This window comes from Homo sapiens, chromosome 3, assembly GCF_000001405.40.
Source record: "Homo sapiens chromosome 3, GRCh38.p14 Primary Assembly".
Taxonomy (NCBI): Eukaryota; Metazoa; Chordata; class Mammalia; order Primates; family Hominidae; genus Homo; species Homo sapiens.
This window is the reverse complement of record NC_000003.12, coordinates 40,954,968-41,027,056: the sequence shown is the minus strand read 5'-3', so window position 1 is coordinate 41,027,056 and position 72,089 is coordinate 40,954,968. Positions and strand designations below refer to the sequence as shown.

The window sequence follows — 72,089 nt, the reverse complement described above, 5'->3', positions numbered from 1 at the left end:
TTGCTAAACACCTTACATGCATGCTGTAGTTTAACCCTTACAATAATCCTGTGAGGGTAGTATTATTATTCCCACTTTCCCAATGACATTTAAGCAGAATTAAATCTCCTTTAAAGTAAAGTCCTTCCTAGACTCTGTATGCTCCTCCACCTAATGTCATATATCTTCATTACGTTTACACCATGTTTCTAAAGTGTCATCTCTACCAGCTGTCTCCCCATTCTGACCCCTCTTACTCCTAGCTCCCTGGAACAGAGCCCTGTCTGACTATGAAAGCTCCCACTGACGTCACCAGTGACCTCCATGTGGCTAACACAGTGAATGCTTTCAGGCTTATCTTCCCAGTTTTGCAGCAGCAGATGACACTGACTGGCCACTCCCCGCTGTGGTTCTGTTTCCTTCCCAGCTCCCATTTCCTCTGGCCCCATTAAGTGTTTTGTTCCCAGGGGCTCAGTTCTTGGCTCTTTTATTTCTTGCTCCATACCCTGTCTCTAAGTATTATCTGTTTCAGCTTAACTAAAAATCCTGCTGGCATCCCAGGCTGCTCCCCTATGCCCTAAAACCACAGGACCAGGGCTTCTGTTTCACCTTGATAACCCTTCCACAGAGGCCAAACTCAGTGTGCCAATCAGATCTTATCCTTTACTGTCTCCATCTCAACATGTCTCAACGCCTACTCCTCCTCTTGTATTCCTTAACTTAGCCAAGGATACTATCACCTGCACAGTGGCCCAAGTAAAAATGTCGTCAAAATTTTTGGTGACATTTTTTCTTCCACCTTATATCTAACTAGCCACCAAATCCCATTTATTATTGCTAGGCTTCTCTCATGTCTGTTCTTTTCCCTCTCTGTCTTCATTGGAATTGAACTGTGTTTTGACTGGTTAATTACAGTGGCGTCTTGAATGCCTTTCTTTTCACCCAATGAGTAGTATTTTTTAAATAAAAAGATAATGACATCTACTCTGCTTTAATTCTTCAATGGCTCCTGATGCTTAGCATGACTGTGAAGACCTTTTTTTTTTTTTTGAGACAGGGTCTCACTCTGTCGCCCAGGCTGGAGTGCAGTGGCGTGATCTCAGCTCACTGCAGCCTCTGCCTCCCAGGTCCAAGCTATTCTCCCACCTCACCCTCTTGAGTAGCTGGGATTACAGGTGCCCATCACCATGTCTGGCTAATTTTTGCATTCTTAGTAGACATAGGGTTTCAAGACTGGTCTCGAACTCCTGACCTCATGTGATCCACCTGCCATGGTCTCCCAAAGTGCTGGGATTACAGGTGTGAGCCACTGCGCCCGGACAAAGACCCTTCTTGATCTGAGCAGTGATGACTTTTGTAGCCTCATTTCCTGCCTCCATCCCCAGTCTGTGTCCACCTCCCCACCTGACATTATGCACGAGTAACACTGACACACATGCCCTCCTGAGAATCAGTCAAGCTCTTCCTCCCCTCTGAATCTTTACCTCTGTTCTCTCTCGCCTACTTGACAACCGGTCCAACCCTTCCTTGTTCCTATTTTGTGCACACTTCATTATAGACGTTACCTTTTTGCATTACAAATACTGGAATATCTCTTTATAGCTCCTAATTAGACCATGAGCATCCAGAGCACATGAATTCTTAGGGTCAGAGGCAGATCATATAGGCGACTCTCTGGGTTTAAAACCGGAGATGCCAGCAAAGGGCATTCTTGGCACCATCTTTCCCTCCCGACTTTCTGAGGAGGAGCTCAGGAACCATGGGAAATCAGGCAGATGGTGTTTGGGGAGAAAAAAGAGCTGCCATGATATACCCAATGGGTAGATTTGTATTTTGCCCCATCAGATATCTTAAAACCTGCAGGTTTTAAAATTTAGTCAAGAAGTTAAGACCAGCAACCCAGAAGGTGCCCTTGAATGTTTATATCCAGCCTTCGTGGGCAGTGTCTATTTGCAAATCTCAGGGTTTTAACTCTATTTCTTCCATCTCCTTCAAAGAACCCCTGATCCTGAATTCTCCCAAGGAATAAAATCCTGATCACGGCACTCATGAATAACTAAGAGTGGGCTGTTATTACCTGAGCTTGAATAAAGGTTTTTTTTTTTATTCCTCCAAGCTGTTCCTAGCCTCCCAGAGGTACATAATCCATACTGGAGTCTGGGTACAGAGGGGTTGAAGTAAATGATCTTTGATGAGCTAAAACATTGGAATTCATGGAACTTGGAATAATCTCTGACAACTACAAGCTTGTCCTGAGACATTTAGTAGAAAGGTAAATGATAGGGTGGGGTTTCATCTTTGTCTTAACTTGAATATTTAATGCCTAGAAATGGCCTTTTAACCCTCTCGAACAGGTGCCACCACCATGTGAACATGACCGGGCTAGCCTGCTGGAGAATGAAAGACATGTGTCCTGACCACCCTGTCACCTAGCTGATAGCAAGCTCTTCCCAGAAAAAAAGAGCGACCTGAATGACTTGCATTGTCTGCAGGCTCATGAGGGAGCCCAGCTGACACCAGAATAATCACTCAACTGAGTTCAGCCTAACTGATGACCCTCAGTATAGTGAGCTAAATAAATGGTGGTTGTTTAAAGCTGCTAAGTTTTGGGATAGGCTGTTTCAAAGCAAAAATGAGCTACTGGTATCTGTGTGGCTCATTTTCATGCCATAGCTCCAATGACTGACAAGGAGTGGAGCTCCTTGGAAATGGTCAATAAAAGCACAAATGGAGCCAAGTCTCAGGTTCATAGGTCACTTAACTAGAGAGAATCAGGGACGGAATGGAGGAGTGGGCTGATGCTGCCAATGAATTCAGAGCTGAGTCCAGCAGTCAGGATTGTTTTTATGCCTGCAAAGCCCCAGACCCACCTCGTTTCCCTTAGGGGCAGGTTGGGTGGCTCCTTTAGTTCTAGTCTCTGCAAAACAACAAGCAGTGTTTTGTGTTTCAGTCAGAAGGGAACTTAACATTTTACAAGACAGCCACCAGTCTTACCACAGGAGTTCTTAATTTGTGGAGTTTAAGGGGCCAAGTGGGAACAATGGCAGAAAGAAGAAAAGTGTCTTTGGAGTGAAGCTACTCAGAGATGCCAATGCCTTCTCGCTTGAAGGGCAGAACATGAAAAGTAGTAATTTGCTCTGGCCCAGCCAGGGGATCGAATGTTAAATGTAAACAGCTGTTTGCTTTGTAATGGTCTGGTCTGGAAGGCTCCATGACAGGAGCGAGGCACAGAATTTTAGATCTGGAATGAGTATTAAAGATTGTCTTGTGGGAAATCCCTGTCTTCCACTTGAATGCTTCATTTTATTTTTATAGTTACTTACACAAGCAATACCTTGTATACATTCAACCCACCCTCCAACTGTGTGGGTTATGCATCCTGTATTCAACCAACTGCAGATAAAAAATATTTGAAAAAAGAAACTAATAAAAAAACATAAAAACTAGTACAAATAGGAAATACACTAGAACAACTATTTAGATAGCATTTACATTGTATTAGGTATTATAAGTAGAGATAATTTTAAATACACAGGAGGATGTACATAGGTTATATGCAAATAGTTCCCCATTTTCTATCAGGGACTTGAGCATCCTGACAATACTGAGGGATGACTGTATTCTCAATGTGCAGCATTCCCCCTTCATGCCATGGTATCTAAGCCCACCCTTGAAGAAGCAGCTAGTGAGCATCCTCACAGCCCATTTCTACAAAAATGGATATATATTCACAGATCTACTTTTCTATTGCAACATTATAGGATTATATAAAACATGCTGTTTTTAAATTTGATTTATTTTTTTACCAACTGATATGTTTTAAAGATCTATCTGTGTATATACATAGAGGTTGAATTCTGTATATATACATACAGGTTGAATACAAAGGCTGCATAGTATTCTTTCATATAATTATCCACACTCTATTAAATACTCCATTTTTGATGGGGAATGTAGATTGCTTCCACTTCTTTGGCTATTGTAAATCTCAAAGCAAGAGGCCAGGACTAATGGCTCATGCCTGTAATCCCAGCAATTTGGGACACTGAGGCAGGAGGATCACTTGAGGCCAAGAGTTCAAGACCAGACTGGGCAACAAAGAAAGACCCCATTTCTACAAAACAATAAAATTAAATAATAAAATAAAAATAAAAAAATAATAAAAATTAGCCAGTCATGGTGGCGCTCATCTGTAGTTCCAGCTACTCGGGACCGGGAGGATTGCTTGAGCCCAGGAGTTTGAGGCTGCTGTGAGCTGTAAACACGCCTGCACTCCAGCCTGGATGACAGAACAAGACCCTGTCTCTAAAAAATCCAAAAAATTAAAATAAAGCCAGAAACATTTTTGTGCATAACTCTTCGAGCATTTCTTTCTTTTTTTTTTTTTTTTTTTGAGATGGAGTCTCACTCTGTCGCCAGGCTGGAGTGCAGCGGCGCGATCTCAGCTCACTGCAACCTCTGCATCCTGGGTTCAAGCAATTCTCCTGCCTCAGCCCCCCGAGTAGCTGGTTCTACAGGCGTGCACCATCATGCCCAGCTAATTTTTGTACTTTTAGTAGAGACGGGGTTTCACCATGTTGGCCATGATGGTCTCAATCTCTTGACCTCGTGATCTGCCTACCTCGGTCTCCCAAAGTGCTGGGATTACAGGCTTGAGCCACCGTGCCTGGCTCCTCTTTGAGCATTTCTTTAGGATTCCTAGAAACAGAATAGATAGAACAGATGGCATATATATTTCTAAAGTTTGGCATAATTTGTTTTTAAATAATCTCAACTTGGTGCCTGCTCTAGGGAAGTTATTTAGCTACCTTTTCCTTTTCTTCAGTCAATATCTATCTATGCAGGTTTTGCTTCTTGTTGAATTAATTTTTAAAATGTATTTTTCCCCAGGAAATCATCCATTACGCACAGATTTTTGAATCTGCTGTTATTATGTTTTTATACATGTAGTGTCTTAATTTATAAAAGTCGCCTCTTGGACTCATCATCCATTTTTGTCATCAATATTGTTCATGTCTTCTAAATTTGTTTCCTTGATTAGATTTGCCAGAGGTTTGTTTGTTGGTCTGTTAAATGAACAAGTTTATTGATTATTCTTTTGTTTTCTAGCCTATTAATTTCTGCTTTTATCATTATTAAATTTCCCTACTCCTTTGGAACTAGTCTGTAGAGCTTTTATATAATTTTCTGGGTATAAGGCTCGGTTCATTTATTTTTAAGAGTTTTAGTTTTCTAACATACGCATTTAAAGCTGTAACTTTTCCTTTGAGAGCTGCTTTTGATGTGTGGTATTCTCATGTTTGTTCACTTTTAAATAGTAATAATTTCCATGTTAATTCTTCCTCTTATCCAAAAATTATATTTAAGACTATTTAAATATTCCTAAGCAAATAGATTTTTTGGCTATCCTGTAAATGTTGATTTCTAATTTTATAGCATTGTGGTCAGAGAATATGGCCTATATAATTTCTGCTTTGGGGAATTTTTTTTGTTGAGATATTACTTGTGTGTTTGTGTATGTGTAAGGGGTTTAATGCATGGTCAACTTTCGTGGAAATTTTATGTGAGTTTGATAAAACTTCCTTGTTCTCTTTCTTTTCTCATAAAGCTTATTACTACAGCATTCACATTCTCCACGTTGGCCGGGTACAGTGGCTCACGCCTGTAATCCCAGCACTTTGGGAAGCCGAGGGGGGCGGATCACTTGAGGTCAGGAGTTTGAGGTCAGAAGTTTGAGACCAGCTTGGCCAACATGGTGAAACCCCATCTCTACTGAAAATACAAAAATTAGTCAGGCATGGTGGCACACGCCTGTAGTCCTAGCTACTCAGGAGGCTGAGGCAGGAGAATTGCTTGAACCCAGGAGGCAGAGGTTGCAGTGAGCCGAGATTGTGCCACTGCACTCCAGCCTGGGCAACAGAGTGAGACTCCATTTCAGAAAAAGAACAAACAAAAAACAAACAAACAAAAAAACCCCAAATTCTCCATGTCTTTAAAGTTTTGCTTAATTTATGAGAGAGACAAACAAATATTCCTCTCTGACGGTAAACTTGTAGATTTCCCCCCCTTGAATTTCTATCATTTTTGCTTTGTATATTGTAAGTGTAAAGGTTTATGTCTGATGTATCTTTTGGTAGTTGGGCTTTTTATCAATATGAAATACTACTCTTTTAATGTCTTTTACCTTGACTTTAATTTTATGATATTAACACGTTTTATTTTTGTTTACAATTTTCTTGAATTATCTTTTGTATTTCTTTATTTTAAACACTCCCACTTAAGAGAAGCCATATAAACTAGTGAGTAGGATTCAACGCCCATCTTTGTCATTACCTGGTTCAGAAGCCTTTAGCAAGTTACTTGAACCCTTTGTGCCTTAGTTCCTCCCCTATAAAATGAGAATAATAATAGTTCTAGTTCATAAACTTGTGTGGATTAAACATAGAGAACAATGTAAATGCTTAGTAAATATTAGAAATTATTATTTTATGTGTGTCATCTTAAACAACGTATAGCAGGATGTTTAAAACCCAATCTGAGAATCTCCTTTTTTTAAGTGATGAATTTAACATATTTATATTTTTTAAATGTTTTTAACAGTTTTAAAATTTACCTACTTTAAGTGTACAATTAAGTGATGTTTAGTAAATGCAGAGTTGTACAATTGTTTCTTCCTTCCAATTTTAGAACATTTTTATCATTACAAAAATATATCTTGTACCCATTTGCGCTTACTTTCCATTCCCACTCTCAGGCCTAGATGACTGCTAACCTACTTTCTGTCTCTATAAACTTTTCCTTTCTGGACATTTTACAAAAAGGAATCATATAATATAAGGCATCTTGCCGGGACAATTAGGGAAGATTGTGTTATAAAAAAAAAAAAAGCATCCAGATTGGGAAAAAAAAAAAGAAACAAAACTATCTCTATTTGCAGATGACATGATCTTGTATATAAAATTTTAAGAAATCCACTAAAAAGCTATTAGAACTAATAGTTCTTTTTTAAAAAATCTGTCATGATGCTTATTTTTTTAACTTTTAGGTTTGGGGGTACATGTGCAGGTTTATTATATAGGTAAACTCATATCACAGGGGTTGGTTGTACAGATTATTTCATCACACAGGTATTAAGCCTGGTACCCAATAGTTAATTTTTCTGCTCCTCTCCCTCCTCCCACCCTCCACCCTCAAGTGGGCCCCAGTGTCTGTTGTTCTCTTCTTTGTAGAACTAATAGTTCTGACAGTTTTTTAGAGCAAGGTTGCTGGGTACAAAATCAATATACAAAAATCAGTCGTATTTTTATATACTTGCAGTTAATCTAAACATTTAAAAATTTCATTCACAAAAAGAATACAAAACTTAATACATTTAACGAAAGAAGTACAAACTTATACTCTGAAAACTATGAAACGTTGTTGAAAACATTACTGTTATATGCCTTTTATTATTGAATTGTAAATGTTCTTTATATATTCTTGATATAAGTATCTTACCAGATATATGATTTGCAAATATTTTCTCATGATCTGTGGCTTGTCTTTTCATTTTCTTAATGGTGTCTTTGAGGTAAAACATTTTTCATTTTGGAGAAGTCAAATTTATCAATTTTTTATGGATAGTTCTTTTGATATCATATTTAAGAAATATCTGTCTAATGCTAAATTATAAAGATTTTTTTCATGATTTAAAAGTGCTATGACTTTAGTCCTTATATGTAGATCTATGATCCGTTTTGTATTAATTTTTATTTTATGGTGTAGGATAACAGTGTAAAATCATCTTTCTGCATGTGGATATCCAGTTGTTTGAGTGCCATATGTTAAAAAACTATTCATTACCTATTGACTTGCCTTGACACATTTCTTGATCATAAGTATAAAAGTTTATTTTTGTATGCTCAATTCTGTATGTCTATTCTTTTGCTTGTACCATACTGCCTTGGTTATTGTAGATTTTTAGTGAGTTTCGAAATTGGAGCTTGTAAGCCCTCTTATTTTGTTCTGCTTTTTAAAGATCCTTTTGGTTATGCTGAGTCATTTGTATTTCCATAAAAATTTTAGGATCAGCTTGAAAATTTCTGCCATAAAAAGCATAATTCAGCTGAAATTTTGATAGAAATTGTATTAAATCTACAGATTCAATGAAGGATTGATGTTAATTTTTTAAATATTTTGGTAGAATTAATCAGTGAATTGGCCAGGCATGTGGCTCACGCCTGAAATCCCAACACTTTGGGAGGCAGAGACAGGAGGAACACTTGAGCCCAGGAGTTCAAGACCAACCTGGGCAACATAGCAAAACCTCATCTCTACTAAAAAAAATAAAAAATTAACCGGGCATGATGGCACACACCTGTAGTCCCAGCTACCGGGAAGGCTGAGGTGGGAGGATTGCTTGAACTCAGGAGTTCGAGTTTGCAGTAAGCAATGATTATGCCCCTGCCCTCCAGCCTAGACAACAGAGAGAAACCCGGTCTCAAAAAAAAAAAACAAAAAACAAAAAACAAAAAACAAAGTAGTGATGCCATCTGTACTTTTATTTATGGGGAAAATTAAAATCTATTTAAACTTTCTATTTCTTCTTGAGTCATGTTAATATGAGGCAGTACTTCTCCATTTGTTATATGCTTTTGGTCAATCTCCAGAATCTTTAAATGATTATTTATTACAACTTTTTCCAGTTTTACTGTTTATTTTTAATGAAAGGATTTTCCAAGCTTTTCCCTCAGCCCTTTCGGAAGTCCTCTCCTCCTGTCCCCATCATTTACATTTATTACAATTGCTTATACAAACACAGACTTTATTCCTGACATCTAACTTTAGTTTCCTATGTACCATGTTTTCTTTCCCCATTCTGCCTTTTAGTGAATTAATTGCAACTTCTTTTATCCTTTTCCTTCTTAATGATTTGAGCATTTATATACTGTTTCTCATCTCCTACTGGTTACCCTTAATTTTTGAACAAATACATTTAAATATTTTTTGATCAATGTCTAAAGTCAATCAGGGTTTATGTCCTCTCTCCAAATAAGAATGAAACATTAGCATATTTTTATTCCCCTGGTCTCTCTACCATCTTCCTCTTCACTTCTCTGAAATCATTTCTCATGTTGAGATTATTTGGCATTTTTATCTTTAATTTTAATTCTTTTTATGTGTATGCCTTTTTAGATCGCTATGGATTTTGTTTATTTCTTTGTCACCATTCTTTCCTCACTGCACCTCAGACACTCACTCATTTCTAGTCTAGACTTCATCCTTCATAAGAAGCAAATCATGATCTAATTCTTTACTTTAAATATTCCACTATCTGATTACCATTGCCTTTTACTTCTATCTCACTACTCTGGTTCTCTCATGGCAGAAAATACCTAAATTTACTGAAACGTCTAAGTCTTTGATTTTTACCTTTACCATCATCCTTCACTATTTTCCTATCTCCACTTGTTAGGTTACACGGACAGCACAGTATAATCATCCCCTTGGACACACCCTTTGCTCCTCTGTCCCTCCATTATTACCCCTGGAAACATGGCCTGGTTAAACCCAGTTTTCTTCTTATTCTGTTTGTAGCCAAGAAGCTAAATATTACTGGAGAAAATTATGTTAACTTAAAATTTACGACCTCAGATCTCAAAAGGGCACTCAATCCCTTCAGATACTCCTGCTACTCTTCCCCAACAAACTTATTTTTCTATTCTCCCAAACAGCTGTGTTACTTCTTTTCTTAAGCCTCCAATAGCCTCTCACCTCTCATGGCCTCAGTTTCAACTTCATAGAGAAAAATGATTTTATTAGATGAGAATTATCTTATCTTTCTACCTTCTGGTCTACGTCTTAGTTGATTTTGTGCTGCTATAATAGAATACTTAAGCCTGGGTAATATTTTTAAAGAGCAGAAATTTATTTCCTCTAGTTCTGGAAGCTGAGAAGTCCAAGATCAAGATGCCAGCAGGTTTGGTGTCTGGTGAGGGTCCAGCCTCTGCTTCCAATATAGCACCTTGAATGCTGCATTCATTAGAGGGAAGGAACCCTGGATCCTCTCATAGCAGATGTCAGAAGGGCAAAAAGGGGTAAGACTCCCTCCATCAAGTCTGTTTAGAAGGGCACCTAATCCCTTTCATGAGGGAAGAGCCCTCATGACTCAATCACCTCCTAGAGGCCACACCTCCCAATGCTGTTGCATTGGGGATTAAGTTTCTACATGAATTTCTGGGGACATTTTCAGACCATGGCAGTCTCCTACTCTGCCTGAATTTGTACCCCACTGTTACAATGGAAGACTTGTGTTATCTCCTTTCTAAGCTTTGCATTCTACCCTGGATCCTATCTGCCTTTTGCTGAAGGATTTCCCTACTGTTAAGTGTCCACTTTCTCTCCTACATGAAAACTTTTTCCTTTCAACTAGGTTATTCTTATATGTACATACCTTAATCTTCTATCTTAAATAAAACCCTCTTGACCTGGCATTGGCTTCCAGCTATCTACCTCCTTCCCTCATTTCTCTGTTCCCGTCACAACAAGACTCATGGAAATATCTGAATACAAACAAACCTTTCAAATTCCTTGCATCCCGTTTTCACCTCAGTCACTCCATCCACACTTTCATTCTCATCAATCCACACCAAAAAGGCTTTTACTAAGACCTACATCTTCTGATTCTGAGATAACACACTCTTCTTGTTTTTTTGTATTTTTTTTTTTGTTTGTTTGTTTTCTACCTCACCCCATTTCTTAGTCTACTTTGCTGGCTGCTGCTTCTGTTCCAGATCTCTAAATGTTAGAATGCCCAAAGCTCTTTCCTTGGCCCTCTTCTCTATCCAGATTCTATTGTTGATCTCCTATAATCTCATGTATAATGAAATGTATGTGTTAATGACTCTAAGATTTTAATCAAGCAATTGGTTCTTTACTCTGGGTTTTAGACTCATATATTCAACCACCAACTCAACATCTTCACTTGCTTGTCTATTAGACATCCCAAATTTTGTATGTCCAGAGAGAGCTAGTGTTTACTATACTCCCCATTCTAGCCCCAACTGTCCCCTCTAAGTCATCCCCATAGTACCACATCTCAGCACCATTCCTGTATTTATGGTACCAGAAACTTAGTTCCAACTCTTCTATTTTCCTCACACTTCAATCCATTGGCAGGTCTCTTTGGCTTTACCTCAAATCCATATATTAAATCTGTCTACTTTCTTCACTACTTTCACTTTAGTCCAATTTACCTTCATTTCTGCCCAGCACAACATTAATAGACTCCTTAGTGGTCTTACCACCTCCATTTTTGTCTCTCTAACAGTCAGGATAAAATTCATACTGTGAAATATTTCTGAGTCACAGAAAAGTACAGAATAGCACAGCAAACTTCTATGTAGCCATCATTCAACATAAGGAATAAAATATTATTGACACAATCAAAGGCTCCTTGAGAACCTGATTCTCTCTTTCTTACTCACCTTTAATTTGGTGGACACATATCTTTATACTTTAAATACACACACATATGTGTATGTATATAACCATTCCCTGTCATTTGACAGACTTACCTTCTGATACGACAACCTACCATGCTCCCTGCCTGTCCTTGAAAATCAACACTGGACCATTTTTGAAGACACAGAAGGTTTGAGAGAGGTGATTTTAAATATATTTCATCATAAATAGGAATCCTGAGAGCAACTTCCTACATCCTTATTCTACCTCTCTACTCCAATACGAATGGAGATTTGGGATATGTATGTATATTTATGTGTGTGTATATCTATATATATACACACACATACCCCTAATCAATATGTAGTTTTGTTTCCCATGTCTTAAAACTGTATATAGACACCATGTGTCCAGAAAAGATTTAAAATAAATACATATTTTTTAAATAGTGACCTGACTCGGAAGACCTCCAAATTGCCAAGCTTAAGCTCCTGTGTTGTTCTTTTCCTCATCCCTTGGCTTGACTTTTTTTTCTTAGAGATGTCTGTGGCATAGCTGAATGGCTGCAATTCCCTCTCTCCTCTTACCTCAGGATTTCTGGATCCAAATCTGTGCTCCTCATCAATTTGCAGAGGGCCTTTTGGCTCTCATTGCGTGCATGGACCCACTATTTGGCTACTTCTGACTTTTCCCTTTGTTCCCACTTCTCACTTATGTTATTTGAAATTATGTATTTCTGTAAGTTGCTGCAAACTTTTTCTTATTATTGGGCAAGGCAGAGATAGATAAATAAATGAGTAAACCTGACACCTCCCAGAGGAAAGAGAAGAGTTCGAGACAGATCCCTGGCATGGTTGCAGCAGTAAGCCCGCTTTTTTGCCTTAGGATTCTGTGCTATAACTGACCAGGTCACCTTGTACTGTCACAGAGGCTAATTTGATGTTTTAATAACACTTCAGGATTAACTGCATTATTCAAAACCATGCTGTAAAGGAACATGAACCATAAACCAGCTGCTCAAACACCTTATCACACAATGTCATCGAAGACATCCCAAGTCTCCATTTGCATTTGAGTAGAAAGGTAGAATAAGGATGTAGGAAGTTGCTCTCAGGATTCCTATTTATAATGTAATATATTTAAAATTGCCTCTCTCAAACCTTCTGTTTCTTCAAAAATGGTCCCAGTGTTGATTTTCAAGGACAGGCAGGTAGCATGGTAGGTTTTTGCATCTGAAGGTAAGTCTGGGATGACAGGGAATATAGCAATTGTCTTTGGACATGACAACAGTCATCATGGGAGAGGAGAATCGTCTGCATTTTATTTATCAAGGCAATCACCAAGTCCTTCCCAGGGTTCAAGGGGAAGGGAAATATACTCTACTACTTGATAACAAGTGGCAAGGTTCTGAAAGAGCATTTGAGACTGGAAATATTGCTGTGGCCATTTTTGGAAAACACAATTTGTTAAAAGAGTAAAACGAGACATAACTATAGTTAAAATAGAGATGTAGGAAACCTAAGAAAATACTAAAATACAATGTCATTAAATTTGAAAACTTAGATGAGGTAGCTAATTTTCTAAAATATAATTTACTGAAATTGAAATAGAAAACATGGAGTAAACCAGTAACCATTACATAAATTGAATCTGAAATCAAATCTAGATTTTTTCCTGAGTGGCCCCATGGGGCAGATCCAGACCAGAGGGTTTGGTTCAGTCTCAGAAAGGAACTTCTCATGGTCAAAGCTGGCCAAAGCTGGAAGGCTTGTGCTGGATTGGATGCCTTGCTGATTCTATTTAGCACTTGTCCTTCAGTATGCATTGCCCACTGTATGCCCCTGCATTCTCTGCCTGAGGGTTTTCTCTGGCTTCAGAGGTACGCACCACCTATGCACAGAAGTGGCCAGAACTGCTAGGGAGTCAGTGCTCCCAGGAACAGTTCACAACCAAAATGCTGAGGAGTTGGTGGATAAATGCTCTGTCTTCCTTGTGCATCAGGTGGGGTATGATCTGAGGCATGCTCTTTGCACTATTCCAGAGTGTCTTATTGAGCCTTAGAGATCACAGTAGGAACACACTCATCAACCACCCTGTGGTGGCTGCCTTCCCCTCCCTGCCTCATTTCCCCACTCTATCACTCTGGATACTGAGTCTACTTCCAAAATAAACCAGTGGAACTAGAATTCTTGTCTCAGAGTCGGTTTCTGGGGGAAACTCTTGTGAACATGTTATTAGTTACAGCTTGCTTTTACCTCTTAGGGGAGATTGGTACCTGGTTATAGGAAGGCTGTCAACCGTTCATCTTTGGAGAGAGGAAGTTTGGTAAAATTAATTAAACAAATATTTATAGTATGCTTACATCAAGACTCTGAGATGGTTACTAGTGGACTCTCCTCTCCAGAAATAGATAGTTCACCAAGCATCACGCTCTAGAAATTGCAATGGAATGTCATCAGTGCTATAACTGAAGAAGGATCACAGGGTGATGGTATCACTGAGAAGGGAAGGAATCATTCTGATTAGCAGAATAAGGAAGGGTCCAAGGAAAAGTGACAATTGAGCCGGGTCTAGGAGACATCAAAGTTCAACAGGCAAGGAGGCAAAGAGAACAGAAAAAAAAAAAAAATCTTCACCAGGAGGGAAGGATTATCAAATTTATCTTCTGTCAGATTGATCATACATGTTCAGAAATAATTTAAATAAACAAGTAAAAATAAGAGAAATGATAAAAAATACAAATAAGCATGTAAGTAAATAATTTAAAAAATAATATCAAATCAAATAGTGGTAATGACTAAAGGTGTAGAGAGGTTAATGGCATTTAACAACACATGTATTGACAATTCAAACAAAAACCTTGCAAAATTATAACATACAATTTGTTGCTATTTCATGTCTTGAGACAAATGAAAAATGAGACTGATGATTGAGGTCAGCTGTGTACTTGAGTTGGCAAAAATAAAGTCCCCATCATCTGTGAAATAAAGACATTACCCATCTCTAAAATGTTTACAGATATTCTTATTACGCACTAATTATTGAAGATGGAAAATTCTGAAAGTGCTTAAGAACTCCGTGAAGACATTATAACAATGTGGATATTTGGGGCAAGGGCATGTGAATTCTCAAGGGCTGTCTCATTGCCCTCATTTATACTGTTTGGATTTTCTGATGTGACAGTCGAGAGGGGGTAATGAAAGGGGCTATGAGCTGAGAAAATCTGAGAATTCTTGAGTGCTCCCTTGGGCTACTTAAGTGAATCAATGAAAAAAAAAAGATGTATCTCTTCTGATATCTTAAGTGTTAACTGGGGCAGTGTGCCTAAGAAGTAAACAGAAGTGAGTAAACACAGACATCTAAGATGCTGGGTGAGTTACTGCTGATGTAGTTCATTCTGATTTTCATATTTATTGTTAAATGCATACCTTATCGTTCAGTAGTCTGGAATTCTGGCAGTCCTATTTGAAAGGCAATATTTTATAACAAGCATTAATACTAGTGAATTTGAATTCCATATTGTGACCTGCGTTTCACCCTTTGCTCACAGCTTTCCCCATTGGTCAGTGATGGGTGGGGGAGTGGGTAAAACACTGGAGCATCTCTCCTCAGTGGCATATTGTGCATCTTTTCCTGTCTGCCCTGGGGCACCTGCTCAGCCATATTGATGCTCAGAAGCCAGGAAGTATGAGGGAGTTAGCACCCCATGGGGAAACCCTTGATAACAGGGACAGAAACTAGCATTCTTTCCTTCTCTACTACACTTTTCCCAGGGCCCCTTTCCTATTCTTTGGGATAATTTTCTAAAATGTGCAACTGGCATGTAAGCCCTGGCCCCAGACTGTGCTTTTGGGGGTAAACTAGGCTAAGATATACACCAATTAGTTATATTCTGGACAAGTTATTTTTGCTCACTGAGCTTCTGTTTCCTCTCCAATTAAATGAAGGAATCAGGCTTGTTCATTCCTCCCAGCTTTAACAGTCTATTAGATAAAAGAAAACTGTCAAGAATGCCTGAAAATCCCATCTTCCTCAATAATTTTAAAAATCAACACTCATGATTTAACTACAATTCAGATAAGGTTTTAGGGTTTTAAACACTTCTGTTTCTCCTTGTGTGGGTGCTACAGTTCTCTGAGTTATAGCTTTTGTTATCTCCTCAGCTCTTCAGACCTTATCCTAAAGTAGTGAAAAAAAGAGGTATCTATCAGGGACCATAGCAATGCTGATTGTTGTAGGTCTATGCCCTTACTACTTTTCTGCCCTTCACAATTACTGCTACAGTGGAAAACTCTGGAATGGGGTTTGGTCTCTGTAAATGATGGCAGCATTGCTGAGTCTGATGGTCATGACAGGCCCGGAAAGAGGTGATATGCTGTCAACGAACACTAGTTTTGATCACATGGAGCAATGAAGAAATGAAGACAAACCAGAAATTCTCCACTCACAAATTTCACGATCAGTGTTCAGAACTAGGAACATTGGACCGGACACGTTTTAAGAAGCAGCAGATTCCCATTCAGTTACAAACTTTAAGGCAGTTTACGATTGAGACTAAATATTTAGTACTAAGAGTGATGTCAGTAAGATGGCAGAATACGACTTTCCACTGCATGTCCCTTTGCAGAAACATCAATTTGAACAACTATCCAATGCACAAAAATATCTTCACAAGAGCTAAAGAATCCAGGTGAGAGATTCTAGCACCTGGATGCAGTGCAGAAATAACAAAAGACACATTGAAGAGGATAGGAAGGACAGTTTTACATTACCTGTGTTACCTTTTCCCCAAGCCTGGGCAGCACAGCAGGGAGAGAGATATCATCTGCATGGAGGAAGGGGAGTGAAGTGAGCATCCAATTTTGCTGTGGACCTTGGCCTGAGGCCCACCCCAGTGAAACACAGTGTCAGGTGAGCACTCATAACCCCAGAATAACCCAGTGCCAGGCTGGCCTTTATATCCTCAGGCTCCAGGTCTGCCTCAGTGGCTGTGATGGTTAATACTGAATGTCAACTCGATTGGATGGAAGGATGCAAAGTATTGATCTTGGGTGTGTCTGTGAGGGTGTTGCCAAAGGAGATTAACATTTGAGTAAGTGGGCTGGGAAAGGCAGACCCACCCTTAATCTGGGTGGGCACAATCTAATCAGCCAGGATATAAAGCAGGTAGAAAAAATGTGAAAAGGATAGACTGGCTTAAGCTCCCAGCCTACATCTTTCTCCTGTGCTGGATGCTTCTTGCCCTCGAACATCAGACTCCAAGTTCTTCGGCTTTGGGACTTGGACTGGCTTCCTTGCTCCTCAGCTTGGAGATGGCCTATTGTGGGACCTTGTGATTGTGTGAGTTAATACTCCCTAATAAACTCCCATATATATGTGTATCTATCTATCTATCTATCTATCTATCTATCTATCTATCTATCTATCTATCTATCGCTCCTACTAGTTCTGTCCCTCTAGAGAACCCTGACTAAATACAGTGGCCCAGGCTCCAGGCTGGCCCTGCAGCTATAGGCTTCATGCTCCCCTCCATAGTCCCAGGCTCCAGGCCAGCTCCAGTGCCAGACTTGTACCCAAAGACCCCAGTTCCAGGCCAGGCCCCATAGCACCAGGCTTCAAACTCACCCTAGTGCCAGTCCAGCTCCTGCAGACCCAGCCTCCAGGCCTTCCTCAGCCCCAGTCTAGGCTCCACAGCCCCAGGCTCCAGGCTGGCACCTACGGCCTAATGCTCCAGTGGACTCAGCATCCAGTCCTGTCCTGGTAGACTCTGGCACTAGGCTGGCCCCTGCACACCTAGGCTCCAGAACCACTCTCATGGACCCAAGCACCAGGCTGGTTACCGTGTACTTAGTTTCCAGGCTAGCACTTGCAGACCCTGCCTCTAGGATAGCCCCCAGAGGCTCAGGGTCAAGACCAGCTCCAGTACCAGGCCATCCTTTGTGGATTCACCTAGGCTTCAGACCACCCCCATGGATTTAGGCTCTAGGCATAGCCCCTGAAACCCGAGCACCAAGCCCACCCACCTACTGACCAAGGCACCAGGCCAGCCTGCCTGATGACTCCAACAGCAAGCCCACTTGCAGGCCTCACTAGATGGCCCACTCAGAATTTCTGGATGAGCTGACTGGTGAAAGATTTTGCCTGCTGAAGCCAGTCTGTAAAGATTAGAATAGGTGTCCACTTCTTCATATGTGCACATACCAACATATAGCCACAAGGATCATGAATAATCAGGGAAACATGATACTACCAAAGGAACAAAATATAATACAAGTAACAAACCCTAGAGAAATATAGGTGTATGAACTGCGTGACAAAAATTCAAAATAATCATCCTGAAGAAGCTCATTGAGCTACAAGAGAACACAGATATACAACTAAACCAAAATTAAGAAAAGAGTACACTAACAAAATTAGAGGTTCAACAAGGAGATATAAACCATTAAAAACCAAACAGAAATTCTGGAGATAAAGATCACAATGACTAATTGAAAAATTCCATAGAGAGCTTCACCAGCAGACTTAATCAAGCAGAAGAAAGAATCAGTGAGCTTAAAAACATGTCATTTGAAATTACCCATCAGAGGAACAAAAAGAACAAAGAATAAAAAAGAGTGAAGAAGGCCTATGAGACTTAAGAAACACCATCAAGTGAACCAATATACTCATTCGTTATGTGAATTTCAGAAGGAGCAGAGAAAGAGAAAGAAGACAAAAGCTTATTTAAAGGAATAATGACAGAAAATCCCCAAAATCTGGAGAGAGAAATAAACACGCAGATCCATGAATCCCAAAGAACCCCAAATATATTAAATGTAAAGAGATATTAACTGAGACACATTGCAATGAAATTCTTAAAAGTTAAAGACAAAGAGAAAAATTTGAAAGCAGCAAGAGAAAAGCAACTCAGCACATACAAGGGAACCCCCATAATACTTAAGCATATTCCTCAGCAGAAACCTTGCAGGTCAAGAGAAAGTGGGATGATGTGGGTGGTATATTTAAAGTGCTGAAAGAACAAAACTGCCAATCAAGAACCCTATACCCCTCAAGTCTGTCCTCCAGAAAGGAAGGAGAGATAAGAACTTTCCCAAACAAACAAAAGTGGGAGTTCATCACCACTAGACCTGTATTACAAGAAATGCTAAATGGAATTCTTCAAGTTAGAATAAAAGGACACTAATTAAAAACAAGGAAACATATGAAAATATAAAACTCATCATGAATGAAATAATACAAATTCACAATACTGTAATAATGTAATGGTGGTACATAAATCGCTTTTAACTCTAGTATAAAAGTTAAAAGACAAAGGTATTAAAAATAGCTATAGCTACAACAATTTGTTAATGGATACGTATTACATACAAGATGTAAATTGTGGGGAGGCCAAGGTGGGCGGATCATGAGGTCAGGAGATCGAGACCATCCTGGCTAAAACGGTGAAACCCCATCTCTACTAAAAATACAAAAAAATTAGCCGGGTGTGGTGGTGGGCCCCTGTAGTCCCAGCTACTCGGGAGGCTGAGGCAGGAGAACGGTGTGAACCTGGGAGGCGGAGCTCGCAGTGAGTTGAGATCACGCCACTGCACTCCAGCCTGGGCGACAGAGTGAGACTCCATCTCAAAAAAGAAAAAAATTAAATTAAATTAAATTTAAAAATTAAATAAATAAATAAAAAGATGTAAATTGTGACATACAATAACATACAATGTGGTACAAGATAAACTGAAGTGTAGAGTTTTGTATATGGTGAAAGTGAAGTTATTTATCAGCTTAAGTTAGACCGTTATAAGATGTTTTATATAAGCCCCATGGTAGCTACAAAGAAAAAAGAAAATATGTACAAGATGCAAAGAAAGGAATGAAAGCATACCACTACAAAAAACAAATGAACAAACAGAAACCAAGAAATGAACCTACACTAAATCACAAAGGAAGACACTGAAAAGGAAGAATGGAACAACAACCACAAAATCCTACAAAACTACCATTGATAAAATGGCAGTAGTAAATCCTTACCTATCAACAATTACATTAAATGTAAATAGATCAAATTCTCTAATTAAAAGATGGAATGACTAAATGAATTTTAAAAACAAGATTCAACTGTATGCTGCCACAAAGGACTCACTTTAATTTTAGTGACACACATAGGCTGAAAGTGAAGGGATGGGAAAAGATGTTTCATGCAAATGGTAACCAAAAGAGAGAAGGATTGAGTATACTTATATGAGAAAAAATAGACTTTAATTCAAAAATTACCACAGGAGACAAGGTCATTATATAATGGTAAAGAAGTCAATTCATCAAGAGAAATAACAATTGTAAATATATATGCGCCCCAAATCAAAACACCTAAATAGATAAAGCAAATATTAACAGAAATGAAGCAATAGAGTAATAGCAGGGGCTCTCAATACACAATTTTTAATAATGCGTAGATCATCAGGTCAGAAAATCAATAAGGAAACAGAGGATTTGAACAATATTATAGACCAAATGGATCTGACAGACATATACAGAACATTTCATCCAACAGCAGCAGAATACACATGCTTTGCAAGCACACATGGAATATTATTCAGGATAGATCATATGTTAGGCCATGAAGCAAGTGTCAGCAAATTCAAAAGACTGAAATCACATCAAGCATCTTTTTTGACCACAATGGTATAAAACTAGATAAAAATACAGGAGGAAATTGGGAAATTCACAAATGTGTGAAATTTAAACAGTACACTTTTAAATAACCAATGGGTCAAAGAAGAAATCAGAAGGGAATTAAAAATATCAATACAAATGGAAGTGAAAACAACATATCAAAACTTATGAAATATAGGAAAAGCAGTTCTAAGAGGGGTGTTTATAGCAATAAATGCCTACATTAAGAAAGAAGAAAGATCTCAAACAACCTAACCTTACACCTCAAGGAACTAGTAAAAGAAGAAGAAACTAATCCTGAAGTCAGCAGAAGGAAGAAAATATAAAGATCAGAGCAGAAATAAATGAAATAGAAATTATAAAAACAATTTTAAGAAATCAATAAAACTGAGAGTTAGTTTTCTGAAAAGATAAACAAAATTTAGAAACCTCTAGCTAGACTAAGAAAAAAGCAGAGAAGACTCAAATAAGTAAAATTAGAAATGAAAGAGGAGACATTATGCCAGATACCTCAGAAATAAGAAGGATTATAAAAGACTGTTACAAGTAATTATATACCAACAAATTGGATTGTCTAGGAGAAATGAATAAATTCCAAGAAATACACAACATACCAAGACTGAAGCACAAATAAATAGAAAATCTCAACAGAACAATAATGAAAAAAGAGATTGAATCTGTTATTAAAAACCTTTTAACAGAAAATTTCAGGACGTGATGACTTCACTGGTAAATTCTGTCAAGCATTTAAAGAAAAATTAATGCTAAATTCTTCCTAAACTCTTCCAAAAACTTGAAGAGGAGGGAACACTTCTAAACTCATTTTATGAAGCCAGCTTTACCCTGATACCAAAGCCAGACAAGAATGCTACAAGAAGAGAAAATTACAGGCCAATGTCCCTGATGAACATAGATGCCAAAATCTTCAACAAAATATTAGCAAAACAAATTCAACAGCACATGAAAAGGATCATACACAATGATCAAATAAGATTTATCCCTGAGATGCAAGGATGTCTCCACACATGCACATCAATCAATGTGATACACAATATTAACAGAATGAAGGATAAAAAAATCATATAATCATGTCAATAGGTGCAGAAAAAGCATCTGACATTCTTTCATGACAAAAACTCTGAACAAATTGGGTATAGAAAGAATGCATCTCAACATAATAAAGACCATATGAGAGGAGTCAAAAAGTCTGTGGAAAAATGGAAATAAAATGTAAAAATAAAAAATATCAACTTTATTTCTCAACATAAGTTCCATCAAGGTCAAGAAAGTTTTATAAGTGATAGTACCAGCTATTTAGTTCATCCCTAAAAAACTGAGTGTCCTGGGAATTTAACCATGGCAATGCAGCCTTTTTTACATTATTAACTGAAGAAAAATGGGTGCCCCTTACAGATTTTTAGGAAATAAAAAGACTTTCTAAATAGGAAATAAAAATATTTTCTTACTTTCAGGGAATAAAAATATTTGTTAGGAAACAAAAAGACGTCTGAAGGAAACAAATCAGGATTTTAAGGTGGAATGCCTAATGATTTCTCAACAAAACTTTTGCAAAACTACTCTTATTTGATGAGAGAAATGAGCAGAAACATTGTGTGGTGAAGAAGGACTCCCTGGTGAACTTTTCCTGAGCATTTTTCTGCTAAAGCTTCGGCTAACTTTCTCAAAACACTCTCATAATAAGCAGATGTTATTGTTCTTTGGCCCTCCAGAAAATCAGCAAGCAAAATGCCTCGAGCATTTTAAAAAACTGTTGCTGTGACTTTTGCTCTTGACTGGTCTGCTTTGCTTTTGACTGGATCACTTCCACCTCTTGGTAGCATTGCCTTGATTGCTCTTTGTCTTCAGGATCATACTGGTAAAGCCATATTTCATCTCCTGTTACAATTCTTTGAAGAAATGCTTTAGGATCTTGATCCCACTTATTTAAAATTTCTATTGATTTTGGCACCCATCGAGTGGAGAGTTTGCTCAACTTTAATTTTTCAGTCAGAATTGTATAAGCTGAACCAATTGAGATGTCTATGATGTTGGCTATTGTTTGCACTGTTAATTATAAGTCCTCTTCAATTAGGGCACAAATAAGACTTTTTCCTTGCAAATTGATGTGAGTGGTCTCCTGTTGTGGGCTTCATCTTCAACATTGCTTTGTCCCTTCATAAAATAAACTATCCATTTTTAAACTGCTGATTTCTTTGGTGGGGATTGTCCCCATATAGTTTCCATAAAGCATAAATGATTTCACCATTCTTCCACCCAAGCTTCATCATAAGTTTGATGTTTGTTCTTGTTTCAGTTTTAGCAGAATTCATGCTCCTCTAATAGGGGCTCCTTTCCAAGTAATGTCTTATTCTTCTTAGTACCTCAAACTAGATCCCGTTCAGACATATTATAATAAGTTAGTACAAGTTTGTTTTGGTGTGAAAAAGATTTGAAACACATGCGCAGTGTTTTCATAATATGCATTTTCCATGAACTTTTTGAAAATCCCATGGTTAACATCATACTCAATGGTGAAAAGTTGAAAGCTTTTTCTTTACAATTGGGAACACAGGATGCCCATTCTCATTCTTTCTAATTAATATAGTATTGAAATTTCAAGCCAAAGCAATTGGCAAGAAAAGAAATAAAATTGGAAAGGAAGAAATAAAACAGTCTCTGTGGATGGCACAATCATTTAGAAAACCCTAAAAACTCCACCAAAATACTGTTAGAACTAATAAACAAACTGAGTAAAGTTGTAGGATATAAAAGTGACTTACAAAAATTAATAGTGTTTCTGTACATTAACAATAAACTATTTTTAAAAAATCAAGAAAAATCTCATTTACAATAGCATAAAAACACTTAAGAATAAATTTAACCAAGGAGGTGAAAGACATGTACACTGAAAACTATAAAACATTGACAAAAAAAGCTAAAGAAGACACAAATAAATGGAAAACTATCCCATGTTCATGTACTGGAAGTATTAATATTGTTAAAATGTTCATATTACCAAAAGTGACCTAGAAGTTCAATGCAATTCTTATCAAAATTCCAGTGACTTTTTTCACAGAAATAGAAAAATCAATCCCAAAATTCAGATGGAACCAAAAAAATACCCTGAATAGCCAGAACAATTTTGAGTGAAAAGAACAAAGCTGGAAACATCACACTGCCCGATTTCAAAATTACTGCAAAGGTATGCTAATCAAAACAAAATGATATTGTCATAAAAACAGATATATAGACCAATGGAACAGAGTAGAGAGCCCAGAAATAAATCTACACATTTAACATTAACTGAACTTTGACACATGTACCAAGAACTCAATGGAGAAATAATAGTCTCTTCAATGAATGGTGTTGGGAAAACCGGACATCCACGTAATTGGACACTTTGTACACCATGCACAAAAATCAACTCAAAAGCAAATAGAGACTTAAATGTGAAATCTGAAACTATGAAACTACTAAAATAAAACATAGGAGAAAAGCTTCCCGAAATTGGTCCAGGCAATGAGTTTTTGAATATGACCCCAAAAGCACAGGAAACAAAAGCAAAAATACACAAATGGGATCGTAACCAACTAAAAAGCTTCTGCACAGCAAAGGAAGCAATCAACAGAATGAAAATACAACTTATGGAATGAGAGAAAATATTTGCAAAGCATATATCTAATAAGGGGTTAATATCTAAAATGTATAAGAAATTCAGAATTCAATAGCAAGAAAATAAATAACCCAACTAAAGCATGGGCAGAGCAACTGAATAGACATTTCTCAAAAGAAGACATACAAATTGCCAACAGTTAATTGTCTTTGCAATTGGCTTGTGGCTACCTGAAAATATCTTAATTATTTATTGACTTGTTTGTTTTCTCTCCCTGCCCACTAGAATGTGGGCTCTGGGAGAGTAGGGACCTGTGTGTTTTGTTGACCATAGTGTCCTCGACAGTATAGACAGGGCTTAAGATTTAGTGCTCAACAAATATGGATTAAATTTGTTCACCAAAGTCCTCCAAAAAGGGGGTATTACTCATATCCATAAGGGGTATATGTCAAAAGGAACCCGAAAGTTAAAAATCTGGCTGATTTTGGAGATGAAGGGGCGTTCTTGTCCTCAGTAACTCATTTTGACACAGGTTCTTGTGCAGCGAGAAGCCATGGAAAACAAGGTGCCAAGCTCTTAGCTCATACTATTCAAAACAGAGCATACCCTAATACTAGGGATTTGGAAAAAAACTTGTGCCCACGGGCTGCTCTGAGGTGAACCAGCTGGCAGGCTATGTGCTGTTATGCGCACCTTGAAGATGCTTAGGGTTCTCCCTGTCCCATTCCCAGATGCTGTCCAACACAGCACCTGGGAAGTTAGGAAGAGAATGACAGTCAGCTGACCATGGAATTGGTCCCCAGAGGTTGAGCAAGGAAGTGACCAGTGGCTGGTCCCACCACCTATTCTTGGGGTTGGGCCAGGCTGAGCTGGTGTTGGGTTCAGTTGTGAACCAGAATTTGTTGCAGCAGGAGCTGGGGAGCTCAGCTTTTAATTTGAATCAGTGAGAGGGTTGGACTGATTGATGTCGAGGAAGTAGAGCTTGGAGAGTGGGGCAGACACCCAGGTGTGCCGGTCCTTTCATCTTCACATCAAATGCTACCTGGTGAGTTACAGGGCACAGGCTGGGGGTGTGGGGGCCGAGGGGTAGGCAGCTGCTGCTCAAAAGCAGAGACAGGCCACATGGCTGAAGACAGATCCTGGCTTCCTGTCAGACAGCTGCCTGCAAATAATAACCTGCAATTTCCTGGGAGGGGCAGACAGGTAAGAGTCTCTTAGTAGATGAAAGAGCTACGACTGATAATATAGGTAATGGAATTTTAACAAATTAATTCATTTATTACTTATTCATTCATTTGTTAATTTAACAAGCCTCTGCAGCCTAGCTCCTAAAAGCACAGTCCATGCACCAGCAGCATGAGCATCACCTGGGAGAGCTTGTCAGAAATTCAGGATCTCAGACCCCACCCCAGTCCTGCAGAACTACAGTCTTCATTTAAACAAAACTCCCAGGGATTCCTTAGCCACCCAAAAGTCAGAAGGCCTGATCTACAGGATAACTGCTGCACCCACTACTGGGTAGGGCCCTACAGGGATGCTGGAAGGGTGCATCTGGCAAACATCACTCCCTCACTGGGAGGCACTTTGAGAAGAAGGGCCAGGTGCAACTTCCTGCAGGTGTTACTTTGAGAAGACACATTTCACACCTGGTTCATTTCTATCCAAAGTTCATGTAACATCTGCCTACTTCAACGAGATAGGAACACAAATGACAATAACACATAGCAGTGATGATACAGCAGGGGAGGTATGAGGGCCTTTTCTTAATGGCATTTGAAATGAAGTTGCCAGTGGCCCCAGTCCCTTCTCTTGTGGCCTCTCCCCATCCTGCTAAAATTCCCAGTGTCCTTTCATCAAAGAAAACCTATTCTTTATGGAACGAATCTACCAAGAATCACTTACACCTCTGTGCGAATTCAATCAATGAATATTTGCATTTCTATACTTTTGATACCTGTTCCAGCTGTGCCAGAGTTTACAAACTCATGGGGGAGGAATTTGTGTGCAGAAAAGTTACACTGTTCAGGCAAGCCTTGCCAGCTTAGAATGCAGGTCCTGAAAACAATGCTGTCAACACAGAAATCTAAAAAGCAGTTTACCATTTATAAAATTATTTCCTTAGGCACCAACTTTATAGATGAAAAGACTGAAGTTCAGAGAGGCTGTGACTTGCCCAAAGTCACACAACTAGTAAGTGGTTAAACTGAGATTTCAGCCTCGTCTTCAACTATAATTTTTTTGTTCTTTATACTGTTTAGGCGCTTCTATATCAGGAGAATTCTTGTCTATCCAAGAATACCAAGTCCCTCTTCTCTATTTTTCATTACTTCATGCAAAAAATATTTTGGTCGGCACCTTTTTGTGTTTAGAGTTGAGAAAAGAGGACAAGTAAAGGGGAAATATTTCTCTCTCTTCACCCATCCAATTGCTATTTTCAACCTCAAGAACCTTACAGACCAATAAAGGAGAAAAGACATACTGAGAACACTGTATCATATTCCTATTCCTCTGGTAGGGACTAAACTTGGCTTCAACATCCAATTTTTTGGCCCCATAAAGTCTGACGTCCTCCCAGTGACAAACACTAATTTTCAGAGTTACCCTCTCTTGGGGCTCTTTACTGCCAACTCCTGAATCAAGTATGCTAACAACATCTCATTCTGCGTCAGTGGACACATGGAACTAAGCCACTTTACCACAGTCCAGAAAAAATCCACTTGTGCCAAGCATTTTGTGAATTTAGATAATGTGTTGAAAGCTGAGAGTCACGGAGTGGCAATCGCCTTGTGGGTATGTGGTTGTTCTTCCTTTCCTCCGTCTATCCTGCTCACCCACTCTTCCCGACTCTGGGAAGCCACAATTCTTCCTCCTTGGGGGCAAGTCATTCAGCCATCTCCTAATCCTCAAGTTGTATAACCCAAATGTATCATAGCACTCAGAAGGAAAAAAGGACTTTCCCTCTGCCATGAGAACTTTAGATTGCAGCTGATATTTTATTTTTAAATAAATGATTTTATTAACAGGTAATGTGCACACATTAGAAGCACATCATTTGATAATTTTCCACAAAGTGAACACACCTGTGTAACCATTAGGCAGACCTAGACACAAGGCAAGAGCAGCATCCAGAGCCTCCTGTCTGAGACAGGTGGTAATTTTAATAGAAAATTCTTGCTATTATACACATGAGAGGAACATGGAAAGTGCCATGAGAAGTGAACAATATCTTGCCAGAAAATGGAGGAGACTTTGACCTGGGTAAAGGGAGCAAAGAGGGCTCCAGACTCGAACCCTGCAAGATGGATGGCATTTGGTCCAACAGAGAAGGGCTGGGTGCATGAGTGGGATGTGCCTAGTGGCAGAAATGGCTTGACTGTACAAAAGTGCATGGAGGGTTTCCACTATCAGTGAGGAGCCCAGTCTGGTCTGTGTCTGGAGGTGGGGAAGGGTGGGGTAGAGTGTTGGAGAAGCTAAGGCTGGAACCACGTTGTGAAGGATCTGGAATGGCAGTGTCAGTGTTGTCCAGTGGTTTTTGCACAATTTTAGATATATCTGCTAAGACTCAGTGTTGCAACTGACAAAAAAAAATACCAGGTTTGTTTAAGGAAAAAAAATGCTGTATTGCCTCAGACATTACTTGATCCAGGGTTCAAATGATGACTGAGACTACTTTTCCTTGCCTCCTTTTGTTATTTTAACTGTGTCCTTGGTGTTGCCACCTTTTAATGTGGGTTTCCCCAAAGCAGACCCTGAGGCAAGAATTTGACTGTGATTTGGAAGATGCAGGAGGTACCAGTGAGAGTGTGGGGAAGTGAGACAGGGAAGGGAAGATAGCCAAAAAGCGGTGCAGGATCCAGCCAGCTCTCCCTGTGGGTATCTGGAGCTTAATCCCACAGTGCAGCTCTGGGAAACCTGGTGGATTGCATGCCTCAGTGTTACCCACCTGAGGGGCGAGGCAGCTGGGGCAACAATTCCCATCAGTCGATGGTAGAGGGCCTCCCTGAGGGAGTATTAATTCCCCGGCGCTTCCAGCTGCTGGGCACTCAGGCAGTGCAGCCTTCGGAGAGTTCTGAGAAAGCCCATGGGCAAAGAGATGCAGCTGGAAGCGGCTGGCACCCTGAAGCGGAGAGAACCCGTAACAGCTGCCTGACAGCTTCAGCCTCTTCTTCACTCTTAGTAGGCTCTGCCTTTACACACACACACACACACAAACACACACAAACGGCAGCCCCATGTCTTGGGGATGGAAATAAGAGATTTTCTTTCCCAATAACTGAACAAAAAAACTGATCCTGGCTTTCATTTTATCCAAATTGGGTCACTTAAATGACTCCCTGAGGTCAGCGGGAGGTGATACTTCTAGGAAAGGATCCTCATGCAGTTAACTGACTCGGCAGAGGAGGGAGGAGAATGAGTCCACAGGGCAAAACAAGGAGTCCGGCTGGGGTGTCATGGGAGTGTCCCGTAGACAACTGGTGTGTGGTACTGAAGCCTGAAGCCTGAGGAAGAGCTTGGACTGAAAACATTTAAGTGTGTGTGTGTGTGTGTGTGTGTGTGTGTGTGTGTGTGTGTGTGTGTCTTCATTTGGGTTTCTGCAAGGTAGACCCTGAGACGAGGACTTGGGTGCCGGTTGTTTATTTGGGAGGTGATCCCAGAAAGCAGCCATGAGGGAGTGGGAAAGTGAGTCAGGGCAGGAGGAGAAACCCATTCAAGGGGCATTAATGAGCACAGTGCTCTGCGGGCAAGTGGGCTCCCTCCCGCTGGGGCCCTCTGGGAACCAGGGTAGAACATACCTCAGAATTTCTCACCAAGGTGTAGCAAACTGGAGTTTCCTTCACTATCTCCCATCCCTCATTGTCTGAGAAACTTTCTGAGGCATCTACTCTCCCATCTTTCAGACCTAAGCTGTATGTGGGCCCGGCGTGTGCCTGTGGCCGGAGAACGCCCCCAGGTCGACAGGTACGGAGGCCCAGGACGGAGAGCCTCAGCAGGTGGGCATCCACCGGCTGCAGGAGTCCTCCAGCGTGCAGCGAGGGTATGTGGCTGGGACACCGTCCTCATCTGCTGCTGTATCCTTCCTGTCCTTGGTGGAACCCCCTGGTGGGCGGGGAGGGCAGAATTCCCCCACCCCTCACTCCCGGTGCCCACCCCTTTTCATCTTTGAATTCACCATTCTCTGCTCCCAGGTAGCCCAGAGCCCCTGTCTTCTCTAACATGACTGTCTGTACCTCCACATTGGCCCCGGCTGTGCGTGTTCTAGTTAGTAAATGCAGCTCTTTGATAAACTCCCACATTACAAAGAATCCAGGAATAAAGGCTTGGGGTTGGGGTGTGTGTGTCAAATGTTACTCCAAGAATGTCCCTGGGAATGGAAATAGCAGTTATGTGGGCAGGAAAATGATTATGTGATCTGGCCTGTGTCTTTTGGTTTAATTAAATCAGTGATACTCAAGTGGCCTAGAGGGTGTTTTAGAAGGTTCTGGGGAGCCTTTTTCAAACCAGACACTTCCTCTAATGGGTCCCACTGCAGAGGTGGGGGGGTGGGGACATGGCCTCCTCTCTGCCTCCCTGGTGGAGAATCCCTGTGTGTAATTTGGGAAGTTACTGATGGGTGAACTTTGGAATGTAGACAATGTGAAGGCAGAGGGAAGGCTGAGAATTACTGGTTTGAAATACAACCCTGGATCCACAAGTGTGGCAGAGTGGGAGAAACTTGTGGAGAGAAGACATATGTTTGAATTCAGAGCTGACTAGCCACTGAGCTTCTCTGGGCCTCTGTGTCATTATCTGTAAAATGGGAATGTTAATGCAAATGGCCTGGGGTTGTTGTGGGAATTCAGTTTCTGGCATATTTGATTGCACTTTTTTTTGTTTTTGTTTTTGTTTTTTTTTTGCTGTTAACTCTGAGTGATCTTTAATGCAGAGCCCCTAATCCAGTGTGACTATGGGATAGCAATCTCCTGGTCCCTCCCTTCCACCCACATTGCTGACCTCCTGCTAGGCTGGTCAGTGTCTGCCTCACAGCACAGCTGGAGGCCCCTCTGTTGTTATCAAAAGCGTCCCTGATGCTGGGGGGTGGTTAGGGGCGTTCCTCATCACCTCATGGTCACAGGCCTTGTAGAGCCACCTCACTCTTTTTGGGCGGAAACCTTAGGAGAGCAGGAGGTGCCCCAGAGGCTGTTTCAGATGTCCCAAAGGCTAGAATGTGGATAAGGCCTGCTTGTGGGTGTTTGTCAGTAAAGACGTAGCTGAGGCTGGACTAGCATTCTTCCTTGAGCATTCTTCCTTGCAGAGAGAGGGGAGTGAGAGCCCTGAGCAGATCACCTCCTCAGAGACGCCTTTCTGACTCTCCCGCCACTCACCTAGGACAACACCTCCCTTGCTTTGAGCTCTACAGAGCACACTCTCACCAAAGAACTGCCAGTCTCTTCCATTACATGCTTTCTCCCCTTCTTATATGCCTTTAATTAATACTAAAATCATTGCCCTCAAACATTCAATATAATCTATAGTTTTAAAAATACAATAAACAAAGAAAATAGCACACACACAAAATAGCACACATGAGAAAATGCCTTTTACTTTCCAAAAAAGACGCTGATTACTGTGGATTCTCCAAGAAGCCTGGGTAAGTTAACAATTACTCCTAAATGCAAATGCAAACACAAATGTCGTCAGAGTGAAAAGCCACTTGCTATCGTTTGGAGGAGAGGAAGTGGGTGGAAATTCCCAGGAATTCCCTTGGTGAATCCTGCAGAGGCATTGCCTCAGGGAGACTGACCCCAAATATAGCAGGTGCAGCTGGCCCCAGGCTGGAATGCACTCCTCGGCTGTTCTTCACCCTGAGCCAGCAGGGACTCTGCCTGATACTGCACTCTCTCTTTTCTGCCTCCTGGATCAGGGTGACATGCTTTGAGCCTTTTTTTTTTTTCTTTAAAGCTCTACGTGACAAAATAAAAAGGAAATCACTGAGCCCTCTTTCCTCCCCTATTTGCTTTACCTAGTGAGAGCTAAGGACACAGTTTTGGCTCTTTTTTGGTAGATTGCTCCATGCACACATGAATTCACTAAGAATCGAAGCAGAAAGCTCCTGTGATGAGAACCTGCTCAGTTAAAGTCACCCTAGTGCGGGACCTTTAAGACTGCCTGTTGCAGAAGAACTCTACTGAGATGAAGATGCGAAGTAACTATCTAGTACATTCCACTGCTGAAACAATGGTACAACCCTGGGCATAATCCATTCTGAAATAAGGTGCAACATAAATGAAGAAAAAAAGTACGTAATGTTAGCTACATATTAGTACATATCATTCTCTGTATTTGCTGGTTCCACATCCATGGATCAAAATCTGTAGATACCGAGAACCGACTGTATCTATTTTCCATCCATGGTTGGTGGAACCCACAGACTGGGTTGCAGGGGTCTGACTGTACTGTGCCATTTTATGTAAAGGACTTGAGCATCAGAGGATTTGGTGTCTGCAGGGGTCCTAGAACCAATCTTCCACAGTTAGGGAGGGCCGAATGTATATTTAGCATTTACATGTGCAGTGTATTTTCAGAATGGTTTGCAAGTACTCTGAATTCAGGAACTCAATATGTGTGATGCACACCCATATTCAAATTTTTCTGTAATAGGATTTGCTGAAAGGGGGAGAAAAGATTGGATTATTCACAAAAAGCTGTTAGAAAGAAAGAAATGATATTGTACTCCAACACCACACCATACACAGAAATATATTCTAAGTGGATTAAGAAGTTAAATCTAAAAGAAAAAGTACAGTCATGCACTGAAAATGATGTTGCAGATAACAATGGTGATTATAATGGAGATTATAATGAAGGTGAAAAATTCCTCTCACTGAGTGACGTGTGGCCATCATCAAGTTGTAGCACAACATTACTCACATGTTTGGGGTGATGCTGGTATAAACAAACCTGTGTTGCCAGTTGTATAAAGGCATAGCACATACAACAATGTACACTATGTAACACTTGATAATAAACAACTGTGTTACTGATTTTTGTATTTACTATACTATACTTTTTATCATTAGTTTAGCGTGTACTCCTTCTCCTTATATAAAAAAAAGTTAACTGTGAAACAGCCTCAGGCGGGTCCTCCAGGAGGTATTCCAGAAGAAGACATTCTTATCATCAGAGATGACAGCTCCATGCATATTATTGCCCCGAAGACCTACCAGTGGAACAAGATGTGGAGGTGGAAGACAGTGATGTTGATTATCCTGACCCTGTGTAGGCATGGGCTAATGTGTGTACTGGTGTCTTAGTTTTTAACAAAAAAAGCTTAAAAAGTAAAAAAAAAAAAAATTATAGAATAAGGATATAAAGAAAGAAAATAGTTCCATATAGCTAGCTGTACAATGTATTTGTGTTTTAAGCTAAATATTGTTAAAAAAAAAAAAGGGTCAAAAAGTTAAAAAAATTCAAAAACTTAGGCTTTTGTGTTTATGTGCAGTGTTTATAAAGTTTGCAGTGGTGTGATTTCTTGGCCTTCCCATTCACTCACCACTCACTCACTGACTCACCCAGAGTAATTACTAGCCCTGTAAGCTTCATTCATGGTAAGTGCCCTATATAGGTGCACTGTTTTTAAATCTTTTGCATCATATTTTGACTGTACTTTTTCTATGTTTAGATGTGTTTAGATACACAAATCCTTACCGTTGTGTTACAATTGCCTAGTATTCAGTACAATAACATGCTGTATAGGTTTATAGCCTAGGAGCTATAGGCTAGACCATAAAGCCTAAGTATGTAGTAGGCTGCGCCATCTAGGTTTGTGTAAATACACTCCATGATGGTTGCACAAAAATAAAATTGCCTAATGGTGCATTTCTTAGACTGTATCCCCATTGTTAAGGGACTCATGACTGTATAAAGGTATTAGAATAAAACACAAGATAGTTTCTTTTAAAAAAATTTTGGATGAAGGAGCTTAGCAACATTGCAAGAGACAAGGTCAATATACAAAAATTAACCACATTTTTACACACTAGCAATGAAAAACTGAAAAATTGAAATTTTAAAGAGTACCATTTTTAATAGCACCAAAATGTGGATACTTAGGTGCAAATTTTACAAAGTATATTCCAGTATGCTGAAAACTACAAAAAAACTGATGATAGAAATTAAAGAAGTCTCCTAAATAGAAATGTACTGTGTTCATGAATTAGAAGACTCAGCATAGTTTAGATATCAGTTATCTTCAAGTTGATCTGTATATTCAGTGCCATTCAAATCGACACCCCAGCAGGCTTTTTGTAGACATTGACAAACTATTCTAAAATGTATATAGAAATGCAGAGGAACTAGAAGAGCCAAAACAATTTTGAAAAAGAACAGGGTTAGAGGACCGACACTACTGGATTTCAAGGCTTATTATAAAGCTACGGTGATAAACAGTGTGATATTTGTCAAAAGTAAACATGAAGATCAATAAGACAGAATATAAAGTCCAAAAATGGACCCGCAGATATATGCTTGATTGATTTTCAACAAAATTGCAAAGGAAATTTAATAGAATAGGCATTGCCTTTTCAGCAAATGATGTGGGAGCAATTGGACATCTACATGCAAACAGACAAAAATCCCTGATCCATATCTCACACCATAAACAAAAACCAACTCAAAATTGATCATAGATCTAAATGTAAACCCCAAAACTATAAAGCTGTAGCGGAAAATAGAGGATAAAATCTTTGTGAATGTGGGTTAGGCAAAGATTTCTTAAATATACCACCAAAAGCAAGATTCATAAAAGAAGAATAATAAATTAGACTTTATTAAAATTAAGAACTTCTGCTCTTTGGAAACATTGTTTAAGGTAATTGGAAGACAAGCTATAGACTGGTAAAGAATATTTGCAAATCACATAGCTGATAGAGTTACTGCATATATTCAGAACTCTTAAAATTCAACAATAAGATAACAAACAACCCAATTAAAAATGAACAAAGAAGTGAATGGACATTTTACCAACAAGATATATAGATAGCAAGTAAGCATATATCATTAGAAAAATGCAAATTAAAATCATGAGATATCCCTACACAACAATTAGAATGGCAAAAGAAAAAGAAAGTAGAGAGAAAGAAAGAATTTTAAAAAAGGAAGGAAGGAGAGAAGGAAAGAATGAAGAAAGGAAGGAAGGGAGGGAGGAAGGAAGGAAGGAAGGAAGGAAGGAAGAAAAAACATCATTAATAACAAGGAAAAAGAAACATTATTAATAACAATGTGGAGAAACAGAAACTCGTATTTTGCTCGTGCAAATGCAAAATGATGTAGCCATTTTGGAAAGCATTTTGACAGTTTCTTACAAAGTTTAATAAAGTTTTCATATGACCCAGCAATATCACTCACAGGTATTTACCCAAGTGAACTGAAAACTATGTTGACACAAAAACCTGTACATGAATGTGTATTTATAATCATCAAAAACTGGAAAGAACACACAAATTCTTCAATGAGTAAATGAATAAACACGCTGTAATACTTCCAACTCAGTAAATAAAAAAGAATGAAGTATTGATTCACATAACAACATGAATGTATTTCAAATGCTTTATGCTACATTACAGAAGACATACTTGAAAGGTCATATATTCTATAATTCAATTTATATGACCACTTAGAAAAGGCAAAACTGTATAAATAGAAAACATATCAATGGTTGCCAGGGGCCATATGTGTGAGAAAGGTTGACTACAAGGTGACATATGTGTATTTTTATTTTTGGGGAACTGGTTTTTTTTTTAATCTTAATTGTGGTGGTGGTTACATAATTCTATGCATCTGTTAAATCTCACAGAACTGTTCAATAAAATATCTACATTTTACTACATGTAAATTTAACCTAAAAGTGAAACAATAAGGTAAGACTACAGCATAGAAAATTTTACAGCAATGGGAAATATCAATATCCTACAAAGCAGGGTAAAGGAAATTCAAATACACTGTAGAACAAAAATCAGTTGGTGAATATTTCTTGGAAGGCAGTTTGGCAGTACATCTTAAAATTTTAAAAAACATGTACTTTTCACAATAGCCACTTCCACTTCTGGGAATGTATCCTACAGACATGCTTGCACATGTGCACACTGGTGCAGTCAGGCCTGCAGGGAATGTGGTCCACCTGGTCTTCTTAGCTTGGGAACAGCCAGGAAATGGCATCTTTACCATGGGTATTGGTGAGACAGACACTATGGGTTCCCCACTCATATCCTCTTGGGCCTTACTGTTGTAGTGCATACCAGCCTGTCTTCCAGTTGCCTAAGGTTTTTCTCTGGCATGAACTAAGACCCCCTACCCCAATAGCCCTTGAATAATTAATGACTGATGGGAGCTGGTGTGTAAATACTCCTGAGGGCAGAGGGCCAACTCTGAGGTGTGCTTTCTATGTTGCTTCCAAGAGTCTCTCATTGAGATTAAACTTCAGGTGCCAATGATGGTGATTGGCTTGATAACAAATCTGTTGTTTCTTTCCCCTCCCTGCTTGATTCTCTACTCCTGGGATTATGTCTCACATAAGGTAATTGTGGTTGAATCCTTGTCTTAGGTTCTGCTTCTTTGGAAACCCAACTAAAACAATTGGGTTCCCCTAGAAGAAACACAGTGGTGGGCACTACCCTTAAATGGCTTCCTCATTGGTGAGCATCAGTGATGGGCCAGAGAAGAGGAAAAAACAGCTGTTTATGAGCATATGAGGGACCCTTGCAGTTTGGAGGAACAGGGGATGGTTTTGCATGAGGTATGGGCTTGTGCTGCTGAAATGGAAATGACTGCTGTCATTAGGACCCCTCTAGCCCCCACTTTGCTTACATTGCTGGTCAGCAGGACTTAAACATATGCCATATCAGAGTTCCTCACAGTCCCTGATTTAAATAAGACCAAGACAGCTGAACGTGTGGTATTACTGAAGGTGCACTTTCCCCAAGCACCATCAGTCACTGCTCAGAGATTTAAATTTCACAAATGGAATCTGCAGCTTGTGAACTACTGCTGTTTAAGTTGGATATTAATAATTTGTGCTCCTTCTACTACCAAAAAAGAGTTTTGAAAAATTGCTGCTTAGGTTGTGAATTTTATAACATCCTGGGCCAATTCATCTTCTAAGGTTACCTGGTCAAAGCACCTGCTATTCACAGCACCAAAGATTAGATTTTCATAATCCACAGTGGGCTGACTCAAAAGAGAAGCCATGAATTTCAAGCCTATCCAAGACTGCTTGATTTAGGTCTTGTTCTTTCACAAACAGCAACCTTTGCTGAATTACTTCAGTGACAACTGGACTCTTTATGAAGACCATCCTGTCTGGAAGATGATACAAGGTCAGTGATATCATTGAAGACACTTCTGAGTCTCTGCAAATATATTGTGTTCTCACCACTGACAATATCAGAGTGGAAGGCCTATTCGAGGTCAACTAGTTCATGCTCGATCAGATGTTGCTAAGCCACCTGCCATACTGGTCCTGCATTTCACTGGGCTAGTTTCTCTAAGATACAGCCCATGGGATGATCAATTAATACTATCAACTGTGTGGCTTGATGCTGTAGATGGTCTTGATTGACAGGTGTCTTAATAGGTGTGGGTAGGTGGCAGGTAATGGAATTTGTTTCATCAATTTGGTTTATTCATAATCTGTAGAAAGGATAACCCCTCTACTTAAGAGTGACTTTCACAGGAAAACTCTGTATGATTATAGAAGACAGTTTTTGTGATATGTTGGCCCTATAATTCATCCAGGTGTTGCACCTGATAACATTTCAGGTGGTTTGGAATGAATTCTCACATATAGCATGACTAGTCAACAGATTTTGATGAGAAATCCATCTAGGTTTCTGCGAAATGAGTGCAAGGAAAGAATTTCTTGATATAAATCTATCTTGATATAAATCAATACATATTTATCGATCTATATAGTTTGGAATAGGCTGTAACTTCTTGTTAACAGTAGTGTCAATCAGATATTAGAGTTATAAAACTTAAAGGTATGTATGACCTCTGCATTGCATAAACTAAAACTTTCAGAAAGACTTAGACCTTTAAGAAAGGTCATTCAGTGGCTGGGTCTGTTGGGACAGAGTGAAGCAGATAGTTGCTCAATCCTAGTAACTCTCCTTTGAAAAATAACCTTTTGTTTTCCCTTAATTACAAGTTTCTTTGCTTATTAAAAATTTAGATATGATTTCATCCCTTTACATAACCTATCCTGAATGTAGAGTAGGATAAGAATGGTAGGTGCCTAGCTGCAAAAATTCAGATGGGCTTGGGGTGAAACACACACAAACCTCAAAAACAGGCTTGGAGGAGATAGAGCTAGGGAAGAATGCAAAGAATGGGAATGGGGGTCAGGAACACGACTCTAGGGCAGGGACTTGCCAGGACAACCCAGACTTTGGACAAATAGTAGGAGTGTCCAAAACAGCAGAGGCAGGAGGTGGTACTCTAAGCACGAGTATGATTAACACACTTAGACATGAGTCCCCTAACCAGGCTGACTAAGAATTGCAGAGGCCCCAGTGGACAGGGCCATCTGGTCACTTGCCAGAGCAAGGCTCCGGTGGACCCTCAGCAGGCTCAGGGCTCAGACCAACAAAGTGGAAGCTTAGGAACAGGCTTATGGATAACAGAGTGTGGGAGGTTGGCCCAACACATTGGACATTAGTGAAAGGCTGCAGCAGGGAGTTCTTTGGTGGCCAGAGAACTCATCACAGCAAACGTCAGGCCTGTGGCTTAGCAGGAATAATGCCAACCCACATGCTGGGGCTGGGGTTGCTGAAAGGCTTTTTGTGATAAAGCATGTCCCTGATTGGCAAAGGACATGCCCTGCATCTTGAATGGTGGGGCCTTCTCACAAGAAGTTCAAGTATGGCCCAGGTGCCCTTAGGGCTTCCTCATAAAGCAAACACAATGTAGCATGCTGCCCCTCAGAACGTCCGCCTGTCCTGCTCTGCCTCACCCTTGCAGCCTCAGCCACACTGGCTTGTTTGTTTTTCCTTAGAAAGTCTAATCACTATTCTGCCTCAGGGCCTTTGCACTGGCTGTCCCCTCTGCCTATACTCCTCTTCCCACAAATATCTGCTTAGCTTACTCCCTCACTTTCTCCCAGTTTCTGCTCTAATAAACCTCTTAAGAAAGGTCTTTCCAGACCATGCTTACTAAAAATAACACCTTTTCTTTCTCTAACATCTTGGCTTGGATTTTTTTTCTTGATAGCACTTACAACTCTTTTATATTATATCACCTACTCATTGTACATTGTCTATCTCCTGACTCTAATAAAAACACTATAGAGTAGAACTTTATATACCATCATATCTTCAGTGTGAGCTTGGTACAAAGAGGTGCTCAAGAAAAATTTGTTGAATGAATGCATAAACAAATGAACAAGGCATACGAGTGTGTACCATATGTAGTGAGTGGCTATGGTGGTCATCACCAGCACTCATGTGGCTTGATCATGACAGTTAATGAAATGGGGTTGCCTAAAGTTGCCAGTGGTCCTAAGAAAGCCTTGCAAGACTCCATAAAATGTGAGGTTGCTGAGTGTTGTGAGGAGAAGCTTTCAATTCACAGCGAACCCTCCTACTGCATGGTTCTCTCCCCAGCTAGTTTTTCCATCTGCTGTGGACAATGGCAGCCCTGATTGACACAAGCACTCCTAGCAGGGGCTGGAGACTGGCAGGCACTCAGGCAAGGTGCAACCTTGGGAACAACCAGGGAACTGCATCCACAGAAAACAAAACCCTCTAATTTGTATTCTCAGCAAGATTCAAGGGGACAATGCACTTATGAAAAGGGAGAAATCTGAGATCAGGATAGATTGGTTTCTGATGAAAAACATGAATTCCTTAATTTAGAAAACCATCCTGGACACCATGAATAGCGTGGTGAATAAGGTAGAAAAGAGACTCATTGATTTTGAAGGATGGTTTGATAAATTATCTGATTATTCAGAAATGTAAAAAGGTTTCTTATAAGTGTAAAAAGATTGAGATCATGAGCAAAAAGATGAAAGTCATAAAAAATGAATTCAGGAGGTATAATAAAAGCCATTTTCTTGAGGTAAAAAAGACTAGAATCTTCAGATTAAAAGGGTTTACTAAGTATCTGAGACATTAATGTAAAAGAAGGCACACTTAGAAATATTCTAGAAAGTTTAAAAATTTTTAAGAATAAGGGAAACAGATCTTACATGTAACCATCTAGATAAAACAAACAAAAAGATAAAGCTGACAACTCACTTATTTTCTGCAACTCTAAAGATCAGAGGAAGGCTAGGCGCAGTGGCTCATGCCTGTAACCCCAGCACTTTGGGAGGCCAAGGTGGCAGATCACAAGGTCAAGAGATCAAGACCATCCTGGTCAACATGGTGAAATCCTGTCTCTACTAAAAATACAAAAATTAGCTGGGCATGGTGGTATGTGCCTGTAGTCCCAGCTACTAGGGAGGCTGAGGCAGGAGAATTGCTTGAATCCAGGAGGTGGAGGTTGCAGTGAACCAAGATCACACTACTACACTCCAGCCTGGCGAGGGAGAGAGACTCTGTCTCAAAAACAAGCAAACAAACAAAAATCGGAGGTAAATGGGACAATGTTAGAGATGGCAATCGAATAATTCTGAGCTGAGGCAAATAGAGAACTTCCTAGCCAGACAAGGTCTCTGAAAGGATGCAGCTCACCTTCCTTTCTTAATTCTGTTTTCTCAAAAAGCAGTCTAGTGATGTTAGAGACAAACGTGACAAAGAACTCAAATATGAGGAAAATAGGATGTAAAAGAAATGTGCACATTGGGAGGCTGAGGCTGGTGGATCACCTGAGGTCAGGAGATCGAGACCAGCCTGGCCAACATGGTGAAACCCTATCTCTGCTAAAAATACAAAAATTAGCTAGACATGGTGGTGCATGCCTGTAATCCCAGCTACTTGGAGGCTGAGGCAGGAGAATCACTGGAACCCTGGGAGGTAGAGGGTGCAGTGAGCCGAGATCGTGCCACTGTACTCCAGCCTGGGCAAGAGAGTGAGACTCTGTCTGAAAAAAAAAAATGATATAGCTTAAAGTTAGAATTATTGTATAAATAAGGATATTTAATTGTGTAAGGAAACAATACAATTTTAAAAATAATTTTAAAAAGAAAGAGATTTCTAATGTAACAGTATTAGTAACTTGGATTTAAAAGCCAAGGTTATACTAAAAAATCTTGGGAAGTTGGAGGTGTATATAGGTGGGAAAGAAATGGAACTATATGGAGATCTTATTTTTCACGGAGAGTGTCGAAAGGTCCTGCATAAAAGAATATAAGATCAAATATTTTTTGAACTGTAAGGATAGCCATGAAGCCAGCAAAAATAGAATTCATGACTTTGAAATCACTAGGGTAAAAACAGCAAATAAACAAAAGACATTTGGCAAAACATAGGAAGAAAAGAAGCAAAGAGGCATAAAAAACAAGGCATAAACTAAGATGAAAGAAGCAAGAGCAAACATGTCAATCTTCACAATAAATGTAATAATGAATACAATAAAAGCAAAGACTCCCAGATTAGATCCAAATGCAAGTTGTTTATAAGAAACATGTCTCAAACAATAACCGAGACATGAAAATAAGTAAGTTAGTAAATAAGGAAATAAATGAAGGAAGGAACAGGCAGGAATATTTCAGAATAAGGCACACAATTAAAAAGTAATCTGTTTAAAATGAAGGCTTGTGGAAGGAAGTCTTGCTATTCCACATAATTCCTCTTCGCAAGAGCATCGTATTTATGCAGAAGAAATATAATGATGAACCACTGAGGTGCTGCTGGGATCCCAAGGGCAAGCTTAAGCCTCAGAAGATGCTTACTAACCTGCTGTGCAGAACCCAGAAGAGGACTTTATCTGGATCTTAGGAGACAACTAGAGAGAGAAGAGAAGGAGCCAGCAAAATCCTGGCAGGCTGTGCTCTATGTGATGCTAACTTCTTTCTGCACTCCTGGAAATTTCAGTTAGTTTAGCCAAAATCCCTGCTTAACCCTGGGCATCAGTAGGCTCTTTGTGGAAGTGGGTACGGGAGCTTGATGTGATGTCTGAGTTGATTCAAGATGGAATATTTAAAGCAAATTCCAGATGCAGAAGGGATCATAAGGAAGCCCCAGCAATTGTGGCAGTATTGGTGGAGGCAGGGGGAATTCTTCATAGTTTTCCACAGGGCACGGATTTGGGAGTTTGACGCTGATTTGCTGACATCTGGATTACACCAGTAGATGCACTATAATGAAGATGTAAAAAACACACAAACCAGACACAAGCATAAGTTGGGGACTGGAATGAAACAAATGCAGGCTCCAAGCTAGCAATTACAGCATTCATACCTAGAGATGATGGAGTACAGAGCCATGGCTAAAAAGTGTGTGTCCCTTGCAGCTGTGCTTGGGACCTGTGAGGCACTCCATAAATGACTGCTGTTGAAGTTGGGCCTGCAGCCTCAACTGAAATAAGTGTGCAGCAGACAATGTCAGTGATCTACCCAGATCCCCTCAGGATCCCTTTCTACCATTTTTACGTGCTCCATGTCTGTGGTATATCTTCACTTCCAACAGCCAGCACCTGCAACCTGCAGTGTTTTTATGGGGGATTGCCCCCAGGCTGCTGGAGCCCACTTGGGCCACCTGTAGGAAAGGCTGGAAGTTCCTAGGAGTTTACTTCTCCATCATGGCCCTTAACCAATGGCTAATGAGTGTGGGAGAATTCGAGCCCATTCCCTTTTCTGAGGTGTAGCTTGTGCTCCAGAGCAAAACGTACATGCCAGAGCTCCCATGCAGGGTCAAGCTGAAACTATCTTCTGTGGGATCTTGCCTGAGACAGCTCCCTTGTTTGGCTTCCTCCCTGCTCTCCCTTATCAGGTTCTTATCTCAGGATCTGCTTCTAGAGAATCCAACCAAAACCTGGTGTGTCTGGCCTCTTGCAGCTCTGGCTCTGACTCTAATGAAATTGCCTCCCTTTGCTTTGGCTGCTTGCCAGAAAGTAAGCTTATGATTTGTTCCTCAAGTAGACTCTGTCACTCATAGAGAATGAGTGAATTGGCCTACAAACACTAGCATGAGGGTGTACGCTCATGTTAGCACCTTGCTCATGGAGGGCCTGTAAAAGAATATGCCCATCCAGCATCCTGAAGAGTGTAAAGCCACCACTGAGGCTTTCAGCTACTGGAGTCCCTCCTCAGCTATACCATGCTTCTCCTCTTTAGGAAGCATTATTCTTCGTTGTGGGGGACTGTCCTATGCATTTTATAATGTTTAGTAGCACCATGCTAGATGCGAATCATATTCCACCTCTCCGATCAAGTTGTGATAAACAAACATGTCTCCAGACATTGCCAAGTGTCCCATGGGAGAGAAATCACTCCTGGTTGAGAACCAGTGATCTGTACTGGTCCCCAGGACTATGGCTGGTGCTACCACCACACCTTCTCCCTGGAGTGAAAACCCACTTCTTCCTCCTAAAGACACGATTTATTAATGGTAAGAGGTAAAATATTAATTTTACCAATCAGAGTTGTCCTGAGTGAAGCCTGATACTTTAAAGTTATGGAGCTCCCTGTTATGGCAGATATTTAAGAATAGGCAGAACAAACAGCCAGAAGAGATACTGAAGGGAGAATTCTGTTTTTGTTGGGGTTTTGGTTGCACCAGAATGTAAATATGCCAAGAACATCAGGTTTGGGGCTCTAGAAAACACAAAATATATGTGGAATACAGTCTGTGTGGGAAAGCTATCATAAGCAGGAAGGCAGGTTCTATCTAGAAAAGAAAATAGGATTGAATATAATGGATCATAGGTTGAGTTAGATCTAATACCAGGAGACCCAGGATGGCTGAAGAGATGGAAGAGCTGGGAAAGACAAGATGGGAGCTAATGCGAGTGTCCAGAAATTCAAAAAACCTAGATAAGTTTGAGCAGGCAACTGCATTTCCAACCCAGGAGATTAATGTAGACATCTGGGTCTCCATTAACTCTTAGATATATGGGTCTCTATTAACTTTTTCTTAGACATGTGGGTCTACATTAACTCTCCCAAGGTGGGCAGGAGCTAACACACTTTGTGTGTTAGACTATGAAGTTCAAGCTTTGTCTTTTAGGCAAAGAGGAGCCACAGACTAGCTGTAGATAAGTTGCTAAATTTGGGACATGAGGAGTGGTGGGTCAACTTACATCTGTATATCACACAGAGAAGCCCTTGTAATTCTGGTCAGGCAGCAATGCATGGAAGATCAGTCACAGCACTTCTACCTGACTTCTCATTGACTTCACTCATAGGCCAAAGTCATAGGTCTGCTCTTGTCAAGCTTACCAGTGGGTTTCATCTTGGAAAACTATGGGTAATTTTCTGTCTTCATCTTACTTTACTTTAAGCATTTTACGCAGTAACACTGTCCTAGATGGGCTTTCATTATATCATCTTCTCCAGAGTTCTTTTCCTTTTACATTAAAATATTTTAAACATACAAACAGCATAGGAAGTATGTTAGACACCCTTACAACCACTACCAATATCAAACAGAAGTTTACATTTTGTCGTATTAATTCCAATTCTATTGTATCTTACATTTCCCTTCTGGATTTAATTTTCCTCATCCTAAAGTGTCTCTCTGGTTAATTCAGGGAAAAATCTCTGAGTGGCGGATTCTCCTATGTTTTGTTTAAAAATGTCATTATTTTGCTCTTACTCTTGACTGATACTTAGCTGAGTATAGATTACTTTTATAGCTGACTTTCAGATTAAGAATGGATTTTCCCTTGGTTATTCTATCATATGACACCAATCTATTGTTGTGGAAAAGGCTATCATCAGAATAAATATTTCTGTGAACACTCCATCTTCCTTCTCTGGTTGCTAGGGTGGTTTTCTTTGTTTTTGGTACTCTGTAGTTTTGCAACAATGTGTTAGGTGTAGATTTATTTATTCTGCTTGTAAACTTTTCCAGTCTGAGAATTCATGTTCTTTGTCAATCTTAATTTTTTCTCTTTTTCGAATATTTCATTTCCTCTTTATTTTTTTTCTCTGGAACTCCTTTTAGATAAATGTTGCACTTTCTCATTTTGTCCTCAAAATCCTTTACCTCTCCTTCACGTTGTCAGCATTTTTATGTTTCTGGGCTGCCTGTAGGTATTCTCCTTAGATTTATCCTCTAGACAACAAATTCTCTATTCAGCCACAAATAACCTGATCTCTAACACAACCTTCAGCTTTTAATTTTAATGATGGTATTTTTTCCTTCAAAAAATTTCCATTTGGATACTAGACTTCTGCTTTCAGTCAAATAAAATAACAGAGACGAGATTTACCCTCCTGACAGAATAAACCAAAATAAGCAAACAAACAACAAACGAAGTTTTAGGAAGTCTTAGACGAAGTATAAGAAGTAATGGTTTACAAGATACTGGACCTTAAGCAATGAAAAGCAGTGGTCCCTGAGAGTCAGAAGGCAAATGAGGTGAGTCCCAGCTTACATCTTGAGAGGGTTTCCAGCCACAGAGCAGGAAGAAGAACAACGATGGAACCTGAAGGTCTCCTTGAGTTGAGGAGATAAAGCTGAGAGTTTAGGGAGACCAAGATAGCTAGAGTTTGCAGGATACGGGACTAAAAACAGGGGAGAGCTGCATAAAAGGAAAGCCCCAGAGATCTGTGGAGGGTCCCTCTTGAATATTCACCAAACTGTGGATCAGTGCAAAAGTGTAGGAAAACTACCCAAGACTAAGGAAAGAACTACCTGAACAGATTAGAGGCAAAAGTGCCTTGTGCCCGCGCAGGCTGGGAATAGTGCCTATTTCTACCAGCTACCCTGGAAAATGTACGACAACATTAGCATAAAGGCCAGCAAGGAATAAATTGAAGTGGATGATTGTACAGTTCTTACACTTTACTTGAAGTGAGCATCATATTACCTGAAGGTAGACTATGATCACTTAAAGAAGTAAAATATAAACTCTAAAATAATAAAACAGAGTTATACCTAATAAATAAAAAAGAAGATAAAGTGAAAGCATAAAAAAAAGAATCCTTCCCCTAATAAATGTCAGAATATGAAGGAAAGGAAACAAAGAACAGATGGGATAAATAAATTTAAAAAACCAACAGTAAGATGACAGACTTACAATTAATAACAATAACCAATTAAATGTAAATGATCTAAATACTCCCATTAAAATAGACATTGTCGGGCTGGGCATGGTGGCCCATGCTTATAATCCCAGCACTTTGGGAGGCCAAGGCAGGTGAGTCACCTGAGGTCAAGAGTTCAAGACCAGCCTGCCCAACATGATGAAAGCCCATCTCTACTAAAAATACAAAAATTAGCCAGGTGTGGTGGCAGGCGCCTGTAATCCCAGCTACTTGGGAGGCTGATGCGTGAGAATTGCTTGAACCCGGGAGGTGGAGGTTGCAGTGAGCTGAGATCACGTCACTGCACTCCAGCCTGGGCAACAGAGAAAGACTGTCTCAAAAATAACTAACTAAATAAATAAAATAAAATAGAGGTTGTCAGATTGGATAAAAAGAGCAAGTCACAGCTAAATGCCATTTAAAATAAATGCATTTTAAATATAAAGATATGAATAGGCTAAAAGTAAAAAGATGGAAAAAAGTTGTGCTAACACTAGCCAAACAACACTAGTGAATACTGTGCTGACATTACCAAAAAAAAAAAAAAAAAGAAAAAGAAAAAAAAGGCTGGAGTGAGTGGCTGTATTAAATGTTAGACAAAGTAAATTTTAGAGCAAAGAATATCATAATGATAAAGAAGTCATTCATGAAAGTCATTCATAAACCTAAATGTTTATATACCTTATAATAGAGCTTCAAGCACAAGAAGCAAAAACAGAATTTCAGGGATATAGAAGACACAATTTACAATAATAGAAATCTCAGTAACATTCTCTCTCAGTAATTGACAAAACAAACAGAAAATTAGTAAGAATATAAGAGAGTTGAACAACACAACCAACCAACTTAACCTAACTGACATATATAGAATATTCTACTCAACAACCAGAATACACACATTTTTTTTCAAGTGCCTATAGAGACTACCAAGATGGACAATATTATTCTGGGCCATAAGACAGGTTTTGTTAAATTTGCAAAGTTTTGAAGCATACAAAGTGTTTTCTGATTACAAAATATTAAATTAGAAATCAATAACAGACAGACATCTGGAAAATCTGCAAATATTTGGAAACTAAGTAACACACTCCTAAATAACTCAAAGAGATCAAAAAGAGAAATTAGAATGTATTTTGAGTTGAGTGAAAATTTAAAAACTAACATATCAAAATTTGTGGGAGGCCACTAAAGCAGTGATTGGAGAAAAATTAATAGCAGTAAATGCCTATATTTGAAAAGGTGAGCTTAGCTTCCATCATAAGAAACTAGAAAAAAAAGAGCAAATTAAACTCAAAGTAAGCAGAAGAAAGAGTATCATAAATATCAGAATGGAAATCTGTGAAATAGAAAAGAGAAAAATAATAGAAAACATCAATTAAACCAAATGATATTTGTTAAAATTACCAATATTTAGAATCAGGGAGGTGACATCATTTCAGAGTCTAAATTGTTCAGGAAAAACCCTCAAACCACATTTTTCCTCTGCTCTCACACCACAACAATCGTCAACACAGAAAACTTCTGTGACCAAATGTGTGGAGGTTTTTCCCCACACACCAAGCAGCGGATACCAGCTGGGTGTTCAATTCAATTCCGACACTATCTACCTGGAGTGTCAGATGCACCCATCCCTTCTTCAGACACTCGTAGCAAGTCTGGGCCTCTGGAACTTCTGAACAACCAACTTCAAGTTGAGGTTCCTGTGACCCCCTTCTTTGGGTTCTATTAATTTGCTGGAGCAAGTCACAGAACTCAGGAAAATACTTACTTAGGTTTACTCCAGTTTATTATAAAAGACATAACAAAGGACATAGATGAAGAGATGCATAGGACAAGGTATGGGGGGAGGGGCATGGAGCTTCCACGCCCTCCCTGGGCACACACCTTTTAGGAACCTACAAGTGCTCACCTATCCGGAAGCCCTCGGAATCCTGTCCTCTTGGGGTTTTATGGACACTTCATTATGTAGGCATGATTGACTAAACCATTGGCCATTGGGGATTAACTTAACCTTCAGCCTCTCTCCTCTCCCAGGAGGTTGGAGGTGTGGCTAAAAGTCCCAACCCTCTAAACCTGCTTCTGTCTTGGATGACCAGCCCCTCCCTGAAACTGTTAGTTAACATTAGCATACAAAAACACAGCACTTTATAGATTCCAGTGATTTTAGAAGTTGTATGACAGGAGAGGGAAGGAGAATGCTGTAGTGATTGTGTCCCTGAGTCCAGGTGTCCCTGAGGTCCAGCTGCCCTGTTGCCCTTCCCTTGCTTTGACTACCCCAGTGTGTTTCCAATGAATCACTATTTTAATCCACGTTGGATCAAGTTTGGTTTTGGTAACTTGCCGCTAACAGAATCCTCAGAATACAGTTTTTAATACAATTCTAGAGAGTTAGAGTCTTACAGTTATGCTTCCTGTCTCTGCTGAGACTAACCTTGATCTTGTAGGTGGAAGAATCAGAGGACTCAACTATGGGATGCCAGGGACAATGAAGGCAAGGAAATGAGCCAGGACCAAGAGGGGACAAGGAGTTATATTTCCACTGCTCAGGTAGTGGCTACGCCTGCAGCCTTAAGGGTTCAGCATCAGGAGCAAGGTCTTTCAGTATCCCATCCAGGTGGCTCCTCTCACATTTAGAGAAGTTGTGTGGTACAGTGGAAAGAGTAGTAATTTGGGACCAGTACTAAGCCAGAGTTCAGATACCAGCGCTGCCACCTGCTAGTGGTGTTATCTGGGGTAATGTATTTGGCCTCCATGAACCTCAGATGCCCCCTGTGAAATGGTAGTAATTGTTTCCCCAACTAAACCTTTAAGGCTAATCTTACACTGTATGTACCCTTGAGCTTTGTTTATGCAAACTCATCTATTGAGTTTTTCTATGATTTCTTCCCTTTCTCTGCAGTACTGTTGGGTTCTTAGGCCAGGACTCTTTGTGTTCATTGAGGAATTTGTCTTGTGTACACCCTTTGGCTCTTTCCAATTCTGGAGTTCAGAGTCCCAGACCCCAAGCCCTAAGCCACCCAGTTCCATTCTTGTCCAGCCTGTGAGGGGAGTTGCAGGCAAGTTGCAGGCAGAAACAAGACCAACTTTATTTACGATTATGGGGCCTTAATAAACAATACGTATAAAACACCTACCACATGGTGGAGACCTAAGGGATATCATTTTCCCTTTTCTTCAGTCTAAGGGAAGAATGTGGATGAAATCTGAGTGAGCCGAGTTAAATGTCATGCTAAGTATCCATGTCTACACTGCAAATCCAGATGTGGTTTGTCCATTGCTGCTTTTCAAATGTCATACTCTGATGGGTAACATCACAAAATGCTGTTTGGGCTCTGATGTAATGGTGAGAACTATTTTCAATGGAGAGGAATTTAATCTCATTATCACCAGCAGTCTGGTTGGGGTTGATGGCCCTGCCATAGGATTGCAGACCCCATCAACAAAAGAAGGTGTATCATTTCTAGGAGATACATGATTGCCACTGCAAAATTATTTTTAGGAAGTTGCTTTTTCTGTACAGAACATTCACCTGAAAATAGCTGTGAGCATTGTGGAGGCAGCACGCTGCAGAGTACTGAACTGAAAGCTCAAGCCTAAAGATTTATGGTGCAGATTTTACTTCTTCTGGATTTTGTAATGATACAAAACATGTTGATAACAAATAGCAGCTGTAAGAAGGTTGAGAATATGATCCAAATTCAATTAACTCCTTGCCTTTTATCCACGAAGAATCTAATTATTATGCACCTAAAGGCAGGAGGGAAAAAAATTACTGTTTGTCCCCCTCTCAGATAACAGTGGATCATTCTATTGTATTTCTACTAAAAAGTGTTTTCCTTTTTTCTCTCTTACTAACCGAGTCCTGTTTTGTTCGGGCAGCAGGTCATGCAAGCAAGTCTTGGCAATCTCATTCCCTTTTGCTAGTGATTGGTCTGGGGTGGGCATGAGAGAAAGGCTGTCAAAGGAGATGGAAGGGGAAACGTCTAGGGACTTCCTGGGTTGGGGGAGAAGGATGGGGAAAAAAAAAGAGCATCAGAAGCAGAAACCCTTTTCCACTGCCTTTTCCCTCCTACCTTTGGAGCAGAGCATGAGGATATGTTTCCTGAAGTTGCAGCAGCCGTCTTGCCCTGTAAGACCACTGCCTGTGGAAGTAAAGCCAGCATATGGAAGAGGCAAGGTGAAAGTCTGGGTCCTGCATGACACAGTGAACTGCTAAGTCAGACCTTGGACTCCCTATCTCTGGACTTCTCTATAATTAAAGAACAAAAATCCTAATGGATTAAGCTACTGAAGACTGGGCTTTGGTTATTTGTAGCTAAAAACAATCCTAAGGGATGCACACTCACTGTCTTTTCCCCCACTATCTTATTTGTTCTCCCCATCTTTCTTACTGAATACCTCCCTCCCACCATTTTCATCTGGGCATATGACCACTTGAATAAATGCTCTACTTCCCAGATTTCCTTACAACTGAGTGTGCCCATGTGACCTAGGAGATATTAGCAGATGTGTCAGGTGGCAGCTGCTGGGAACCATCCTTAAAAAAATGGATGCATGCAATTTGCACCTTGTCTCCATTCCTTTCTTTATTCTGCTATCTAGAATGAGACTGTGGTGGCTGAAACTTCAACCACCATCTTGTACTGTGAAGACAAGGGTCTCCATTCTAGGGAGGAAACGTGGCAAGGTGAGAAAACTTGGATTCCTGAGGTCTTTGTAGGGCAGAGCAGCCCTAGATTGCCCATCTCCAGGCTTTAACCATGATAGGAAAATAGGCTTCTATCATGGGTAAGCCATGATTATTTTGGTACTCTGTTAATGTAGATGAACTTAATCCCATTGATACACTAAATGGGCAACTGCTGAGAGGTCTCTGTGCCTATCGTGGTCATTGTACCCTGGGGTCTACAGCAGCCTTCTTGCTTCAGGAAGAATAGGAAGGGGTTGATAGTAAGGAAGGCAGCAAATTTTTAAAGGTTTCCCCCAATTACCAAAGGTGATTTTTTTTTTTTAAACCAAACCAACAGCTTGTCACCAGCAGGAATCAATGCTGGAGGAAGGGTGGTCAGGATGGATGATGAAGAGAAACTCAAAGAGAAGCCTGAAAAGAATTTTTGGCTGATGAGAGAAGAGGCTAGAGAGGAGACGCCAGAGAGAAAAGAAAGATATTAAGGAAAAGGAAAGGTGGCATGCTAAAAACAGAAAGTCCAGTGTTTTCTCTCTTGTCTCTTCCTTTAAGGCTCTGAGATTTGAACTGTGGGCATGAGCCAAGGAGGCCCAGGCACCTGGAGATCCAGGAGATATCAAGGTAACTCTATACAGGGTGTCCAGGAAATGTGGAAGTGACTGAGTGTGAGCTCAGTGAGCATCTGCCCAAAAATGATAATAAGAAATACTCACAATTTCAACCAAGCATGTAAGTTAGGGCATCTATGATTTGGGGTGAGTTTGTTGAAGAGAATTTCCACATCCAACTGACTTCCTGTCTGGTATAAGGAGGTAGAGGCATATTCCATTCAACCAATATTTATTGAGCATCAGCTGTGTGCCAGGCATTCATAGAGCATGTTTTAGATCAGGGATCAGCAAATCTTTTTTGCAAAGGGCTAGATAGTAAAAACTTTAGGCTTTGCAGGCCACGTGGTCTCTGTTGCAGCTACTTCACTCTTCTCTTGTAGTGAGAAAGCAACCATAGCCTCCACTGATCAGCCATAATATGTAACCAAGTGGGTGTGGCTGTGTCTCAATAAAACTTTGTTTATGAAAACAAGTGGTAGGCTGGATTTGGCCTGTGGGCCAGCTGTAATTTATCAATCCCTGTTTTAGATACCAAGCACTGTTAGATACTCTAAAAATAATCCACGTACAATGTTAAACACCTACAACTGGTCTAACATTGTCCTAGATGTTTCAAAACATTGTCTCTCATTATTCTAATGAAAATAAGAATCCTAGAAGTTTTGTGGACGAGGAGACTGACATTTGGAGGTAGTACATAACACAGCCTCAGGCTCACAGCCAGTAACAATGCTGGGATGTGGACCCAAACCTGTATCTCTAAAATCTGTGCTCATATAAATACATCCCTGTCATATTATTTTCTGCTAATGAAATTCTCTTCTCCTAACTGTGCGTCGTGCCTGTGAGACTGTCAGCAGGCGCACCTGACCACATTTCAGACATTCCCCAAGGACCAGAAGAGAGGAACATGCCAGCAAAGCTCATGAAACAAGGCGCTAACACAAACATTGTCTCATTTAACACATTTCCTGCAGACAGAAAAGTCAGTTTCAAATTGTGGGTGGGAAAGGAAGGGAGAGACAATTGGAGGAAAAAAGACAGGCATGAGGCTCTGAGGAATTCCACAGCAGAATAGCCTAATTATAGTGTCTCCTCTCCTGGGCCTGAGAACCCAGTGGGCAGGAAGCTAAAAATACCAAGCCGGTTACCAAGAACCTACCATGTGCTGACCTCGCATTAAGGGCTTTCTTTCTGTGATCTTAGTTAATTCCTACAGAATCTCCATGATGTTGGTACAGGACCCTTTTTCTCAGTGGTGCCAGAGGCTCAGAGAATTGGGTAGATTGCACAAGGCCACCCAGTTAGTGAGGGATAAAGAATTAAACGGACATCTGTCCTACTTCAAAACTCAAGCCTCTCCCCTGTCCCATGGCTTTCCCGAGCCACTCTTGAGGTATAAGATCAATAGGGCTTCTCTGGGAGTGGTTTAATCCAATAGGCTATACTCCACTGATCATAGTGTGTGCATGCACAAGTCCTGGTTCTGCCTGCTTCTTTCTCTGAGAAGAGAAGCAAAATATGCAAGAATGCAGAGAGTATGGCTTCAGAGGGAGGGAGCTGCATCAAATCCTGATATTCCACAAAGAACCATATGAAGGTGCTTCAACAATCCTGATCTCAGTCCCCTTTCTGCAAAAATGAGAATAATAAAGACCCATCTTACAAGGTTGTTGTGGCAATAAGATAGGAAGATGCACACAAACACTTTGCACAATGCTTGGTTTATCTGTGGGGGCTCAATAGTTGTTGGATGAATCTTAAAGTACATTGAATAGCAGTGAACATTTGGAAAGTGGTGTGGTTTATTGGTTGAAGCCTTAGACTTACTGTACCAAACAGATATCCTGGCTCTGCCAGTTACTAATATCTGACCTAGAGAAGGTAACCTAATTCACCAAGCCTTGATTTTCTTCTTTGTAAAGTAGAACAAATACAAGTAACTGCATTATAGGGCTCCAAAGATTATCAAATAAGAAAATCTAGATAAAGGACTGTGCCCAACAAATTGTAGAAGCTCCATAAATGTAGTTATTATTATGTTATGATTATGTTTATTACATATGGGCTCATCTATTAAATTAATAAAGGAGGGAAGGAAGGAATGATGGGAAGGGCTGTGGCTCATGTTCAAGGGAGGGATTTTCTTGCTTCTCTTTGCGTACTCATCCTGATGTAGCATTAAACTGTGTGGACTGCTCAGAGCCAACAGTGGACTGAGAAAGATCAAGGGTTGCAGGGGTGGGGTGTGGTCTGGGCAGAAGCTCTCTTGAGAGAACAAGAAACAAATTAGTTTTCATTATTTTTATTTTATGTATTTATTTTAAATGTATTTATTTATTAACTCAATAACTATTATTGACCCCTTATTATATACGAGGCCCTGTGCTGGGCTCTCAGGATACAGGGATAAATAGAACAGACATGGTCTCACCCCTCATGAAGCTTGCAGTCTAGAGGGAGGGTCAGATATTAAAGAAGAAAACCAAATCAGCATATAATAGCAAATTATGATGTTTGCTATGAAATAAAACAGCTGGATTCAATGAGACAGGATAACAGGAAGGATCATCTTTTGATGGTGAGGAAAGGCCTCTGGGAAGGTCTGAGGAGATGGCACTTATGCTGAGACTGGATGGATAAGAAGGAAATAGCCCCACAAAAGGTAGGAGAGGAGGAATTCCAGGGAGAGGGTACAACAGTGTAGAGACCTTGAAGTCAGAAAGGGTTTGGTGTCACAGGGGAAGAAGGGGCTGGAATGTAAGTAGGGAAAAAGGAGTTTGAAGTGAGGCTGGTGACAGCTGGAGCTGGAGCCCGCAGGGATTTGCTGGCCCCATTAGAGTTTTGATTCTGTTCTGAAGCCATTGGAGGATTTAGACCCAAGGAAGGACAGTCTGCTTTGAGCTTTGGCAAGGCCATTCTGGCTTTCTTGTCAGAGCACAATAGAAGCCGGAAGGCTGGTAAGGATGTGATTTCAAGGATTCAGGTAGGAGGAGGTGGGGGCTGGGTCTAGGGAGATGGCCTTGGAGGTGAAAAGAGGTAAATGAATTTGGAAGCATAATAGGACACGGTGATGGACTAACTGTGGGAGTGAGAAGGAGAGAGAAACTCAGGGACAAATTCCAGATTCTCACCTGAGCAACTGGTGGATGCTCGGTGAGAGGAATGGGTTATAGGTTTCATTTTAAACAAATTAAGTTTGAGATAATATGATATATCCAAATGTGTGATATCATCTAGTGAGTCTAGAGCTAGGAAGTGAGGTCTGGGCTGAAAATATACCTTCGAGACTTGTCAGCATTTGCACGATATTTAAAACCACAGGCCAGCTCAGTGTGTAGGGCTCCAACTGACACCCTATTCTTATTCTCTTTTTTGTGCCAACTGGCCTAGAATTTTAATAGAGCCCTGGCTGCCCTGCTGACCCCAGCATGTTCATGCTGCGTCTACAGTGGCCTATGCCAAGGGGTGGTCCCTGGGGCACACCAGACCTCCTCTTCTTCTCTACAACAGTCTTGTGTTAGCAAGGCCAGTCCAACATGACTGGCACCAGAGCCTTACACTATAACACCTTTCTTCTTGGAAAGGCCCCAGGCACCAAGCGCTGTCTGTGAAGAAGACTGGAGAGCCAAGATGTAGAATTAGGCATGTGTGTGGGCTGAGGGCCCAGTGCAGCACATGGAACTTTGTAGGTGAAGTTTTCTGCTTTCCCTGGTTCTAGATCTTTGTATCTCAGGTCCTAGGCTCTTCCCAGTTCTGGAAGATCCCAGTGTCTTTCTCTGAGCTTCCTTTTCTTTTAGAATTGCATGTTCAAGGACCTTTAACAAATACTCAACTCCCTTAACATTTTTTTTTCTAATTTCATCTAAATGTTCACCTAAGCTGTTCATTCTCTGTCTTCTAGAAGTTAGTGAAACAGAATTATCAGAACCAGGCTCTCTTTTGGATGCAGTTGGTGTTTCTCCAAGGTGCTTATTACCTGTTACGGTTATTGCATGCTGGGACTGAGGTATAAACACTTCTGCTCAGGAGACCGAAGGCAGGTTAGGGGAGGCTGTAGGTACCTAGTTGGTAGAGTTTGCTGCAGAATCCTGGAAACAATATTTGGTCTAGGCTCAGACAGCTCTAGTTCAATGCCAAGATCTGCCTGGTATTAGCTGTATGGCATAGGACATGCCATTTATTGTTCCTTCAGTTTCTGCATCGTAAATAGTGATGATTTCAGGATTGTTGTTAGATTATGAGGAATATGGGAGAGTGCTTTGTACACTGTAAACACAATTACAAATGTAGTATGTTTTTCCTGTGCACACTCAGCAATTTGTATGATTAACTCTTTTGCATCTCTGCTTCTCCCTGTTGCTCTAGTTTGTTCACATCCAGGGGGCTAGATCAGACAAGCCTACACAGCTAGTAGCAGGTACGAGGAGGCATCGGATTGTGGCAGCTTCTTCTCTCCAAAGATGCCTCATGTCATTGTGCTTTCAAGGAAAAACAGCAAAGTATTTTTTTCGTTTTTTTTTAATTGGTATGTTGATATCTACTGGCGTACATTTTGTGTAACAATAGGCAAATATTAGGATTGTTAAGATGTTAGAGTAGGGAGAAGGATGCAGGGAATAGAGGACAGAGATAAATTTTACAGTTTGTGAAGATATGCGTGTTCACATCTTGTTTTGTTTTTCCTTTACCCAAACAAATAAATAAGAAAAACTGCCCACTTTGCTCTCTTATCTACCCTTCCTGTGTTCTCATTGGGGCAGAGCTCTGCTGGGGAAGGAAGCGGCCACAACCCCAGGCATTTACTACCTGTTCTCCCCACCTGCTATTTGAGAGAAGTTTTCAAGCTGAAGTTCGTACAGCTGCATTCACTTGGACATGAATATCTGGGAGTTCACGGGTTTGTCTGCCCCTTTGGCCTGAGAGAGCTGGGCGGAAGCCTCCTTGACGTCTGTGTTGACTCTCTGTTTCTCTGGTTTTTCTCTGGCCCAGTTTCCTGTTCACCTCTGTCCTCTGCTGTCTGGTAGGCTTGACTCATAGGAAACCACAGCCAAGTCACCTAGTGGTCTGAGTCACTGACCTTTGGAGCATCTCTTTCTTAAAAAACAATAAAGACAAAAGTAAGTGCCTAAGTAAGTACTGCATTTTGCAATAGATTTCAGCTAAGTATTGCACTGAACGGTTAGTTCTGGGAAGTCCCCACTTGTGACTTATTTTTGGCAACTGTGCTATAAGCAAATCATTTTATCTCCTAGCAACCGACTTCCCTCTTCCCTCCCTCCCTCCCTCCTTTGTATCCACAAGTGTTTGCTGAGAACCCTTTGTGTCCAGGCACTACATTAGGTTCTGAGCACAAAATGAAGACATAGAATGGTCCTCAACAAGCTGCTGATGCCCATAAGAAAGAGGCCTGCAAACATGTGTAAACAAGTGTGACAAGTTCACCGGCAAGGGGCAGCACAGGGTGGCACTGAACTCAGCCTCGGTATTGCCCTGACCACATGGCTGCATGTGAGCATGCCAGGTGAGGTGAGCAGGAGAGATGTTCTAGGCAGCGTTGGATGATTCTCTGTCACATTCCTTTGTGGTCAACTGAATTGCTCTCTTCAACTGCAGCTTTCACTGAGGCCACTTGAGGTTGCACAACTCCTTCCAGACACAGGTGAGCTCCACAGAGGGAGGATATGGACAAGGGGCTAGATTGGAAGGAAGATGGAGGAGAGTGATCCTTACAGCCCTGACATCGGTCAAGGGAGGCTAATAGCAGTGACCTTCCCCATCAATGTCATGTGGACTGGACAGCAATGACCAGGTGATCCATTGGTGGGGAAGTGTCCCCACAGGGACAATGGGGAACAGTCTATTCAGAAGGGACAATATGCTCGTAGCTGATGCTTTTGGCACCCTGTAACAAATCCCCTCAGCACACCTATGATTTTGTCACAGATCTGGTAGAGAGTGCAATGTGGGTTCCCATGACAATGCCCTCTTGAAACATGAAAAATGCTTCCCTGTTTTTTTGCCTCAAAGCCATCTCTGAAACTGGGAGCCCAGTCAGCCCCCAAGCAAGTACAACCTGCAAGTATGGAGAGGTAACGCCCTAGGAGCCATCTCTAACCAGTGAAGAATGAGAGCCAGTAAGCAAGTCTAGCCACTCCTCTTTTGGAGGGAACATTCTAGAAGGCATTCTGCACACTTGCCAAAGGTCACAGAAGAATTGAGCCCCTGTTGCCCAAAGCAGCAACCTTAATGATGCACACTCAGTGGCTTTTCATTCTTCCCTGTCTCACTCTCTCCCTTTTCTTTCACCTCTGCTTTTTGGGATCTCCTCCCAAATAAACCACCTGCACCAAGTCCTTGTGTCTAGTCTCAGGCTGTGATTTTAAGGGAGCCCAAACTAAGAGAGCAATATTATTAAAATTAAAGTTTTGAAATGAAAAGCATTTGAAGGTCCACTAGCAGTCTCCTTAAAATACCACCTACTACCTTTTGGTATTACCATTTATACCTGAGCCAGAGGAAAGGAGAATTCCAAAAAAGGCCTTAAAAACCCTCTGACCCACAGGAAATAGCTGCCATCTAGTCAGGCTGGGCAAAGGGCTTAGTAATACAGAAAGTGAAAAGGGGCTCATGGGGGCCTTAGCAGGGTGACTCAATTTAGTGGGTGAGAAGGAATTCTTGTTTAACTTAGGGGAAAACTACTGGGTAATATTCTTTTCCCTAGTCATAATGGTTACATTAAAAAAAAAAAAAACCCACATCGCTAGAAGGGCTAATGGTTAAGAAAAGATTGGGACAATGAGGCTCTATATGAACTAAAACGCTTATATTGTTACATTCATAAAAGCATGTTGAATTAAGAAAATAACAGGAATTTTATAGTTTGAAAATGAAAATAAAAGTTAATAGACACAAGGCTTCAAGATGGCTGACTAGAGGCATCTGGTACTTGCTTCCTCTGCAAAGAACTGAAACAGTGAGTGGATAATCACACTTAGAATAGATCATCTAAGAGGGAACACTGGAATGCAACAGGAAAGCGATAGGAAACACCTAAAGCAAGGAAGGAGAGGAAAGCAAGGCAGCCTGATTGGCTAGGAGTATGGAGAGGCTCTCCAATGCAGGAAAAGGGTAAGTCAGAGACCCCCAGTGGTCTGCATTCCCAACACAGACTCCTGCAATCCTAGCCACGAAAGAACCTCTTGACCACCAAGGCTGAAGTGCAAGCTGCTGCACATTTTCATGAGCCCTGAGGATAGACACTCCCACCTGCCACTGCCGCTTGGGGCTGAAATACATGCTCCCCAGCCACCTGCCTACTGCTTCTGCCACTCAAAGCAACCCTTCCCTCCCTAGGAGGGCTGCAGTGAAGCTGCTGCCACCTGCACTCATGTAAGCATTCCTCCAGAGCCTGAAAATCACCCAACCCCTGCCTACCACAGCCAGCACCTGCATGTGCAACCAGGTCCTCCTGGCCCAGCTTCACCCTCTCCAATGCCCAAGCATGCTTCCCGGGGGCCTGAGGATTACCTAACCCCATCCACCATCATTGATACCTAAGCACTCCTCCAGAGGGCTTGAGGTTGAGCCCACCCAATGTGTCACTACCACTACAGCTGGCACCTACCCACACATGCCACATATGGGCCTGGGGACTGGCCCACCCATCCTGTTGCAGCCACCCGCAATACCAGTGCAGGCTGCTCAGGAGCCAGACAGTTGTTCCACCACTGATACTGCCATTGCCCATGTCATGCTTGCTGTTCAGGGTCTGAAGCCTACTCACCCATCCACCAGGTCCATGATGGCAACTACTAGCACCTGAGCAAGTCCTCAAGGGGCCCAAGAATTGACCCACCTGAACCTGTGAACACTGATGCCAGTGTATGCTGCCCTAGGGCCCAAGGACAGGAATGCTCAGTTTGCCACTGCCATTGCTGAAGCCCATGGACTGATTTACCTGGTGTTTCCATCCTCAGCAAAACTTCACCACAGCCTCCATTAACAACTGCACCCTAAGCCACAAATACCACTGAATGCTGTTTATAGCCAAATAAACCATATGAAGACCACACTATTGCAGGCACTCAGAATCAAAGCCAAAGTGCCCTACCCAGCTAATACCATAGACACACGTTCAGAAAAAAGTCCTCCCCTACAAAAGGAAATACAAAAAGTTGGTAGAAGTAACTATTACACCAGATGCACAGATAATGTAAAGAACACAAGAGACAGAAAAAAGCAAGGAAATATGACACCTCCAAATGAACACAAAAATTCTCCAGCAGTAGATTTCAATGAAAAAAATTTATGAAATTCTGGAAAAAGAATTCAAAATAATATGATTAAAGAAACAGTGAGGTATAAGAAAACACAGATAAATAATATAAGAAATCAGGAATGTGATTCAGATTCTGAATGAGAAATATACCAAAACAGATAGCTACCATCAAAAAGAACAAAATTTTAGAACTGAAAAACTTTGCATTGAATAAAATGCGAAATACATTTGAAAATTTCAAGAATAGATCAGATTGAACAGGAAAAAAAAAGTCAGAATTAAAGACAGGACTTTTGAAATAACCCAGTCAAACAACAATAAAGAAAAAAGAATGAACAAAGCCTACGTAACATACAGAATACCATAAAGCAATCAAAAAAATTTCTGGTTTAGAATTTCTTAGAATTTCATATTGCCTTGCTTTTTCATGTTTCTTGTGTTCCTACATTTTTGTCTGTGCGTCTTGTGTAACAGTTACTTCTTCCAATTCTTTGAATTTGCTTTTGTAGAGGAGAACTTTTTTCTGAAGATACATATGATGTTGATTGGGTAGGGCTCTTTGGCTTTGATTCTGGGTGCATGCAGTAGTATAATCTTCATATGATTTCTTTGGCTATAAACAGAAGGCAAAGAGGAAATGAAAGGGATGGAAGACCTATTTGACAAAATAATAACTGAAAACTTCCCAAGTCTAGCAAGAGATTTAGATATTGAGATACAGGAAACTCAGAGATCCTCAAATAGATACAATTTAAAAAGATCTTCATGGCACATTATAGTCAAACTGTCAAAGGTCAAAGACAGAGTATTCTTAAAACAGCAAGAGGAAAGCATCTAGTCACTTATAGAGGAACTTGCTTCAGACAAACAGTAGATTCTCAGCAGAAACCTTATAGGACAGGAAATAATAAAATGATATATTCAAGTGCCAAAACAAAATAAACCTGCCAGTCAAAGATACTATACCTAGGAAACTTATTCTTCATAAATGAGGGAGAAATAAAGTCTTTCCTAACAAGCAAAAGCTGAGGGAACTTATCATCACTAGACAAGCCCCAAAAGAAATGCTTAAGGGAGTCCTACAGCTGGAAGTCAAAGGATAATATCTACCATCAGAAAAATAATGAAAGTATAAAACCCACTAGTAGAAGAAACTCACAAATAAAGAAGGGAAAGAATTCAATTGTTACCACTATAGAAAACCACAAAATCACAAGGATAAACAATAAGTAAAAAGAAAAGAATAAAAGACATATAAAGCAATCAGAAATCAATTAATAAAATGATAGGAATAAGCCATCACATATCAAAAATAGCCTTGAATATAAATAGATGATACAGTTAAAAGATATACACTGACTGAATGGATTAAAAAATGACCCAACTATATGCTGCCTATAAGAAACTCACCTCACATGTAAAGACACATAAAGTCTGAAAGTAAAGGAATGGAACAAAGATATTCCAAGCAAATGGAAACCAAAAGTAAGCAGGAATAGCTATTCTTACATCAGACAACAGACTTTAGGTCAAAAACAATGAAAAGAAACAAAGAAATCTATTATATAATAATAAAGGGATCAATTTAGCAAGAGAATATAACAATTCAAAACAGAGACACACCCAAAAATGGAGCACTCAGATATATAAAGCAAATATCATTAGATCTAAGGGGACAGACAGACTCCTATACAACAATAATAGGGACTTGAACACCCTACTCTCAGCATCAGATAGATCATCTAGACAGAAAATTAACAAATATACATTGAATTGGAACCACACATTAGACTAAATGGATGTAACAGACATTTATAAAACATTCCGTCTAACAGCTACAAAACGCACATTCTTCTCATTAGCACATGGAACATTCTTTAGGATAGACCGTATGTTAGGCCACAAAACAGGTCTCCACAACTTAAAAAAAATATCATATAAGTATTTTCTCAGACCACAGTGGAATGTAACTAGAAATCAATAGCAAGAGGAACTTTGAAAACTGTACAAATACATGCAAATTAAACAACATACTCCTAAATTATCATTTGATCAGGGAAGAAATTAAGGAGGAAAACTTTTAAAATTGTGGAAATAAATGAAAATTGAAACATACTATACCAAAACCTATGGGATGCAGAAAAAACAGTGCTAAGAGGGAAGTTTATAGCAATAAACACCTACATCAAAAAAGTAAAAAGATTTCACATAAACGATCTAATTATGGACCTCGGGGAACTAAAAGGCAAGGACAAATCAAACCCCAAAGTAGTAGAAGTGAAGAAATAATAAAGATCATAGCAGAATTAGAAATAGAAACTAAAAAATAATGCAAAGAATCAATGAAATGAAAAATTGGTTTCGCCTGGGTGCAGTGGCTCACACCTAGGACTTTGGGAGGGCAAGGCGGGAGGATTGCTTAAGCCCAGGAGTTCAAGACCAGCCTGAGCAACATGACAAAGCCCCGTCTCTACCAAAAATACAAAAAATTAGTGCATGTCTGTGGTCCCAGCTACTTGGGAGACTGAGGTGAGAGAATCACTTGAGCCCAGGAGGCAGAGTTGCAGTGAACCAAGACTGTGCCACTGCACTCCAGCCTTGGTGGCAGAGGGAGACCCTGTCTCAAAATAAATAAATAAATAATAAAAAATAAAAGCTGGCTTTTTGAAAAGATAAATTTTATAAACCACTAGCTAGATTAACCAAGAAAAAAAAAGAGAGAAGACCCAAGTAAACAAAATCAGAAATAAAAAAGAAAACATCAGAGGTGATACCACAGAAATACAAAAGATCAAAAGAAACTCTTTCACTAACAAACTGAAAAATCTAGAGTAAACGAATACATTTCTGGACACATACAACCTACCAAGGTTGAATCAGGAAAAATAGAAAAACTGAGCAAACTAATAATGAGTAATGAGATTGAAGCAGTAAAAAAAAGTCTCCCAACAAAGAAAAGTCCAGGACAGGATGGCTTCACTGCTGAATTCTATTAGCCTTACAAAGAACTAACAACAATTCTCCTCAAACTATTCCAGAAAAACTAAAGAGGAAGAAATTCTTCCTAATTCATTCTAAAAGACCAGCATCACCCTGGTACCAAAACTAGACAAAGACTCAACAAAACTACAAAACTACAGGTTAATATCCCTGATGAACATATATGCAAAAATTCTCAGGAAAATACTAGCAGAACAAATTTAGTAGCACATTAAAAAGATCATTCAGCCAGGCGTGGTGGCTCACGCCTGTAATCTCAGCACTTTGGGAGGCTGAGGCAGGTGGATCACCTGAAGTCAGGAATTCGAGACCAGCCTGGTCAACATGGTGAAACTCCCATCTCTACTAAAAATACAAAAATTAGCCAGGCGTGGTGGCACAGGCCTGTAAGCCCAGCTACTTGGGAGGCTGAGGCAGGAGAAGCACTTGAACCCAGGAGGCGGAGGTTGCAGTGAGCTGAGATCGTGTCATTGCACTCTGGCCTGGGGTACAAGAGCAAAATTCCATCTCAAAAAAAAAAAATTCACCATGATCAAATGGGATTTATTCCAGGGATGCAAAGATTCAACATACACAAATCAATAAACATGATACATCACATCAACAGAATAAAGGACAAAAACCATATAGTCATCTCAATAGATGCAGAAAAAGCAGTTAATAAAATTCAACATCACTTCATGATTAAAAAAAAAAACCTCTCAAAAAAAAAACAAGACTTAGAAGGAACATACTTCAACCGTAAATTAGGACTGTAAATGACAAACCCACAGCTAATATCATACTGGATGGGGAAAAACTGAGTCTTTCCTCTAAGAACTAGAAAAAGATAGGATGCCCATTTTCACCACTACTATTCAACACAGTAATGGAAGTCCTAGCCAGAGCAACTGGTCAAGAGAAAGAAGTACCAGGCATCCATGTTGAAAGAGAGGGAGTCAAAGTATCCCTCTCTGCAGATGACATAATCTCATTTCTAGAAAACCCTAACGATTCCACCAAAAAACTCTTAGAACTGACCAATAAATTCAGTAAAGCTGCAGAATACAAAATCAACATATTTTCAGCTAGCTGAGAAAGAAGTCAAGAAGGCAATTCCATTTGCAATAGCTAAAAACAAAAACAAAAACAAACAAACAAAAAACCTGAGAATAACTTTAGCCAAGGAGGTGAAAGAACTCCACAAGGAAAACCACAAAACACTGATGAAATAAGTTAAAGAGGACACAGACAAATGACCAAACAGCAAGATATTCCATGAACATGGATTGGAAGAATCAATATTATTAAAATAACCATACTTGCAAAAGCAATCTACAGATTTAATGCAATCCCTAGGAAAATAACAATGGCATTCTTCACAGAAATAGAAAAAAAACTCCTAAAATTCATATGGAACCAAAAAAAGCCCAAATAGGCAAAGCTATTCTGAGCAAAAAGAAAAAAGCTGGAGGCACCACACTACCTGACTTCAAAATATATTACAAGGCTATAGTAGTCAAAAAGGCATGGTATTGGTAATAAAAGCAGACACATAGACCAATGGAATAGAATAGAGAACCTAGAAATAAATCCTCATATTTATAGCCAACTCATTTGAGACAAAGATGCCAAGAACATACATGGGGGAAAGGACAGTCTGTTTAGTACAGGGTACTGGGAAAATTGGATAGTCATTTGCAGAAAAATGAAACTGGGCCCTCATCTCTCACCATACACAAAAGTCAACTCAAGATAGATTAAAGACATAAACGTAAGACTGAAAAGTATGAAACTACTAGAAGAAAATATAAAAAAACATTTTAGGATGTTGGTCTAGGCAAAGATTTTATGGCTAAGACCTCAAAAGCACAGACAACAAAAACAAAAACAGACAAATGGGACTTAATTAAACTAAAAGCTTCTGCACAGCAAAATAAACAATCAACAGAGTGAAGAGAAAACCTGTTGAATGGGAGAACATATTTGCAAACTCTTCATCTGACAAGGAACTAATATCCATAATATACAAGGAATGCAAACAACTTACCAACAGAAAAAACAAATAATCCCATTAAGAAGTGGGCAAAAGACATGGATAGACATTTCTCAAAATAGCCCATACAAATGGTCAACAGGTCTATGAAAAAGTGCTCGACATCACTATCAACAGTGAAATGCAAATCAAAATCTCAGTGAAAATGAAATATCATTTCACCTAAGTCAGAATGGCTATTACCCCAAGACAAAAAATAACAGATGCTGGTGTAGATGTGGAGAATAGGGAACTCATACACTGCTGGTGGTAATGTAAATTAATACAGCCACCATGGAAAACAGTATGGAGGTATCTCAAAACACTAAAAATAGAACTACCATATGATTCAGTAATCCCTACTACTAGAAATTTCTTCAAAGGAAAAAAATCAGTATATCAAAACGATATCTACAAGCCCATGCAACAAGCAGTACTACTCACAATGGCAAAGATGTGAAATCAATCTAAGTGTCCATCAATGAATGAATGAATGAAGAAAAGGTGGTATATATACACAATGAAATACAAGTTGGCCATAAAAAAGAATGATTTTATGTCATTTGCAACAACATGGATGGAACTGGAGGTCACTATGTTAAGTGAAATAAGCCATGCACAGAAAGATAAACATTGCATGTTCTCACTAATACGTGGGAGCTAAAAAATGTTGATCTCACGGAGGTAGAGTAGAATGATAGACATCAGAGGTTGGGAAGGATGTGTGGGTGGGGTTTGGGAGGTGAGTTTGATTAATGGATAGAAACATACAGTAAGATTGAAGAAATAAGTCTTAATGTTCAATAGCAGAGTAGGATGACTGTAGTTAACAACAATGTATTAAGTATTTCAAAATAACTAGAAGAGAGGACTTGAAATGTTTTCAACACATAAAAATGATAAATACTTGAGGTGACAGATACCCCAAATATTCTAACTGGATCATTACACATTCTATGCATATAACAAAGTATCACATGTACCCCATAAATATGTATCAATTAAAAAGTTAATAGATAATTTTTTATGTCTTTGATCACAAGATAATATGCTAAAGTAATGAAGGGGTGATATAGGGAAAAGAAAGATTGTTTTGGAAAGAAGAAGTGTCAAGATCCCTTTTCTCCTCTAAGTAACTTTTGAAACACCACATATGGAGAGAGACTCATGTATTTGGTAAGGTGTGGTAATTCCCACCCAAATATTTCAGGACACTCTTAATTTCTTTTAATTTTACTTTTATCATTATAAGGTCAGCTAACACAGTGAGTGTGCTCTGTGTGCCAGAAACTGGGCTATGTGCCTACAGTATTTGCATATTTTGTGACTCATTGATAGCACAATCGTTTTGTAAGGTAGGTCATAGCATCCATAGTTTTATAGATGAGAAAACTGAGGCTCCATTAAGCATGCACTGTGATCTAATTTAATTTTAAAACCTTGAAAGGTTTTTCATATAGATATAGTTATACATTGAAAAAAACTTGTCAGACCACATAAATTGATGTTTAGTTAAAAAACATGATCATTTAAAAAGTATTGGGGTAAACGCTGTTTAAAAACACTTCAAGCAATTTTGCCTTTGGGAAAGGGAATTTATTTTCAGAAAGAAAACAATCCTTTTCTTTAAGAAAATGCTTGAATAGCCCTTTTGGTTATAAATGAGCTCCCTGGTCCTTGTCAAGACAAAAGGAGGGAAATTACTCAGCCTCAATAATTTAATATTGGAGTTTTTGGATTTTCCCTAGTGATCCCAGTAGTCAAGAATTGGGGTGCCAGTTGGTAAAATATACCCAAGGCAGTGATGGTCAGCTTTGTTACTCTTTGGTCTTGTGCAGTATTTCCCCTTTGTTATCTGCAAACATTTAGGGAATCTCCTTATCTATAAAGCCCTGTATTAGTGGTATCTGCGGGGGAGGAAGGGGGAAGCAGCTACATTGATGTCTGGGGCAAAAAAATGCCAAGAGAACACAACAGCCAGTAGGAACAGAGATGAGATAGAAGTCACTAAGCAAAAGCTAGAAGCAGCTTAGAGAGAGAGGAGGCACCTCTAATTCTTCACCTTTAGAAATATTTAGAAAGGGGCTTAATTTATTGCAGAACTAGTCTGAATGAGATTTCAGTTTTGCTTGCTTACGCCCCACCCCCATGCCCAGATATTATAAGAAACGGAAACTCAGTGAGTTCAGAAAGGTCACAAAGGGAACATGAGGCGTTAACATATGATATTGGACTGAACCAATGTCCTAAAAAAGGAAAATAAATGATGATTTTGTAGGAACTTCCCAAACTCACTATTCTTTTACATCAATGGAAAGCCCACTAATTAGATAAGTGACAGCTGAAATTTGATTTTGTTTCTTTTCTTATTCATCACCCTTGTTCGGTAAATGTGAAACATGATGACTCAATAAATTATACCAAGAATGACATCAGCAAAGTAGTGAAATAAGAGGTCCCCAGCTCTCATATCCCTAAAGAAACAATAATTTGATGATCATCCATGGACAAATGTGCCTTTGTAGGAGCCTTAGGATCCAGGTAGGAGGCTGCAAAACACTGGTGGACATCAAAACCCAGGAGGGCCACTTTGAGAAGGCAGGCCTGAGGCCCAGTGGCTGTGGTACGGTCCTGGTTGGGGACCTGGAATCTTTCGTGCCCTCTTATGGACTTGGCTCCTGCCCCACTTAGCTGCAATTTTGCCACCAGCACCATCCTGCAAGGGATCTGATAGGAGCCATACCCAACAGCAACTCTGGTAACAACCATAAAAAATAGAAAAATTCACAAATACATGAAAAATAAACACTGCACTTTTGAACAACCATTGGGTTGAAGAAGAAACCAAAAGGGAATTTAAAAAATACCCCAAGACAGACAAAAATGGAAACACAACATTTATGACATATAGTACTAAGAAGGAAGTTGATAGCAATAAATGCCTATATTAAAAAGAGCCAGATGCAGTAGCTCACACCTATAATTTCAGCATTTTGGGAGGCCAAAGTGGGAGGATCACTTGGGCTCAGGAGTTTGAAATCAGCTTGGGCAACATAGTGAGACCTTATCTCTATTTTTTTAAAAAAATTAGCCAGTTGTAGTGGTGTGTGCCCATAATCCCAGCCACTAGAGAGGCTGAGGCAGGAAGATCACTTGGACCCAGAAGTTCGAGGCTGCAGTGAGCCATGATTGCATCTGCACTCCAGCCTGAGCAATAGAGTGAGACCCTGTCAAAAAAGAAAAAAAAAAAAAGGAAATATCTCAAATAAACAACATACCTTTATATTTTAAGAAACCAGCAGTAGGCCTGGCACAGTGGCTTATTTCTATAATCTTAGAACTTTGGGAGGCCGAAGCAGGTGGACTGCTTGAGACCAGGCATTCGAGACCAGCCTGAGCAACATGGTAAAATACAATCTCAACAAAAGTATAAAAATTAGCCAGGCATGGTGATGTGCACCTGTAGTCCTAACTACTTGGGAGGCTGAGGTGGGAAGATCAACTGAGCCCAGGGAACACAAGGCTGCAGTGAGCCATGATCATGCTATTGCACTCAAACATGATCATGCGAGTGTGGCAGCCAAGATGGTCGAATAGGTCTGCAGCTCCGGTCTGCAGCTCCCAGTGTGAGCAACCCAGAAGATGGGAGATTTCTGCATTTCCATCTGAGGTAACGGGTTCATCTCACTAGGGAGTGCCAGACAGTGGGCGCAGGTCAGTGGGTGCAGCGCACCCTACGCGAGCCGAAGCAGGGCGAGGCATTGCCTCACTCCGGAAGCGCAAGGGGTCAGGAAGTTCCCTTTCCTAGTCAAAGAAAGGGGTGATGGATGGCACCTGGAAAATCGGGTCACTCCCACCCTAATACTGCGCTTTTCCGACGGGCTTAAAAAATGGCGTACCACGAGATTATATCCCGCACCTGGCTCAGAGGGTCCTACGCCCACAGAGTCTCGCTGATTGCTAGCACAGCAGTCTGAGATCAAACTGCAAGGCAGCAGCGAGGCTGGGGGAGGGGCGCCCACCATTGCCCAGGCTTGCTTAGGTAAACAAAGCAGCCAGGAAGCTCGAACTGGGTGGAGCCCACCACAGCTCAAGGAGGCCTGCCTGCCTCTGTGGGCTCCACCTCTGGGGGCAGGGCACAGACAAACAAAAAGACAGCAGTAACCTCTGCAGACTTAAATGTCCCTGTCTGACAGCTTTGAAGAGAGCAGTGGTTCTCCCAGCACGCAGCTGGAGATCTGAGAACAGGGAGACTGCCTCCTCAACTGGGTCCCTGACCCCTGACCCCCGAGCAGCCTACCTGGGAGGCACACCCCAGTAGGGACAGACTGACACCTCACATGACCGGGTACTCCTCTGAGACAAAACTTCCAGAGAAACGATCAAACAGCAGCATTCACAGTTCACGAAAATCGACTGTTCTGCAGCCACCGCTGCTGACATCCAGGCAAACAGGGTCTGGAGTGGACCTCTAGCAAACTCCAACAGACCTGCAGCTGAGGGTCCTGTCTGTTAGAAGGAAAACTAACAAACAGAAAGGACATCCACACCAAAAACCCATCTGTACAACACCATCATCAAAGACCAAAAGTAGATAAAACCACAAAGATGGGGAAAAAACAGAGCAGAAAAACTGGAAACTCTAAAAAGCAGAGTGCCTCTCCTCCTCCAAAGGAATGCAGCTCCTCACCAGCAATGGAACAAAGCTGGACGGAGAATGACTTTGACGAGTTGAGAGAAGAAGGCTTCAGACGATCAAACTACTCTGAGCTACAGGAGGAAATTCAAACCAAAGGCAAAGAAGTTGAAAACTTTGAAAAAAATTTAGACTAATGTATAACTAGAATAACCAATACAGAGAAGTGCTTAAAGGAGCTGATGGAGCTGAAAACCAAGGCTCGAGAACTACGTGAAGAATGCAGAAGCCTCAGAAGCCAATGCGATCAACTGGAAGAAAGGGTATCAGTGATGGAAGATGAAATGAATGAAATGAAGTGAGAAGGGAAGTTTAGAGAAGAAAGAATAAAAAGAAATGAACAAAGCCTCCAGGAAATATGGGACTATGTGAAAAGACCAAATCTGCGTCTGACTCGTGTACCTGAAAGTGACGGGGAGAATGGAACCAAGTTGGAAAACACTCTGCAGGATATTATCCAGGAGAACTTCCCCAATCTAGCAAGGCAGGCCAACGTTCAGATTCAGGAAATACAGAGAACGCCACAAAGATACTCCTCGAGAAGAGCAACTCCAAGACACATAATTGTCAGATTCACCAAAGTTGAAATGAAGGAAAAAATGTTAAGGGCAGCCAGAGAGAAAGGTCAGGTTACCCACAAAGGGAAGCCCGTCAGACTAACAGTGGATCTCTCAGTAGAAACTCTATAAGCCAGAAGAGAGTGGGAGCCAATATTCAACATTCTTAAAGAAAAGAATGTTCAACCCAGAATTTCATACCCAGCCAAACTAAGCTTCATAAGTGAAGGAGAAATAAAATACTTTACAGACAAGCAAATGCTGAGAGATTTTGTCACCACCAGGCCTGCCCCGAAAGAGCTCCTGAAGGAAGCACTAAACATGGAAAGGAACAACTGGTACCAGCCACTGCAAAATCAGGCCAAATTGTAAAGACCATCAAGGCTAGGAAGAAACTGCACCAACTAACGAGCAAAATAACCAGCTAACATCATAATGACAGGATCAAATTCACACATAACAATATTAACTTTAAATGTAAATGGACTAAATGCTCCAATTAAAAGACACAGACTGGCAAATTGGATAAAGAGTCAAGACCCATCAGTGTGCTGTATTCAGGAAACCCATCTCACGTGCAGAGACACACATAGGCTCAAAATAAAAGGATGGAGGAAGATCTACCAAGCAAATGGAAAACTAAAAAAGGCAGGGGTTGCAATCCTAGACTCTGATAAAACAGACTTTAAACCAACAAAGATCAGAAGAGACAAAGAAGGACATTACATAACGGCAAAGGGATCAATTCAACAAGAAGAGCTAACTATCCTAAATATATATGCACCCAATACAGGAGCACCCAGATTCATAAAGCAAGTCCTGAGTGACCTACAAAGAGACTTAGACTCCCACACAATAATAATGGGAGATTTTAACACCCCACTGTCAACATTAGACAGATCAAAGAGACAGAAAGTCAACAAGGATATCCAGGAATTGAACTCAGCTCTGCACCAAGCAGACCTAATAGACATCTACAGAACTCTCCACCCCATATCAACAGAATATACATTTTTTTCACCACCACACCACACCTATTCCAAAATTGACCACATACCTGGAAGTAAAGCTCTCCTCAGCAAATGTAAAAGAACAGAAATTATAACAAACTATCTCTCAGACCACAGTGCAATCAAACTAGAACTCAGGATTAAGAAACTCACTCAAAACCGCTCAACTACATGGAAACTGAACAACCTGCTCCTGAATGACTACTGGGTACATAACGAAATGAAGACAGAAATAAAGATGTTCTTTGAAACCAACGAGAACAAAGACACAACATACCAGAATCTCTGGGACACATTCAAAGCAGTGTGTAGAGGGAAATTTATAGCACTAAATGCCCACAAGAGAAAGCAGGAAAGATCCAAAATTGACACCCTAACATCACAATTAAAAGAACTAGAAAAGCAAGAGCAAACACATTCGAAAGCTAGCAGAAGGCAAGAAATAACTAAAATCAGAGCAGAACTGAAGGAAATAGAGACACAAAAAACCCTTCAAAAAATTAATGAATCCAGGAGCTGGTTTTTTGAAAAGATCAACAAAATTGATAGACCACTAGCAAGACTAATAAAGAAGAAAAGAGAGAAGAATCAAATAGATGCAATAAAAAATGATAAAGGGGATATCACCACTGATCCCACAGAAATACAAACTACCATCAGAGAATACTACAAACACCTCTACGCAAACAAACTAGAAAATCTAGAAGAAATGGATAAATTCCTCAACACATACACCCTCCCAAGACTAAACCAGGAAGAAGTTGAATCTCTGAATAGACCAATAACAGGCTCTGAAATTGTGGCATAATCAATAGCTTACCAACCAAAAAGAGTCCAGAACCAGATGGATTCACAGCCGAATTCTACCAGAGGTACAAGGAGGAACTGGTACCATTCCTTCTGAAACTATTCCAATCAATAGAAAAAGAGGGAATCCTCCCTAACTCATTTTGTGAGGCCAGCATCATTCTGATACCAAAGCCGGGCACAGACACAACCAAAAAAAGAGAATTTTAAACCAATATCCTTGATGAACATTGATGCAAAAATCCTCAATAAAATACTGGCAAATCGAATCCAGCAGCACATCAAAAAGCTTATCCACCATGATCAAGTGGGCTTCATCCCTGGGATGCAAGGCTGGTTCAATATATGCAAATCAATAAATGTAATCCAGCATATAAACAGAACCAAAGAGAAAAACCACATGATTATCTCAACAGATGCAGAAAAGGCCTTTGACAAAATTCAACAACCCTTCATGCTAAAAACTCTCAATAAATTAGGTATTGATGGGACGTATCTCAAAATAATGAGAGCTATCTATGACAAACCCACAGCCAATATCATACTGAATGAGCAAAAACTGGAAGCATTCCCTTTGAAAACTGGCACAAGACAGGGATGCCCTCTTTCACCACTCCTATTCAACAGAGTGTTGGAACTTCTGGCCAGGGCCATTAGGCAGGAGAAGGAAATAAAGGGTATTCAATTAGGAAAAGAGGAAGTCAAATTGTCCCTGTTTGCAGTGACATGATTGTATATCTAGAAAACCCCATTGTCTCAGCCCAAAATCTCCTTAAGCTGATAAGCAACATCAGCAAAGTCTCAGGTTACAAAATCAATGTACAAAAATCACAAGATTCTTATATACCAATAACAGACAAACAGAGAGCCAAATCATGAGTGAACTCCCATTCACAATTGCTTCAAAGAGAACAAGATACCTAGGAATCCAACTTACAAGGGACGTGAAGGACCTCTTCAAGGAGAACTACAAACCACTGCTCAATGAAATAAAAGAGGATACAAACAAATGGAAGAACATTCCATGCTCATGGGTAGGAAGAATCAATATCATGAAAATGGCCATACTGCCCAAGGTAATTTACAGATTCAGTGCCATCCCCAACAAGCTACCAATGACTTTCTTCACAGAATTGGAAATAACTATTTTCAAGTTCATATGGAACCAAAAAAGAGCCTGCATCGCCAAGTCAATCCTAAGCCAAAAGAACAAAGCTGGAGGCATCACACTACCTGACTTCAAACTATACTACAAGGCTACAGTAACCAAAACAGCATGGTACTGGTACCAAAACAGAGATATAGATCAATGGAACAGAACAGAGCCCTCAGAAATAATGCCGCATATCTACAACTATCTGATCTTTGACAAACCTGAGAAAAACAAGCAATGGGGAAAGGATTCCCTATTTAATAAATGGTGCTGGGAAAACTGGCTAGCCATATGTAGAAAGCTGAAACTGGATCCCTTCCTTACACCTTATACAAAAATTAATTCGAGATGGATTAAAGACTTAAACGTTAGACCTAAAACCACAAAAACTCTAGAAGAAAACCTAGGC

General features: G+C 40.2%; 7 annotated features.

Moving 5' to 3' along the window:
* Positions 185-479: an enhancer, noted in NCBI's record as "tiled region #4350; HepG2 Activating non-DNase unmatched - State 10:DNaseD, and K562 Activating DNase matched - State 5:Enh". NCBI's record gives its function as "activates a minimal TATA promoter and a strong SV40 promoter by Sharpr-MPRA in HepG2 and K562 cells {active_cell/tissue: HepG2 | K562}" and the evidence as "EXISTENCE:reporter gene assay evidence [ECO:0000049][PMID:27701403]".
* Positions 28,208-29,165: an enhancer, noted in NCBI's record as "H3K4me1 hESC enhancer chr3:41039383-41040340 (GRCh37/hg19 assembly coordinates)". NCBI's record gives its function as "activates a minimal SCP1, AML or CMV promoter by ChIP-STARR-seq in naive H9 embryonic stem cells {active_cell/tissue: H9 hESC(naive)}" and the evidence as "EXISTENCE:reporter gene assay evidence [ECO:0000049][PMID:30033119]".
* Positions 30,801-31,301: an enhancer, noted in NCBI's record as "H3K27ac hESC enhancer chr3:41037247-41037747 (GRCh37/hg19 assembly coordinates)". NCBI's record gives its function as "activates a minimal SCP1, AML or CMV promoter by ChIP-STARR-seq in primed H9 embryonic stem cells {active_cell/tissue: H9 hESC(primed)}" and the evidence as "EXISTENCE:reporter gene assay evidence [ECO:0000049][PMID:30033119]".
* Positions 54,746-55,945: an enhancer, noted in NCBI's record as "CDK7 strongly-dependent group 2 enhancer chr3:41012603-41013802 (GRCh37/hg19 assembly coordinates)". NCBI's record gives its function as "activates an origin of replication core promoter dependent on BRD2, BRD4, P300/CBP, MED14 and CDK7 cofactors, with strong dependence on CDK7, by STARR-seq in HCT116 cells {active_cell/tissue: HCT116}" and the evidence as "EXISTENCE:reporter gene assay evidence [ECO:0000049][PMID:35650434]".
* Positions 55,404-55,453: a silencer, noted in NCBI's record as "silent region_14235". NCBI's record gives its function as "represses an Ori minimal core promoter by ATAC-STARR-seq in GM12878 lymphoblastoid cells {active_cell/tissue: GM12878}" and the evidence as "EXISTENCE:reporter gene assay evidence [ECO:0000049][PMID:35858748]".
* Positions 57,784-58,284: an enhancer, noted in NCBI's record as "H3K4me1 hESC enhancer chr3:41010264-41010764 (GRCh37/hg19 assembly coordinates)". NCBI's record gives its function as "activates a minimal SCP1, AML or CMV promoter by ChIP-STARR-seq in naive H9 embryonic stem cells {active_cell/tissue: H9 hESC(naive)}" and the evidence as "EXISTENCE:reporter gene assay evidence [ECO:0000049][PMID:30033119]".
* Positions 65,450-65,639: an enhancer, noted in NCBI's record as "active region_19721". NCBI's record gives its function as "activates an Ori minimal core promoter by ATAC-STARR-seq in GM12878 lymphoblastoid cells {active_cell/tissue: GM12878}" and the evidence as "EXISTENCE:reporter gene assay evidence [ECO:0000049][PMID:35858748]".